Source organism: Chelon labrosus (genome assembly GCF_963514085.1).
Source record: "Chelon labrosus genome assembly, chromosome: 24".
NCBI classification, from domain to species: Eukaryota; Metazoa; Chordata; class Actinopteri; order Mugiliformes; family Mugilidae; genus Chelon; species Chelon labrosus.
Window position 1 is genome coordinate 13,676,700 of NC_140357.1, and position 64,114 is coordinate 13,740,813.

Sequence of the window (64,114 nt, forward strand, 5' to 3'; positions counted from 1 at the left end):
AGAGAGGTTTCTGCAGAACCGAATCAAAAAAGCGCTGCAGCAGAAATTCAGACACGCGTAGCGAAAATGCGTAAAAAGTAAATAAAAACGTCACTTTCAATAAAACGATTATAAACTGACATGCTTTAAAACCATTCTTATATAGCCTGCATATCATTGAGCATTTTAAGCTCAGTAAATTAAGATAATATTTGACCGGAATTTCAAACATTTGTCCGGTAAATTGAAAACCTCCCGGTCACGTTGTCCAGTGCTATTTGTTTCTAGCGGATACACTGAACTAGTCTAGATCCAGCTTCACACAGATATTGCAAAAGGAACCGTTTTAGAGCAGACAGTGAGATCTCTGGTTACTTATCTCTTGCTCCAAACCAGAATTCTTCCAGAATGTAATCGCTGATGTGCTTTCGCCTGTGCAGTAACGTTATCGCAGCCGTCAAGATGCTCCAGGTCGGATGTTTTCATATGCTTTATTTTTTTTTTTAACTCGATTTATATTCATGAAAAGTGAAAGAATACAGTTGTTTAAGATAGTGTGTGGTGTTTTTAATTATAATTTTAAAAAGAATAATAATTAGTTGAAAAATATTTTTATCAGTAATTTTTTTTTATCAATTACTAGACATTTCAAAAACACTGATCTAAATGCAAAACATGTTGCAGTGAGCACAGAGACTGTCAGAGTTGTTAGCGCTAGCAGTCCTGAAAAAGTACTTAAAATACTTACAGTGGCACTTTAACTTTATGTCTGTTCAGTTTTGGCCAGTTTTGGATTACTATTCACAGTGACCTTTGCTATTACTGTACAATAGCTCAAGTTATTTTACTGTAGAAGAAGAAAATCAATGACAAAGTCCCCTAAAGGCGTTCTAATAGTTCAATTCCTCATATTCAAACAATCATAAAACTCTTTCCTTCATAGGTTTACTCAAAATTTGACTTTATTCTTGTTCACAGCGACCCTGACTACTGCTGGACAATAGCTCAATAGCTTATTTTACCTTAGAATTTGGAAGAAAATCAATGACAAAGTCACCCAGGCTAAAGGCGTTCTAATAGTTCAAGTTCTCATTTTTAAACTGTCATAAAACTCTTTTGTTACAACTCGGCTCTGGTAGGGGTGAAGGAAACAACATTAAACTCAGATGGAAATGGCTTTAAGTAAGGTTTATTGCCGTGAAAGTGAAGCATTTTGAACAAATGGTGCAGCAATAAGGCGGGACACTGGGGTGCTGAATAAAGCAAAGAAATTAGTGAAACAAAACGAAACTAAACATGCAGACCACGTCCTTTCTTATTTGAGAAATTAAATCTCAAATAAAAGTCTACCTCCCTAACCAAACACAAAACACATCAATAAACAACACCCCAAACCTATATGTGACTATACAACCAAAAACCTAGCCAGAGTGAACCAAAGTAAGTGTGGAGGTGCGGTCCAGCATAGACAAACAAAACTAAGTACTTAAATCAAAAGGTTTTCAGCTGACTAAGTATCTTAGAACTATTAGGGTCAACAAGCACAGATTCACAAATTCTCAGAAGTTTCAAAGTTTCAAAAAGTCACCAAACGGGCAGACCATTATCCTGCAAGATAGGTGGGGATGCTTCCAGCTTCTGAGTGTCAGGCACAGTCTTTAAATAGGATTCCTGACCAATCAGTCCATCCAGGGGCGTGGCGATGAATCCTCCCAGATTCCCAGAAATGTGCCACACCTGTGTGTGGGCGGCCGACTGAAATGGCAGGGGCCATAACATCTTTCCTTCATAGGTTTGCTCAAAATTTGATTTGATTCTTGTTCACAGTGACCCTGACTAATAGTGGACAATAGCTCAACTCTTTTTACTGCAGAATGTTGAAGAAAAACATTGATGTCACCCAACCTAAAGGCGTTCAATGACAAAAATCAATGACAAAATCACCAAATATAAAAGTGTCCTGATAGTTCAATTCCTCGTAATGAAGAAAAACAAATCAGTATCATTCAAGCATATGCAAAACATAGGACAATCATATTAAATTTCAGTGAGTCTTAGACACTTAAAAATGATAATAAAAAATACAAAAAACACAAAACACCAAAAAGCATCTATTTTGACAGGCAGTGCAAAAATAGTAACAGAAAGAAGGGTAAATATTGACTTTGATAAACTAATATCAGACAGGCTCTTGCACAGTTTTGTAGTCCATTTATCATTAGTATCTGTAACATTATATTTTATACTGGGGGATCCTTGAAGTGGTACAGTTACTTTGCAGTTAAAGTTGTAATTTTTATTTATTTATTTTAAATTTTTTATGTCATGTTCATGTTTTGAAAATATTCCTTTCATTGTTTTTATTTTATTTTATTGTATTATTTTTTACCAGACAGGATGACCCCCTGGTGTATTAAGGGGAAGATTTAGTCTTTTTGAGTTTTTGGCTGAACATGTCGTTGACAAAATGTGAGAAATCCACGATGGAAAGGACTTTGGACAACATACTCCTCTCCACTGACATATGCAGATTGTCCAGACACAACTCAGGACTGAGCTAAGCAAGCTTTTAAAAGAAGGCACTGGGAGCCACAGACTTATTAAAGTTCAGTAGCATAGTACAACAGAAGTGGATGGAACAGAGTCTGGCCTTTACTGTAGGTAACCGATGTGTTTCTGGTGCATGCAGTTTGACATTTCTCCCTTAAACATTTAAAGTGTAGTAAGATGAAGTCTATCACAAGTTCCTTTAATTTGGGATGCAGATGGTACATTTCACACCACCCATATAACTTTCCACAGCAGTAGTCAGGGACAAAATTTTAGCAAACCTATGAATAAAATAGTTTTATGCGTGTTTGAAAATAAGGAATTGAACTATAAGGACAACTTTAGCTTGTGTGACTTTGTCATTGATTTTCTTCAAAATCCTGCAGTAAAAAGAGTTGAGCTATTGTACAGTAATAGTCAGGGTCACTGTGAACAAGACTCAAGACAAAATATGAGCAAACCTATGAAGAAAATTGTTTTATGAGTGCGAGAATAAGAGGAAATTAACTATAAGGACGCCTTTGAGTTGGGTTACTTTGTCATTGGTTTTCTTCCAAATTCTAAATTAAAATAACTTGAGCTACTGTCCAGCAGTAGTCAGGGTCACTGTGAACAAGAATCAAAAGAAAATCTGAGCAAACCTATGAAGGAAAGAGTTTTATGAGTATTTGAAAATGAGAACTTGAACTATCAGAACGCCTTTATGTTGAGTGACTTTGTCATTGATTTTCTTCCAAATTCTGCACTAAATTGTCCGGCAGTAGTCAGGGTCTCTCTGAACAAGAATCAAGTCAAATTTTGAGCAAACCTATGAAGGAAAGAGTTTCATGAGTGTTTGAATACGAGGAATTGAACTATTACAAAGCCTTTAGCATGGGTGACTTTGTCATTGATTTTCTTCCAAATTCTACAGTAAAATGAGTTGAGCTATTGTACAGTAATAGTCAAGACCACTGTGAACAATAATCAAGTCACAATTTGAGCAAACCCATGAAGCAAAGAGTTTTATGAGTGTTTGAAAATGAGGAATTGAACTATTAGTACGCCTTTAGCTTGGGTGACTTTGTCATTGATTTTCTTCCAAATTCTAAAGTAAAAACATTTCAGCTATTGTCCACTATTAGTCAAGGTCACTGTGAACAAGAATCAAGCCAAAATTGGGGCAAACCTATGAAGGAAAGAGTTTTATGACTGTTTGAAAATGAGGAATTGAACTATTAGTACGCCTTTAGCTTGGGTGACTTTGTCATTGATTTTCTTCCAAATTCTGCAGTAAAAAGAGTTGAGCTATTGTCCAGCAGGAGTCAGGGTCACTGTGAACAAGAATCAAAACAGAATGTGAGCAAACCTATGACGGAAAGAGTTTTATTACTGTTTGAAAATGAGGAATTGAACTATTAGAACGCCTTCAGTTTGGGTGACTTTGTCATTGATTTTTTTTCAAATTCTAAAGTAAAAAGAGTTGAGCTATTGTCCAGCAGTCGTCAGGGTCAGAAGAGATGTGCTCTGAAAAGAAGTTGTGTAAATATTTGAAGCTCCATTAATTCTAACATCATTGTTCTAAATATTCCTGTGATATTTCTTTGTCATCACTAATATATTTCCTCATTGTGACTTTCTCCACATGCACTAATCTTTCAGTTCTATTTCCTCTCTGGTCTGTTTCAGAGGTTAAACATTGTTCTCTTTACACCACTATATTTATTGGACTGTTTTAGTTGGTTGTTGTCTTGAAGTCTGAGATTTTCTATCCATCTATGATCAGTTTATCAAACTGAGTCTTTATTATAGATTCAACAAGCCAACAGGAGATGAACTAAAGTAGTTCAGAATCAGAATTCAGAATCAGAAAAGACTTTATTGCCAAGCATGTTTGTACATTCAAGGAATTTGCCTTGGTGTTGGTACGCATAATAGAATGAAATAAAATAAAATAAATATAGAAACTATATATAAAAAATACACAAATACAAAAATATATACACAGTATATATATATATATGTATATTCCACCAGAACTGTGGTAGTGAGGTAGTGAGTTTGATGTGATCATGGGGGGGGCTTGGTATTGTTCAGCAGACGGACTGCGGATGGGAAATAACTGTTTGCCATGCGAGTGGTCCTACACTCGATGGATCGCAGCTGTCTGCCAGAGGGGAGTCTGTTAAATAGTCCGTGTCCAGGGTGAGAGGGATCAGCCACAATCTTAGCTGCACGCTTCAGAGTCCTGGAAGCGTACAGCTCATCAAGAGACTTCAGACTGCAGCCAATCACCTTCTCTGCACAGCGAATGACACGCTGCAGTCTGCTCTTGTCCTTAGCAGAGGCTGCAGCATACCAGGTGGTGATGGATTTGGTGAGGATGGACTCAATGATGGCAGTGTAGAAGTGAACCATCATTGTCTTTGGCAGGTTGAATTTCTTCAGCTGCCGCAGGAAGTACATCCTCTGCTGTGCTTTTTTAATTAGGGCGCTGATGTTCAGCTCCCATTTGAGGTCCTGGGAGATGATGGTGCCCAGGAAACGGAAGGAGTCCACAGTGTTGACTGTAGAGTCACACAGGATGATGGGGAGGAGTGGGGCTGTGTTCTTCCTGTAGTCCACGATCATCTCCGCTGTCTTGGAGGCGTTCAGCTCCAAGTTGATATTAGTTTTAAAATGCTCTTATTAGATTTAGATGGTTGGTGTCATGATTCTTAGTTGATTGTTGATTTAAAATCAGTTGTGTCTTCAATCAGTAGAAAGGTTCAGTATTTCAGTCTCTTCCTCCAGAACATTGTGTCAAAGCACTCAGTCATGTTTTTTAGTCACTGAACAGAAATATGAAGCAGTTGATGGAACTGAATGAAGGTCACTGTGTGACTGAAGCAATGAAACAGAGACAAGAATGTTAGTTGATGTTTTTACTTTAAATCCAGTTTGGAAACACGTGACAGTCTTCTGTCTGTATGAGAATAATGAAGTGATGTGAAGAAGAAGAAGAAGATTGAAGCTCAGTGACAACAACACAGACATGTTAATACCTCCTGATAGAAACATAACAAGACTTGAGACAAGAATGGAGAAACATGCAGTTAAAGCTGGTGTTGACTGTTGAATATGTGATGAGCTTCAAATCAAACATGTCAGCTATAAATCAAATATTTGTGCTCAGATAAAACAGGTAGCAGCTCTTTCAGGTGAATTTAACAGCACTTCAACAACTAAATGAATTAGTTCCATTTAGCTGCCTTTTAAACTTGAGTGTGTTTAAAATGTCATTTGATTCTATACAGGACAGACATGTACAAGATGGAGTCCATCAGTAGTGTGTGGTTGTATTTATGCAGCTGACATCAAATCATCACTAAATGTTTCCTTCTTATTGTTCCAGGTTTGTTCATCAGAGGTCAGATCTTCATCAACAAACCAGGTTGTCGTCGAGTCTATTCTGTGCAGCAGCAGAGAGAGAACATCAGACAGGAGAGAAGATAGTGGAGCTGTTATCATCAGTGTGCACATATCAAACATTCCCTTTAAATGAGAGATACATGAATGATTATTATAAGAAATATCAGATTGACTTCCTGCTGGATCTGTTCTCCCATGTGAAGGACCATGAGACTAAATCAGGTCTGAGTCTCCTTCCATCATTACAGTCAGTTTTCCAGTCTCCTACAGACTGGTTCATAAACCTCTCAGAGAGAAAGACCTCCGTCCTCCTGGAAGTGCTGAAACTCCAATCAGAGAAGAAACCAGTGGAGCTGACAGGCTGCTCACATGAAGAGAGTGAAGTGAGGAGTTTCCTGCAGTGTCTGCCTTATATCTCACAGCTCAGGTAAATGAATTGTTCTTTACATGATCAACTCTACAGAAGAAGAGATGTGCTCTGAAAAGAAGTTGTGTAAATATTTGAAGCTCCATTCATTCTAACATCATTGTTCTAAATATTCCTGTGATATTTCTTTGTCATCACTAATATATTTCCTCATTGTGACTTTCTCCACATGGACTCATCTTTCAGTTCTATTTCCTCTCTGGTCTGTTTCAGAGGTTAAACATTGTTCTCTTTACACCACTATATTTATTGGACTGTTTTAGTTGCTTGTTGTCTTGAAGTCTGAGATTTTCTATCCATCTATGATCAGTTTATCAAACTGAGTCTTTATTATAGATTCAGCAAGCCAACAGGAGATGAACTAAAGTAGTTGATATTAGTTTTAAAATGCTCTTATTAGATTTAGATGGTTGGTGTCATGATTCTTAGTTGATTGTTGATTTAAAATCAGTTGTGTCTTCAATCAGTAGAAAGGTTCAGTATTTCAGTCTCTTCCTCCAGAACATTGTGTCAAAGCACTCAGTCATGTTTTTAGTCACTGAACAGAAATATGAAGCAGTTGAAGGAACTGAATGAAGGTCACTGTGTGACTGAAGCAATGAAGCAGAGACAAGAATGTTAGTTGATGTTTTTACTTTAAATCCAGTTTGGAAACACGTGACAGTCTTCTGTCTGTATGAGAATAATGAAGTGATGTGAAGAAGGAGAAGAAGATTGAAGCTCAGTGACAACAACACAGACATGTTAATACCTCCTGATAGAAACATAACAAGACTTGAGACAAGAATGGAGAAACATGCAGTTAAAGCTGGTGTTGACTGTTGAATATGTGATGAGCTTCAAATCAAACATGTCAGCTATAAATCAAATATTAGTGCTCAGATAAAACAGGTAGCAGCTCTTTCAGGTGAATTTAACAGCACTTCAACAACTAAATGAATTAGTTCCATTTAGCTGCCTTTTAAACTTGAGTGTGTTTAAAATGTCATTTCATTCTATACAGGACAGACATGTACAAGATGGAGTCCATCAGTAGTGTGTGGTTGTATTTATGCAGCTGACATCAAATCATCACTAAATGTTTCCTTCTTATTGTTCCAGGTTTGTTCCTCAGAGTTCAGATCTTCATCAACAAACCAGGTTGTTGTTGAATCTGTTCTGTGCAGCAGCAGAGAGAGAACATCAGACAGGAGAGAAGATAGTGGAGCTGTTATCATCAGTGTTAAACAGGAATGCATTCCCGCTTAATTACATATACATGGATTTTAAATATCATTGTGACTTCCTGCTGGATCTGTGCTCCCATGTGAAGGACTATGAGACTAAATCAGGTCTGAGTCTCCTTCCATCATTACAGTCAGTTTTCCAGTCAGCTCCTACAGTCTGGTTCATAAACCTCTCAGAGAGAAAGACCTCCATCCTCCTGGAAGTGCTGAAACTCCAATCAGAGAAGAAACCAGTGGAGTTGATAGACTGCTCACATGAAGAGAGTGAAGTGAGGAGTTTCCTGCAGTGTCTGCCTTATATCTCACAGCTCAGGTAAATGAATTGTTCTTTACATGATAAACTCTACAGAAGAAGAGATGTGCTCTGAAAAGAAGTTGTGTAAATATTTGAAGCTCCATTAATTCTAACATCATCACTCCACACTTTCTCTTGGTTTTCTGAACTTTTCTGTGTTGGAATATTTCAGATGGAAATATTGTTGTATTTAACTCAGTGTATTTACTGGACAATTAGAGAGGCTGATTTCACATTCAGATATTGTAATGGTCTCTATCAACTCTGTCCTCACTAGAATAGACTCTACTCTTTCTCAGATGAACTCTACTGTTGTTGAAAATGAACAGGTCACTCAGATAAAGTGTTTGCTCAGACTTCCTGTTCTTCATCTGATCCCCTCGTGCAGCCTCTGCATCAAACTGTGTGTCCATGTCTCGCTCTACTTTACCATAACTCACGAACAGCACCCTGAGATACTTTACCTCCCTCGTTTGAGGCAGGAACTCACCCCCAACCCAGAGTGCACAGTTCACTGTTTTCTGGCAGCACACCATGGCCTTAAACTTGGAGGTGCTGACCCTCATCTCAACCACTTCACACTCGGCTGCAAACCGTTACCCATGTGTGCTGGAGGTCACGGTTTGATGCAATCAACAGAGCCACATCATCAGCAATTCAGGGACGCAATTCAGAGGCTTTCATACCGGACCCCCTCCTCACCCCAGCTGCGCCTTCAGATCCTGGCCATGAATACCATGCACAGGACCGGGTACAAGTGACAGCCTTGGCCGAGTCCAACACCCACCGGAAACGTGCTTGACTTTATGCCGAGGATACAGACGCAGCTCTCACTTTGGTTATACAAGGACTGGATGGCTCATGACAACGGTACTCCCTCTGTACCCTCCACAAAGTTCCATGGGGAACACAGCCGTAGGCCTTCTCCAAGTCCACGAAACACATGTAGACTGGATTGTCAAACTCCTATGACCCCCTACACTCCAGTGAGTAGTGTCTCCAATTCGCTTTCTGTGAAGTTCTTCCTTTTTCCCCGTCTTCTCGTCTCGTCTCGTCTTCTTCCGCTTATCCGGGTCGCGGGGGAAGCAGCTTCAGTAGGGAAGCCCAGACAGCCCTACTGAAGACCGACCAGTTCAGCATCTGCATCACAGCTGCAGATGCCGCCCCGATCCACCTGTCGATCTCCCGGTCCCTCCTACCCTCACTTGTGAACAAGACCCCGAGATACTCCTCCACTTGAGGCAGGACCTCCTCCCCGACCCGGAGTGGGCAATCCACCCTTTTCCGACTGAGGACCATGGCCTCAGACTTGGTGGTGCTGATCTTCATCCGAGCTGCTTCACACTCGGCTGCGAACCGCCCCAGCAAGAGCTGGAGGTCGTTGTTCGATGAAGCTAAAAGGACCACGTCATCCGCAAAAAGCAGAGACGAAATTCTCCGATCACCGAATCCGACACCCTCCCCCACCCGGCTGTGCCTAGAAATTCTGTCCATAAAAGTTATGAACAGAACTGGTGACAAAGGGCAGCCCGAGCAGAGTCCAACCCTCACTGGGAACAGGTCCGACTTACTACCGGCTACATGGACCAAACTCACACTCCTTTGGTACAGGGACTGAATGGCCCTTAGTAAGTGGCCATCCACCCCATACTCCCGGAGTACCCCCCACAGGATGCTCCTGGGGACATGGTAATAAGCCTTCTCCAGATCCACAAAGCACATGTGGACTGGTTGGGCAAACTCCCATTTCCCCTCCAACACCCTAGTGAGGGTAAAGAGCTGGTCCATGGTTCCACGTCCGGGACAAAAACCGCATTGTTCCTCCTCGATCTGAGGTTCAACAATCGACCGGACCCTCTTTTCCAGCACTCTGGCATAGACCTTGCCGGGGAGGCTGAGGAGTGTGATCCCCCTATAGTTGGAACACACCCTCTGGTCCCTTTTTTTAAAGATGGGGACCACCACTACAGCTTGATTTGTGCCTTTTCATCAACGTCTTTGAATCGCTCTTTGTCAGGCCACTCTCCTGAGACCAATTTGCCTTGGGAGATCCTACCAGGGGCTTCTGCCTCGGACAGCGTAAGTCTCAGGATCATAGGGACACACAAACCCCTCCATCACGAAAAGGTGGCAATTCTTCGGAGGAGAAATCAAATGGACCATTCAATCAGTTTGCAGTGATTTCAGACTCAGGATTAGTGTTTGTGTCGTGAGTCAGTAACAGTCTAAAAACAATGTTGAGCTGCTCTGATGAAAGATGTGTTTAAAATGTCATTTCATTCTATACAGGACAGACATGTACAAGATGGAGTCCATCAGTAGTGTGTGGTTGTATTTATGCAGCTGACATCAAATCATCACTAAATGTTTCCTTCTTATTGTTCCAGGTTTGATCCTCAGAGTTCACATCTTCATCAACAAACCAGGTTGTTGTTGAATCTGTTCTGTGCAGCAGCAGAGAGAGAACATCAGACAGGAGAGAAGATAGTGGAGCTGTTATCATCAGTGTGCACATATCAAACATTTCCTTTAAATGAACTATACATGAATGATAATAATAAGAAATATCAGAGTAACTTCTTGCTGGATCTGTTCTCTCATGTGAAGGACTATGAGACTAAATCAGGTCTGAGTCTCCTTCCATCATTACAGTCAGTTTTCCAGTCAGCTCCTACAGTCTGGTTCATAAACCTCTCAGAGAGAAAGACCTCCATCCTCCTGGAAGTGCTGAAACTCCAATCAGAGAAGAAACCAGTGGAGCTGAGAGGCTGGTCAGTTGAAGAGAGTGAAGTGAGGAGTTTCCTGCAGTGTCTGCCTTATATCTCACAGCTCAGGTAAATGAATTGTTCTTTACATGATCAACTCTACAGAAGAAGAGATGTGCTCTGGAAAGAAGTTGTGTAAATATTTGAAGCTCCATTAATTCTAACTTTCTAACTTCTATATGACTGAGTTATGTCAGTGAATTGTTCCACATTTTAAACCAAACAGGCCTATAGTCTTTTTTCATAGTTGATCTTCTCTGTGTTTCAGTTGTCCTCCAGAGTTCTTCCAGTCCGTGTGTTCTTCCATGTCAGTGAGGTCCAGAGAGTACGTCCAGCAGTTGTCCTCTCTGCTGCAGCTCCTTGGCTTCAACCTGATCTTAACAGGAGAGTTAAGCAATAAAACCTGCTGGTCTGTAGGGAGAGTTATCCAACTGTGTAGCTCTAAAGTGGATCTCACCCTCACAGCCAGAAAGATGTCCATCAGAGGAGCCTCCAACCTCTTTAGAAGGACAACACGACTCCACAGCCTGAGGTTCTCATTAAATGATCCTGTGTCTTCTTCTTCTAGCAGCATTTATCTACTGTCCTGATTCAACCCTCAGTTACAGTTGTATTAGTGAACATCCTTCATGATCTTCTCTGCTTGTCATTGATTTCCAGACTTTCCAACAACATGGTCTTGCTCCTGTTTCAGTGGATTAGAAGAGGCAGACTGGTCTGTCCATTAGTAGTTGAAGAGCTTTCTCTTGTTCGTCAGACAGACCAGCCATCAGAGAGATTAATGTTGGAGGTTGTCAGTAGTTTGTCTTCTCTGCTGAGACACTGGACAGTCAGACACTTAGACCTGACTGAGTCCTGCATCTCTGCTCAGTGTCTCATCACACTGCTGCTTCATGATGGTCATCTAACAGTCAAGTAAGTATCTTCTAAATCAAAATATAAATAACATTTTGAAAATAGATGGATTGATTTTATTTTGTGAACTCTGCAGACTGAGTGAAGAGATTCTCCAGCAGCTTCTGACCCTCATCCATGACGTCCAGGACAAGAAGTTGACGTTGTCCTTGTTTAGTAAGGTTGGAGGAGACCTGAGCTCCTGCTGTGTGAACTGGGAGCTTCTTCACTATCTGCTGCAGTCGTCAGCTCAGACCTTCACTGTGAACATGAGGAAGAACCGGTTCTTACAGGAGAATGCCACACGTCTGCTTCCCTTTCTGGACAGGATGGTGTTGAAAAGGTAGAATAGAATAGAATAGAATAGAATGTCTTGAGGCAGCGTGAGCTACACAGGTCTTCCAGGGTGGGGAGAGGGCAACCGATGATTTTTTGGGCCATGTTGACAACCCCCTGGAGCGCTTTCCTGTCTGCTACTGTGCAGCTAGCGAACCACACACACACTCAGTAAGTCAACATGCTCTCTATGGAGCAATGATAGAAGGACACCTGTTCCCCCCCGGTGAACAGGGGCTGAGTGTCCATTTTACATTTCCTCCTAAAATCAATGACCAGCTCCTTGGTCTTGGTGGTGTTCAAGGCCAGGTTGTTGTCAGAGCACCACACTGACAGCCGCTCCAACTCATCCCGGTAAGTGGACTCATCCCCCCCAGAGATGAGCCCCACAACAGTGGCATCATCATGGAAGTTGATGATGGCGTTGCTGGAGTATGCGGGGGTGCAGTTGTGCGTATAGAGGGTGTAAAGTAGGGGGCTCAGCACACAACCCTGGGGGGAGCCAATGTTCAGGCTGAGGGCTGTGGAGATGTGGAGATGTAGGGGCCTATCCTCACCCTCTGGGAGCGGTCAGACAGGAAGTCTTTGATCCAAAGGCAGATGGAGTCGGATATACCCAGGTCTGACAGTTGGTGTTAAACGCCTAGCTGAAGTCCATGAAGAGCAGACGTGCATAGTTCCCCTGCCGCTCCAGATGGGACAGAGTAACGTGGAGAGCTGTGGCGATAGCGTCCTCTGTGGACCTGTTGGTTCTGTAGGCGAACTGGTGAGGGTCAAACCTGGGTGGGAGATTTGAAGTTATGTGCGTCCGGACCAGTTTCTCAAAGCACTTCATAATGATTGGAGTGAGTGCTACTGGACGGTAATCATTTAGGCTGCTGATGGTGGTCTTTTTTGGGAGTGGAACGATGGTTAAGGACTTGAGGCAGGGAGGGAGAGCAGCCTGAGACAGTGACTGGTTAAAGATCATGGTGAAAACCCCAGCCAGTTGATCTGCGCAGTCCCGTAGCACCACTCCTGAGATGGCATCAGGTCCCGCAGCTTTCCTCGGGTTCACAGCCCTCAGCGTGCGTCTCACCTCGTGCTCCTCCACTGTGAGGATGTGGCTGCTGTGGGCTGGTAGGTGTAGCGTGCCTGTGTCCAGTGAAGCTACCTCGAAGCGGGCGAAGAAGTGGTTCAGCTCCTCTGCCAGTGAGGTGTCATTGGTATCAGCTCTGGTGTTTTGCTTTGTCTGTAGTTGGTGATGTGCTGGACCCCCTGCCACACCTGCCTGGAGTTGTTGCTCTGGAAGCAGTCCTCAATCCTCCTCTTGTAGACAGCCTTGGCCTCTCTGATGCCTCTCTTCAGGTTGGCTCTGGCAGCGCTGTACAATGCCCCATCACCAGACCTGAAGGCGGTGTTCCTCTCCCTGAGCAAGGACTGCATTTCTTTTGTCATCCACGGTTTCCTGTTCGGATAAACACGGATGCATTTATCTACAGTGACATTGTTCATGCAGTAGTTGATGTAACCCAGGACAGCTGTTGTGTACTGCTCCAAATCTTGGTGTTCAAAGACATCCCAATTTGTTGACTCAAAGCAGTCCTGCAGCTGTTCAGAGGCACCTTCAGGCCAGATTTTAACAGTTCTGGTTGTAATAGGAGCACTTTTCCTGAGAGGGGTATATGCTGGAATTAGGAGCAGGGACATGTGGTCTGACTGGCCCAGGTGAGGAAGTGGCTTCGTCCTGAAGCCCTGTTTGATGTTCGAATAGAACTTGTCCAGTGTTTTTCCCCCCTGGTAGCACATTTAACATGCTGATGGAGTTTAGGGAGTACTGCTTTAAGATCAGCATGGTTAAAGTCCCCAGCAATGATGTGAACAGCCTCAGGATACATGCTCTGCTGGTTGCTAATAGTGTCATACAAATGTCCAAGGGCAGAGTTAGCATTAGCATCTGGTGGGATATATACAGCCGTTAGCATCACAACATTGAACTCCCGAGGAAGGTAAAAGGGCCTGCACTTAACAGTTACATGCTCCAGGTCTGGGGAGCAGACGCCACACGTCTGCTTCCCTTTCTGGACAGGATGGTGTTGAAAAGGTGTTCATTTAGGATTCTGGATATTTTACCAGAAACACATACACTTGATCCTCTGTAGTCTTTATATGACATGATGAGGTTTATGTTTCATCAGCTGTTCATCAGTTCTTTAACTTGTAAATACACTGTTTTCTTCCAGGCCCAGTCCCAGCTTTGTGATGACCTCCATCAGAGAACTCTACAGAGCTCAGGCCAGTCACAGTGTACCAGGTTTACTGAGGTCATTGGATCATGTGATCAGCCTGAGCTTCAGAGAGCTGGACTCAGAGGACTGTGCTGCTCTGATCTTCATCCTCAAACACAGTGACAGAGTTAAGCTGAACCTGCTGTGGACCTCCATACCAACAGAGGGCGTACAGTCCATCCTCTCTACACTGGACAGAGTTTCTCAGCTCAGGTCAGACATTAGAGCTGTTCCTCAGATTACTGTCCAACACACTGGACATGAGTCAACTGTCCTCTGACTCACTATAGATGTAGCTCTGATGATTATGTGTATTAATTGTGTAACTTGGTTTTTTTCTCCTACCAGTGTTGACAGGAATCAGCTGCTGAGGTTCATCCACTGCTGTGCTGCCTCTGACGAGCAACAGGGAGCAGCATCAGATCTGCTGAGGGCTCTGCAGCACAGGTTGGACCTGTCCTGCTCCTCCTGTGTGGAGACACCAGAGGAGGGACAGACTGAGTCTCTGAATCTGTCTGCTGATGACTGCAGGGTCGTCTCCACCATCCTGAGACACAGCAGCCTGGACACACAGCTGGACCTGAGAGACTGTGAGGTGGAGGACAGCGGGCTGGAGCTGCTGTTTTCTGTCCTCAACAGGGTCCACCTGAGGTGAAGACCATGAACCTGAACCAGAGAGAAGTTTGTTCCTTCATGTTGATGCATCCTAACAGTCTGCTCTGTTTCTCCTGTTCAGAGTCAGTAAAACCGTCCTCCTCCAGCTGGTGTCCCTGGTTCCTGTCCACAGTGAGAGGGACACAGTGAGACGGGCGGTGTCCCTGTGTGGAGCCCTGGGTGGAGAGCTGGATCTGAGTCACAGCAGACTGGATCAGAGGGTCTGTGGGGCTTTGGTCCAGATGCTGGAGTTCTGTGAAGGGCTGACAGAGCTGGACCTCAGTCACTGTCAGCTCACTGACCAGCTGCTGCTCACACTCATCTCACAGCTGCACAAAGTCCAGGTCCTGGAGTGAGTGTCTGACCCCCCTGTTAAGATACAGTCCTTCAGATAGAGCAGTGTGACATATTCTGTGTTGCTGTAAACCTGCTCTCAGTCCAATATAATCTAATGTCCAGTCAGAGGTTTGACACTTGTTGTGTTTGTGTTCCAGTCTGAGTCACAACAAGATCACTGATGCTTCAACTGACCTGTTACTGCAGCTGCTCTCCATCAACCCCTCCATCAACACTGTGAGGTGAGCTGACATCCATCAGTGCACCATCACTTCATAACTGTCTGCTCAGAGGCTCTCAGAGAACAATCTGACATCAGATGGATTATTAGTTGTCATGTTGTTCTGTCCTGAGTGACGTCTGCTCTCTGCTTTGTTGTTTTTCTAGACTCTTCAGCAACAACATCGTCAACAGAACCCCCTTTAAGAAACACAAGCACTTTGAAATATGGTGAAATATGGTAACGTGATCATCAGTCAGTAAAATCTTTGTTTCCATCTATTGATCATTAAGTGAATTGTTGGTTGTGGTGATATTAGTTTAGACAAACTCTGATTACTCTATTAGAGCTTCATGCTTTTTAGATGACGATATATTTTATTTGACCCAGTTTAAGGCTGTTACCACTATGTCAATGTTATGAATCAGTCTATTTAATGTATTTGTTTAGTGATAACTGTATTTATTCTGGTGGTTTCAGTCTATGCAGAGAGCAGTGACTCTATAATGACATGTTAAACTGCTGCTCCAAAGAAGGCAGTCCCCTTCATCAAAGCTGGAGAGAAACCCCGGGCACGCTCACAATTAACAACAGGCCTCCTCCACAAAGCCTCTGACTGGCAGCTGCAGGTCGACCTGGGAAAACAGCTGAGGTTCCCTCAGCATATCGCAACAACGAGGCTCCGCCCAGACATGATAGTTACCTCGGAGGCTTCAAAACATCTTATCATGCTGGAACTTACGGTGCCCTGGGAAGAGCGTATTGAGGAAGCCAATGAGAGGAAACGCGCTAAGTACCAGGAACTGGTGGAGGAGTGCAGGGAGAGAGGCTGGAAAATCTTCTATGAGCCTATAGAAGTCGGGACTTGATCAACCCTGGCTGGGTCGCCTGGGCGAGGGTGTATGATGTTGCGAGACCCGAAACACCCAATGACCCCAGGATACATCACTGAGGATGCGTCCCAGTGCATCCATGAGATGTTTCTTGCATAGACAATCAGAAGAAAACCTGTTACACTCTGATCACTTTAAGAAAGTGATGATAAAATATAAACGTTTGTGTTTTTACTTGACATTTATCTATAAACCTCATCTTCTCTGATTCTTTATCCTCTTTATATGACAATGTTATGATATTTTCCTCATTTAAATACCTCACATGTTAAAATAATAACTCTTCTAAGTGACTTTACAGCTGTTAATGTTAATTAACAACAATCAGGACACATGTTCAGAGTCTCATATAACACAGTATATAAGTATATATAATACAGTAAATATGGACTCTATGTGCACATATGTTGAGGGTTGGACTGTAACAATAAACACAGGAGTGCAGACTGAAGACAGAAAGATGACAGGAAGTGATTTTAAATGATCTAAACAGTTTATTACTATCACTGCCCTCCAGTGGCCACTGTCAGTAACTACAACTGTCCTCATCACTGAGTGTTCACTACCATCTGGTGGTCAGACAGCGGAACTGCAGCTAAACTACATGATGACGATCATTTGTTTCTTCTTTATCACACACTCAGACGCCTCCAACGTTTCTAAACAGCTTTAATTCTGCTTTCTGATTTTATTATATTTTACATTTTACAAGAATTAAAACTAAAACATCAGTGTTCGAACAGATTTCCACTTGTTTTGGGAGAAAAATAGATGTTTAGAATGTTAGTGTTTGAAGCTTTTTTCTTTTCATAGACGATCTTTGACATTGATATCGGGGAAGTGTCGTGAGGTTGAGCAGGTGCATTGTGGGATACAATCTCTGACGCTGTCTCTTAATGGTTGATGTGTTTCGTTGTAAATATCTGAATTAAATGAGAATATATTTTGAAACATTAAAATATCTGTTAAAACATTTTTTTATCCTTTTAGTTTCGTTCTAACAGTTGTATTTTTTTTGCCTTATTATGTTTGGAACATTTGTAATATGTATCTGATCCGTTTTCTTTAGTCACAGTTTTTCTGTAACTAGCTGAATGTTTTCTATATGTTTCTATGTTCCTACTTGATGAATAAAGATTAAAAAAATCTACATATCATCTCAAATGTCTGGTTTACTCGACTTTATTGACTTTAAGTGTTTTTAAATGATCAAAACAGATTATGACTATCACTGCCCTCCAGTGGTCACTTAGACGAACTGCAGCTAAACATCACGGTTACGTTTGTTTCTTGTTAATCGCACTCTAACAACGTTTTAAAACCCGTTTAATTCTGCTTTATGAATTTATTATATTTTATGATTTCCATGAATTTAAACTGAATCATCAGTCATTGTAGTATTCAAAGAAATGTTCATTTGTTTATAGAAAAAAATTACGTTAATGTAAGAACCTTTGTTATAGACGATCTTTGACATCCTTACGATGTAGTTTACTCGGCTTTTTAGACAGAAACTGATTTTAAATGATCAAAACACAGAAACTATGACTGTCACTGCCCTCTGGTGGTTATTAAGAGGAACTGCAGCAAACAATATGATGGTGTTTATTTGTGTTTCTTGTTAATTACACACTTCAAACACCTCCAACCTTTCTAAACCACTTTAATTCTGCTTCCTGAATTTATTATATTTAATATTTTCCACAAAATAAAACTAATACATCAGTGATTGACGTATTCTGACAGATTTTAACTTGTTTAGATGGGGCAAAAAAAAAACAAAAAAAAAAAGATGTTTGAAGCATCTTTTTTAAAAATATAGACGATCTTGGACTCTGGCGCAATCAATGGGCGCAATCCAGATAGATAGATTTGATTTGTCCCGTGGGAAATTCTGTGTCCAGTAGCTTCATCACGTAGTAACAGGAGGAATTACAGTTTGTAAAAAGGGTCAAAAAAATAAAATAAAACTGAGGTACAGTGTATAAAGTATGTATAAAATATTCAAGTATATATAAACAATATACAATGTGTATATAAAATATACAAAATGACTATTAAAACATATCTGTACCCCTTTTAATTCATTTTTATGTTGTATTCTAACAGTTGTATTTTTTTTGCCTTATTATGTTTGGAACATTTGTAATATGTATCTGATCCGTTTTCTTTATTCACAGTTTTTCTGTAACTAGCTAGATGTTTTATATATACTTCTATGTTCCTACCTGATGAGTAAAGATTAAAAAAAAAACAATCTAAATATCATCTAAAATGTCTGGTTTAATGGACTTTACTGACAAAATGTATTTTTAAATGATTATGACAATTACTGCCCTCCAGTGGTCACTGATAGGAACTACAACTACACGACACGTTGACGTGTTTCTTCTGAATTACACACTCAAACACCTCCAACCTTTCCAAACCACTTTAATTCCTCTTTATGACTTTATTATATTTAAAATTTCCCATAAATTTAAACTAATACATCAGTGATTACAGTATTCTGACAGATTTTTAGATGGAAGAAAAAAATATGTTTGAAGCATCTTTTTTGGACATAGACGATCTTTGACATTGACACAATCAACGCGAGATCGCGGAAGTATCGTGAGGTTGACAGGTTGAGCAGGTGCATTGTGGGATACAATCTCTGACGCTGTCTCCTCTCGGTTGATGTGTTATCATCTAAAATGTCCAGTTTACTCGACTTTTTCTAAGTGAATCATTTCAAAGAGACATTTTGTCTCCGCGGCTGTCAGGACGGACTGTGACATGGAGGTCGGTGAAGGTAAAAGACGACTTTAACGATCTAACTCAGCGGAAAGACAACATGCTAGCTTAGCATCGGTTGCTAACGTAAATAAAGACGCAGCTGCAGTGTTTGGTTCTTTCATGAGGTCGTATGTTTAAAAGTGATTTTATATCTGTTTCCATGTTAGAGAAATAATTAGATGTTTTCATAATATGTCATATAAAGGCAGTGAGAAAGATGATCCTTAATTATATCTGCTGTTAATTAACAAACAGCTAAATCTGCCTGACAACAGGTCCCTAGTCTCCTCCTTTATCTGTCTCAATGATCACACCTGCTCAGGTGTCAGTGGCGCCACGCCCACAGAGGAGATGAACGGAGCTGGAAACCTGATGGACTTCCTGGACGAGCCTTTTCCTGACGTGGGCACGTACGAAGACTTCCACACCATCGACTGGCTGAGGGAGAAATCCAGAGACACTGACCGCCACCGCAAGGTGTGTGCAGGCTTTCTGTGTTTTATCTGCTGTTCTAAGCAGATGTTTGTTCACACACAGAGACAAATGAAGAATTATTTGTCCACCAGATCACCAGTAAGAGTAAAGAGTCCATGTGGGAGCTGATCAAGAGTCTGCTGGACGCCTGGTCAGGATGGGTGGTGATGCTGCTCATCGGTCTTCTCTCAGGTCAGTCAGGGACGATGGTCAGATGATGCTGAGCCTCTCAGCTTTAAGATGAAAGTTAAATGTGTGAACATCTCACCACTGATACTTGACAGCTTGTTGTGTAACAAAGAACATGAATGTGTTAAATGATAAATGTATTTCTGGGTAAAACTAAAGAGCTACGTTTAGCTGGAGACACAGTGGTGGTTGTCTTATTTTTAGTTTAACGCTGAGTCACTTTGAACGCACCATGAAGGTGTTAAAAATACTTTCCAAGCTGATGGAACAAATCTTGCCCTTCCTGTTCTCATCAGGTACGCTGGCTGGGGTGATCGACCTGGCTGTGGACTGGATGACCGACCTGAAGGAGGGCGTGTGTCTCTCGGCGTTCTGGTACAGCCACGAGCAGTGCTGCTGGACGTCCAGCGAGACGACGTTCGACGACCGGGACAAGTGTCCACAGTGGCAGAAATGGGCCGAGCTAATGACCGGCCACGCTGAGGTCAGATATGGACACGTAGGAGATCAACCACCGATGCAGAATCACAATGATGGAGGAATGTGACGGCTGAGGACTCTGTGAACTAACATCATGTGACTGTGTTTTCAGGGAGCAGGAGCGTACGTGTTGAACTACTTCCTGTACATTCTGTGGGCTCTGCTCTTCTCCTTCCTGGCGGTGTCTCTGGTGCGAGTATTTGCTCCGTACGCCTGCGGTTCAGGAATCCCAGAGGTAACGTTCAGACTGGTGCTGAGAGGGAAGCGGCCAATGAGATGGGTAGAAGATGACTTTACCTGTTTACTGTGAAGACTGTGTTGACTCTAACAGATGATCATATTTCTGTTCAGATCAAGACGATCCTCAGCGGCTTCATCATCCGGGGCTACCTGGGGAAATGGACCCTGCTGATAAAGACAGTCACCCTGGTGCTGGCAGTGTCGTCGGGTCTCAGTCTGGGGAAGGAGGGTCCTCTGGTCCACGTGGCCTGCTGCTGTGGAAACCTCTTCTGCAGCCTCTTCTCCAAGTACAGTAAGAACGAGGGCAAGCGGCGAGAGGTACGCTACCACTTTTAATCCAGATGTTTGTACAGGAAATAAAAGCTTGTTTGCAGCGTGTGATTAAAGGTTGTGTCTGTGCGTCCTGCAGGTGTTATCAGCAGCTGCAGCAGCTGGAGTGTCGGTGGCCTTTGGAGCGCCCATCGGAGGAGTTCTGTTCAGTCTGGAAGAGGTCGGTTATTACGACACTAGAGTGGTGTTTTTGTTCAGTTTGTGTTTCTTTCAGTCCTTTTCTTTAGACACAATGTGCTGCTGCCTTTTTCTGTTCTGGTCTTTCTCTTGATGTCCCCAGCGATGACCTGTCCTCTGTCTCTCCTGCAGGTCAGTTATTATTTCCCTCTCAAGACTCTGTGGCGTTCCTTCTTCGCTGCCCTGGTCGCTGCCTTCACGCTGCGCTCCATCAACCCGTTTGGAAACAGCCGGCTGGTGCTGTTCTACGTGGAGTACCACACTCCGTGGTACATGGCTGAGCTGGTGCCCTTCATCCTGCTGGGTGTGTTCGGCGGTCTCTGGGGGACCCTCTTTATCCGGGCCAACATCGCCTGGTGCCGGCGGAGGAAGACGACCCAGCTGGGGAAGTACCCAGTTCTGGAGGTCATCGCCGTGACGGGCATCACTGCTCTGCTGGCGTTCCCCAACCCGTACACCCGTCGCAGCACCAGCGAGCTCATCTCCGAGCTCTTCAACGACTGTGGCGCTCTGGAGTCTTCACAGCTCTGTGATTACATCAACAACCCCAACATGAGTCGGCCGGTGGACGACATCCCGGACCGGCCGGCCGGCCCCGGGGTCTACAACGCTCTGTGGCAGCTCGCCCTCGCGCTCATCTTCAAGATCGTCATCACCATCTTCACCTTTGGCATGAAGGTCAGTACGAGGAAGATGAGGATTTTTGTTCTGTCCATCTTCTACAGAGGTGAATTATCTGTACAGTGCTTCTTTCTTTTAAAACTTGACTGACGGACAGGTGCTGTAACTCAGCGAGCAGGATGTTTCCCTGACCAGACTCTCTTTCCTCTCCAGATCCCCTCCGGTCTCTTTATTCCCAGCATGGCGGTCGGAGCCATCGCCGGGCGGATTGTTGGGATCGCCGTGGAGCAGATGGCGTATCACCACCACGACTGGATCATCTTTAAGAACTGGTGCCGGCCCGGCGCCGACTGTGTCACACCTGGACTCTACGCCATGGTGGGGGCCGCTGCCTGCCTGGGTGAGTGACCGTCCTGACTGTCCCTCACATTTAATGTATTGATTATAACAGTGCTGACTGTACCTGTCCTCAGGCGGGGTGACCAGGATGACCGTCTCCCTGGTGGTCATCATGTTCGAGCTGACCGGCGGGTTGGAGTACATCGTCCCGCTGATGGCCGCCGCCGTCACCAGCAAGTGGGTAGCGGACGCCTTCGGGAAGGAGGGCATTTACGAGTCCCACATCCAGCTCAACGGCTACCCCTACCTGGACGTCAGGGACGAGTTCACCCACCGCACGCTGGCCACCGACGTGATGCGACCCCGCAGGAACGACCCCCCTCTGGCCGTCCTCACCCAGGACTCCACCACGGTGGAGGACGTGGAGACGCTGATCAAAGACACGGACTATAACGGCTTCCCGGTGGTCGTGTCCAGAGAGTCGGAGCGGCTCATCGGCTTCGTTCAGCGCCGCGACCTGACGCTCGCCATCAGTAAGTCAAACGATGGTCAGATCTAAGCTGTGACCCTTTTATTAACCATTAACCCAGATATTGACTGACGGGTGTCGTCACTAAGTTAAATGCATGCGCCGTCGGTCCACAGAAAACGCCCGTCAGAAGCAGGACGGCGTGGTGAGCAGCTCCGTGGTCTACTTCACGGAGGACGCGCCTCAGCTGCCGGCCAGCAACCCGCAGCCGCTGAAGCTTCGCCGCATCCTGAACCTCAGCCCCTTCACCGTCACCGACCACACGCCCATGGAGACCGTGGTGGACATCTTCCGCAAGCTGGGCCTCCGTCAGTGTCTGGTGACCAGGAGCGGGTACGAACAGAATCTAAATAAAGATCTTTTTTAAAAACACACATGTTGTTGTGATTTGTGACACGCCTTACACTAGGAGTGACCTCTGACCTCTTCTCTGCAGGCGTCTCCTGGGCATCATCACCAAGAAGGACGTTCTGCGGCACATGGCTCAAATGATGAACCAGGACCCAGAGTCCATCATGTTCAACTAGCTTTATCCACTCATGGTGTAAATAGGTGAACACCCCCCGCCCCCTTTCATCCTCTGACAGGCTAGTCCTCTCCCTGTAGTGACCACAGCAGCACCAGTGTTTAATGTTCATCCACAGTCTTTTATTTATTGCTGCTAGTTTTATTTATCAGAAAGCCACAAAGAAAGGAAGACTGAGGCAGTATTTGTTATGTCAGAGAGCAACCTGGTGGTGAAGGAGTCGATCATCTCCGGTAGTAAAACTGTTTTTATTTGCTTACTGTTATAAATCTGTAAAACAGAGAGAGCTGGAAAGTAGCGTCTCACCTCCACTGAAAGGTTCGTGGGTGAAACCGTCCTTCACATCTTCTAACATCTTCTAACATCTTCTTCCAAACCTGTCGTTTCTAATCATCATAAAACACTAAGTACTTTGAGTTAAAGGTTATTTATTAGATTATTAATGAAGTGATTACTATTTTTTTTTGTCCAGTTAATTGTTCATGAATTACTTAATTAACTGTTGGAGTCAAAGCTTCACAGCTTACAACACTAAGGTCACAGATAGAAAACTCTGTGAGAGTCTGAAACTGGAACGTCTGAATGTGATTTTATTTAACGTGAGGAGGTCGTTGCACTTTGTCTCGTTTTTGTTTTGCCATATTTCCGTGAATGCTGCCTGTTTTTATTTAGTCTTGACGTGAAACTCTACACTGCAGCGGGTCAGTTTGTCACTTTATTAGACCGATAAAGAAGAAGCAGAAGCAGCAGAATTAAAGGTCAGGAACAGGAACGTTTAAATGCATGATTGAAGTGGACATATCTGGTAGCAGGTTGGCACTTTTCAGCTGAGTAAGGGACGGTACGATGAGCCTGAAGAATAACAGTAAAAGCTAGAAGACGGCAGATTCTGGATAGAAACTCGTCCTGCTGCTCGACTGCACTTTCACTCCGTTGTTTCTTGTGATGTTTGTTGTGTTGGTCGCCTCTCTCCGTGTTTTAAATGCCAACAGAATGTATGAGGAAAACAAAAATAATGAGTGTTGTATATAATGATGATTTATTGTGAGTGTTTTTTTTTATTTTAAATATTATTTCATTTTGTTGGAAACACTAACGCTGAGCCTGGGTGTTCTTTGTTTTTTTATTTATCAGCTTTGCTCAGACATAAAAAAATAAACCTTCAGATGGAGAATAAAGAGCCAGGTTTGTCATGTTTTATTCATAAAGGCCTTTTTAACAGAGGCTGTAACTCTGAAGCTTTTATTATTGGTCATCACACGGCACAAACAAGACGAGAAAAAGGAGTACTTTCATTTGAATCAGACACAAGCGGCAACTGCGCATTGGACAGTTTGGTTTAGTTGTGACGAATATGAGCAGAGAGGAGTGTTCTCTCAGTGAAAGTCAGATGAACCTCATGTATTAGTATTTATTTAAACAAAAGGCCTGCAGTATAGAAACTAAACAATCCTGCAATCGATGAATTCCTGTCTACGTGAAGCTCCAACACACCCCTCGTCCTCCTCATGGTTTGGTGGCGTCCTCCACCTCCTTGCTGGCTCTTTCCAAATCAGAGTAATACTCCAAGGCCCTTCGCACCGGCTCCAGGATATGTTGCTGCACAACAGAACACCGGTTAGCTTCACAAACCATCCATCAGTGTCAGAAAAACGCTCTTACCTCCAGGCAGGGGAAGAGCTTGGTGAGCTCGGTGAAGAGGGGCAGGAGGACAAATCGGATGAAGTTGGTCTGAGAGGACGGTTTGGACACCTTGTCTCGGTCCATGAAGGGAGTCACTGGAAGCCCTTTGAGTTTCTCTGAGTCGCTCTGCACCATTTCAACAGAAAAACCAAGAAGGAGTTATCTGGCATGAATCATTTTAGTCTCATCCAGGAGTCGTCTCCAGTCACTTCCTGTTTATTTAAACTGAGGATAGAGACCTGGTTGAAGAACTCCTGCAGCAGACAGTCCAGCCAGGGCTCGGCGACCTCCATCGGCCTGGCCTCGTTGGAGATGTCGCTCACCTTCACCATGATCTTCATCAGCTGCAAACAAGAGTGACACAGCTCTGCCTTGTTCCAGTATTTCAAAATAAGAGCTAGAATTTATAGTGGCACAGTTTGGAAGAGATAAAATATGGTTTGTCTTATACTTTCAGCACGCCGTGTGTTCTCTCACCACTTCCTTGTGGTCTTTGTTGGTGAAGTCGAACACCGGCTGCATGACTTTGAACTTGTTGAGGATTTCGTTGTGTCTCGCCATGTCGGTGGCCAGGATACACCTGAAAGCGTGAAAGATAATGTTGGACAGGCGTCTCGGCGTCAGTGTGGACGACAGGGAGAGCCGCGAGCTGGAATCTTACTTGATCATTCCTCCTCGGATGTGTTTGTACTGCTCACTGCTCAGGTTTTTAAGGATGTTGCACTCTGGCTGCAAACAGAAGGTGCATTTAGAACATGTGTTTATTATTTAGCTGCTTCAATATTTAAAGGGTAGTTTTTTTTTTTTGTACCTTAGACAGGATGCCAAAGGCGACGGCACAGTGGTGGTTTTCCAGCGGTGAGATGTCATTGTAGCGTAGAGCCAGGTCGGTCTGAGCGTTGATCTGTGAGAGGAACATCAGTGAGGAACCGTACTTGACTGTAAGGTGGATAACGTGTGGTGAGATTGTGAGGCGACCTGGTAGACGTTGTTGTAGCCGGGGTGGTCGAGGTCGTGGCACAGAGCCGAGGTCAACATGATCAGCAGGTCGACTCGTCCTAGTTTGTTCCTGAGGTCAGTCAGCCAGATCAGCCCGTACATCTGCAGCAAAGAGACGTGGATTTTATTTCTGCTCTAACAGTGATTAGTTTCATCAGCTGTTTGTGTCTCTGTGATGATCCTCCTCGTACCATCTGAGTGACGCAGAAGCAGTGCTGGAAGTTGTGGAAGGGGATGTTGTTGTAGTGGCAGTACACCTCGAACAGGAAGTTCTGCAGGACGTCCAGCTCGATGTGGAACGCCGTCAGGAAGTCCAGGTCGGTGTACATCACCTGGAGCAGCACCAGCATCTCTGCCTCCTCCCACTGCCTGAGAACACACAGGTGTGAGAGGGTGACACAGGTGTGCGTCTCAGTCTGAGGGCGGGTTTTTGTCTTGATGCTCACCAGTTGTCAAAGATGGGAGTTTTCAGAAGTTCTCGTACTTCCCCCGTCACCTGCAGCGAGCTGTGGCAGCACAGAGAAGATGTCAGTGCTGCCCTCTGAAGGACAAACACAGTCACTGCATGAAACTGAGCCTGTACGTCAACTTCTGTAATTATCTGGGAAGAGTTCACCTCATGTTGAGGAACTTCATGCGGACTCGTTGGTGCTCCTCCTGCATGCTCAGCTGAGGCGTCTTGGGTTTCAGGGGGGACTTGGAGAAATGCTGGTTGCCGTCGCCCTTGAAGAGACCCATCCAGCTCAGGTGCTTCACGCTCTGACAGAGAAGACGAAGATGAACATTTACTGTTACTGTTCACCTTCTACTCAACATCAGCTCCAGCAAGAATCACCAACCTCCAGCTTCCTCTTAAAAGACTCCACCTGGCTCTTCAGTTCACAGATGACGTCCGGAGTCTTTCCCACATCTTCAATCACTTTGCTCTCCAGGTGATTCAGCCTGAGGGTGAGGACAGAACTGAACAGCTGATCCTGCTTCACCAGCATGCTTCAGCAGATCACCTTCACCAGACACTCACCTGTATTCCATGCTGTCCAGCTCCGGAGGCATCGGCACACCTGTAAAGAGACGCCAAACTGAAGAGAATAGTTTCCTTGAAATCACAACAAAACATGAATCGTTTTGAACCAGACCAAAATGAGAAGCTGGTTATATTCTAGTTGTGGAGGAGTGTAACAGATAAAGAAGGCACTGAGTCCGGTGTTTATTTAGCTTGTAGATGATTCTTCTTCTTCCCAGGTCTCATTTGAAGGATCTGTGGGAATCTAAAGATGTAGGAGTCCTCAGTATTTATCAGAAAAGGCTAATGCATGTATGTCTAAATAAATTAAAGTCTAATTCTTACTTTGTTTGACGCAGCCTTTGACCTGAAATATATATATATTTTTTGTCCACACAAAATTCAAAAGATACCATCTTTGTTTTGGAAGATTTTAGACTGAGGTTTAGGACGGCGTGAGGTGTCACAGGAGAAGCTGCTCACTCTGCAGATCGGACGCCACCGCCTCCAGACGGTAGTACGAGTCTGCACTGTTGGCCTCCAGCCGGGGGGAGATGTTCACCACGCTGCCGCTCAGGTTGTACATCTTCAGGATGTGGTGCGGCTCCGCCTCAGCAGCCGCCCGAAACAGATCTGTCAGACAGATATTAGTCAGGATTTAATTCATCCATCCACTACATAAAGCTGCTGTAAAGGTGAAATGTAACCGCTTACCTCTGCTGCAGGAAAATATTAAGATGCATTATTGTTTAGAAGAAGTTAAAAAGGAAAAGAAAATTCCTTTGTTTTTCTTTTCTTGCTTGGTATCAGAAACTTTAAGGTCAAGGGCCCAACTGTCACATGGTTTATTCATCACTGTCTCAAGATGACAGCAAACAGGACAAAGCTCTTTAACCTGTCAAAGCCACATGGACGTCAGACGCTCACACACAAGCAACACTAATGATCAGCGAAGATCAGAAACTATCCACCCTGCTCATTTTAATTTGACACCTTCATCTCTGGTTACATGAAATAATTAAAACAAAAGAAGTAGTTCTTACACTGTTTTATCGACTCTGCTTTGATGATGCATTTAAAGTCAGCAGGCCACGTCTTACCTTTGACGTCTGCAGCAGAGCAGTCGGATCCAAACTCAGCTTTCTCCAGCTTCCCGTTGACCGTAAAATAAATGATTTTTGTTGTCATCCCAGAGCCATGTGGGACATGACCAGCTCCAGAAATGAAAATGGGACCGTTTGACACTGACATGCACACCTTGAATGGGTAAGGAGGGCACCTGCAGCTGACAGGAGGCCCGCCCATCCCAACGCCCTCCCCTGGTCCTGCAGGGCGTCGTGCAGTACCTCGGTCCTGCCACCAGGCGTCGTCGTTCTGCGGGTTCCTTCACTGCGGGCTCTACGGCGTCTGGCATGGGACAAGCTGGGATTGACTGACAATCATTTTGTTGTCTTTAAATTACAAAGAAGGTTGTGTAGTTTATTCAGCTGGGGGGTAATCGAGGCTGGGATGGCGCCAGGTTTATGAACTTTAATGCGCCACTGGAGACAGCAAGGCTGCGGGGCTGCAGGGTGAAGTAACGGCCAGAGGAAGCATCGCCACTTCGGACTTTTTTTTTTTCTGGGCTCGAGTCCTTCCATCCGGTGAGTGGATGTCTAGCCGATCGCTTAATTAATGCCTAATCAATTACCCCGCTACAAACAGGTGTGCATCATTACTGTGTAACGGTTCTCCTCTGCGGCCGTTAATGAGCTCATTTAGCCCGCAGAGCTAACACTGGCCGGAGCGTATTTTAGATAGAAGCTAGTGACTGGTGCTAGCAGCAGAAGCTAACAGCAACATTAAGTTCACCGTTAGCTGAAGTTAGAGCAGCTCTAATTCTGAGCTACAAGTCAGCAAGCTGCGCCCCTGTCACATATAAGACTCGTAGTTTGGAAACTTCGTCTCACTGCCACGTCTTTGTTTCTTCCTCGTTAATTCTGGTTCCAGTGAAGCCGCACAGGAGAATGAGGAGCGGGGTCCGGAGCAGCCCTCCACCGCAGGATGTCAGGAGGCTCCTCTGGGCTCTTTCACCGACATTAGCTGCCTCTGACACGCAGTAACTGTCCCGACTGGAAGTGTGCCTTTTGATTCGCTGCAGCCATGGAGGTGAGCATGGAGTACCTGCTGGAGCAGGTGATGCACAAGGACCTGGGCAAGAGGCTCCAGGTGGGGCAGGACATCGTGGAGCTCATCCTGGACGAGGAGAAGTCCCCAGACCTGGAGCAGGACCAGGGCTTACTGGACAGGATGGTGGACGCAGTGGCCAGCTCATGGGTCAACTCCAGCAACTTCAAGGTGAGGACTGAATTAGCCTGATGGGGAAGCTGGAGACAATAGAGAGCTGCTGCATGTTTTTGCATGTTTGCATTTTCACATAAAAGTGATTCTTTATGTGTAGAACATTTCATTTTTGCAGCCCTGGCAGTCTGAACATTACCAGGAGGAAGCTGCTCAGGTTAAACATCACTAAGGTGCAGGGCTGGAACAGCCTGCTGATCTCGCTCTAGCCCCCCTGCTGTGGGATTTGCATTCTGCACGTGAATGTTAGCTTGTAATTTATGCAGATTTGACGCCACAGCTGCTGGTGAATCTATACGTAGAGATGAGAGCGGTGCATGAAAACATTCAGTGTGAATTTGTTTTTTTATGGCTCCAGGTAATGATTTGGTATTTAATCTTGAACTGGTGACAGCCTCTCTCTGCCAGGTCGAACATGTTGCACGATCTTCCTCAGAATAAACTTTTAACTTTAAGAATCTGGTGCTGTAGAGGTGACCGATCAAAGCCGACCGTGTCATCCCTCTAAACACTTTAAACTGCTATAGACACGTATACACGTACACTTCCTCTGCTGCCCTGGAAACGCAGCCTCTTGTGGTGGCGGTGATGTCTGTGGTAATGGGGACGAGGCTCCCAGGCGAACGTGACGGCGGCTCAGAGCTTAATTTATCAGCACCATTAGCCCAGTTTCCTTCCCTCTGCCGGCGTGCCAGCACAGGGGAGGAGCAGAGTGTGGACATGGGCTTCCTGCTGGAATGACTGTGTGGTTGTTGGTAGCAAAGCCCCTTTTTACTTTATGTGCTGTTGCTCTAATGGCTCTAGTTAATCGATCGGTGGCTTGTGATGGAAATTAAAAGGCTGTTGGGGCCAGTGATGAACACAGACAGTTTTAGGATGACCATTGATCACATCATTCTAACAGCCAGTTACTGATCAATACTCTGTGTTATCTTCATTTATTCTTTGTAGTGTAGTAGTTATAATACTATTAGGAAAGCAATCTTTAGGAGGTCACTGATATCAACCATTGGGCATGGGGGTCGTGTTGGGGCGGACAGAGGGACGCCTGGTTCTTTGTCTACTCCACTGTGTTAGCTAGCTCCAGAGCTAGGCTAAGCCCTGTCCAAGGTGCTAGCAGCTGGCTAACACGGTGGCCTCGCTCACAGTTTGATGCTACTTGTCCCACCTCACGGTACCTGGGGTAAGTTAACCTGGAGCTGTACCACACATGAAATAATGAGCTTTTTTATTGACATTAAACCATTTGTTTTTATAATAACAACATTACTGTAACTGTAGATTTTCTGAAAGGTTGCAGAGCTTTGTCTAGAGTTCACTACAGCGGCATAACATTTATCACGTCTAAAAAATATATATATATGTTCATTAATCAAATCATTGAAACTGAATTTAAATTTTGACTAAAGTTGAATTGAGTAGTTCATTTGGATCACTGCATTAAAATTTTCATACACCCGATGGCAGCCATTCATAGTTATTACTAAACTAGTTATTGATACTGAAATGCCACCTGCAAACAAAGAAGACCTGTATTTCAAGGTCTTTTGTTTCCTTTTATCCCACAGATGTGACAGAATAGTATTGTCACCTTTTATGTCTTTCATTACTGTAAGTATTTATTACACTTTTATTTTCCTCCTGTAGTCACAGCGTGGGTCATTGGTGACATCTTTGTCCAGCATGGGGTCTTGAGAGCTACAGAGACCTTCAGAAGGAACCTCGGCAGGCTGGATGTGTGCATCTGTTTGGCTGGTGTGGACTTTGGTGGAAATGTTTTCTCCTCTTCTCTTCCTTCTCCCTGTGAGGAAGAGCAACACTAGACATCGTCATCTTCCTCTGAGATGTCAGTTACACTGGGGAGGCCAGGGACATTTGCTCTTCCTCCTTCCTATCAGCCCACCCCAGATCCCACTGAGACTTATACAGGCCTTGTTTAAATCATGGAGCAGTTCCACTGAGTGTCCACCAGGTGGCAGTCGAGGGATAATTTTAATTAAGATGCCGTTCCATTGAGTTTCAAGTCAAAGTTTAAAGTGTTTTTTATTGTCATTTCTAACATGTATAGCAGCTGCAGGACTCAGTGAGAGGAGAGGACGTTCCTCCAGGACATGGAGCTCAATGAAGACATAGGACTAAGTACAATACAAAGGAATGAGCATCAAATGCACATGTGCAAGCTTACATTACAAAACGATGCAAAGAGAGTGCAGAGACAGTGCAGCCAACAGTGCAAGAATGAGAGACAGTGCAAAGATGAACAATACAATAGAGACAGTGCAAAAGACTTGGGAGACAATGGGCCTATAAAAAGACATTACACAGAACAGAGAGCAGTGCTGAGTAATAAATGAGTTAGAGTGGTTGTAAACATTTGGCTTATTAGCAGCATAATGTGTTCAAAAGATGTGTGCAAAGGTTATGAGAATAGGTTATGTTATTATTGTGGAGATGGGTGAGTGTGTCCACCAGGTGGCAGATGTTTAAATTATGGTGCAGTTCTCTTAGTATCCACCAGGTGGCAGATGTTTAAATTATGATGCAGTTCTGTTAGTGTCCACCAGGTGGCAGAGATTTAAATTGTGATGCAGTTCTCTTAGTGTCCACCAGGTGGCAGATGTTTAAATTATGATGCAGTTCTGTTAGTGTCCACGAGGTGGCAGATGTTTAAATTATGATGCAGTTCTGTTAGTGTCCACCAGGTGGCAGATGTTTAAATGGGGTTTGGTTCTCTTAGTGTCCACCAGGTGGCAGATGTTTAAATGGAGGTGCAGTTCTCTTAGTGTCCACCAGGTGGCAGATGTTTAAATGGGGTGCAGTTCTGTTAGTGTCCACCAGGTGGCAGATGTTTAAATTATGATGCAGTTCTCTTAGTGTCCACCAGGTGGCAGATGTTTAAATTATGATGCAGTTCTCTTAGTGTCCACCAGGTGGCAGATGTTTAAATGGGGTGCAGTTCTGTCAGTGTCCACCAGGTGGCAGATGTTTAAATTATGATGCAGTTCTCTTAGTGTCCACCAGGTGGCAGATGTTTAAATTAGGATGCAGTTCTGTTAGTGTCCACCAGGTGGCAGATATTTAAATTGGGGTGCACTTCTCTCAGTGTCCACCAGGTGGCAGATGTTTAAATTATGATGCAGTTCTGTCAGTGTCCACGAGGTGGCAGATGTTTAAATTGGGGTGCAGTTCTGTCAGTGTCCACCAGGTGGCAGATGTTTAAATTATGATGCAGTTCTCTCAGTGTCCACCAGGTGGCAGATGTTTAAATTATGATGCAGTTCTCTCAGTGTCCACCAGGTGGCAGATGTTTAAATTATGATGCAGTTCTCTCAGTGTCCACCAGGTGGCAGATGTTTAAATTATGATGCAGTTCTCTCAGTGTCCACCAGGTGGCAGATATTTAAATTGGGGTGCACTTCTCTCAGTGTCCACCAGGTGGCAGATGTTTAAAATATGATGCAGTTCTGTCCGTGTCCACCAGGTGGCAGATGTTTAAATCGGGATGTAGTTCCCTTAGTGTCCACCAGGTGGCAGATGTTTAAATTATGGTGCAGCTCGGTTAGTGTCCACCAGGTGGCAGATGTTTAAATTATGGTGCAGTTCTGTTAGTGTCCACCAGGTGGCAGATGTTTAAATTAGGATGCAGTTCTCTCAGTGTCCGCCAGGTGGCAGATGTTTAAATTAGGATGCAGTTCTCTTAGTGTCCACCAGGTGGCAGATGTTGAAATTATGGTGCAGTTCTGTCAGTGTTCACCAGGTGGCAGATGTTTAAATTAGGATGCAGTTCTCTTAGTGTCCACCAGGTGGCAGATGTTGAAATTGGGGTGCAGTTCTTTTAGTGTCCACCAGGTGACATGTTTAAACTGGGGTGCAGTTCTGTCAGTGTCCACCAGGTGGCAGATGTTTAAATTGGGGTGCAGTTCTCTCAGTGTCCACCAGGTGGCAGATGTTTTAATTAGGGTGCAGTTCTGTCAGTGTCCACCAGGTGGCAGATGTTTAAATTAGGATGCAGTTCTGTCCGTGTCCACCAGGTGGCATATGTTTAAATTGGAATGCAGTTCTCTTAGTGTCCACCAGGTGGCAGATGTTTAAATTATGGTGCAGTTCCCTTAGTGTCCACCAGGTGGCAGATGTTTAAATTATGGTGCAGTTCTCTTAGTGTCCACCAGGTGACAGATGTTTAAATTGGGATGTAGTTCTCTCAATATCCACCAGGTGGCAGATGTTTAAATGGGGATGTAGTTCTCTCAATATCCACCAGGTGGCAGATGTTTAAATTGGGGTGCAGTTCTCTTAGTGTCCACCAGGTGGCAGATGTTGCTTAATCCTTGGTCTGTCTGCTCGTCCGTACCTGAGCTAATGACAGCCCGTCGAGTGTTTGAGGTTTTGGTCCATTTTGATCGTTTTTAATACAACTAATGTCGGACTGCTTTGCTGAAACTCCTTCCAGAAGATCCCAGAAGTGTGTCCTCGTCTTCATTCGGTAAGTGAGGAGTGTTATTTATATGTTAGGTGTCGGTCATAGCGTCAGTTCCCAACACAGCTAGCCTGGTAGCTGTGTTGGGAAACCGACTCCGACGTTAAAACATAATATTGAATAGTTAGAAATAAGAGGGATGATAGTTTTAAATAACGTCTGTCAGTGTAGTTGGCGGTACTTTTTCTATGTGGCCAATGTTAGGCTAACAACATTTATGACACAATTGATTCGGTTTAATATAAAGTGTTGACCTGTGTTCAGTTATATTAAAATATTAATGTGACATTACAGCATGAATCCAGACATAATGTTGGTTTAGATTAAACTATGTTGTATGTTAGTTGTTGAATTTGGACGGTAATGTAAATATTTGTATTAATAATCTGTGTAGAAGTGACAGGTTAATGTCACCTGTTCTTAAAGAACCTACTAAATGTATGTCATGTCTTACTCTAGTGAATATGGTTTACCCGTGTATGTCTTTGACTGTGACACTGAAAACATGAGGAAAGAATTACCTGAAATAATCCTGTAACTAAACCAGAATAGACGAAGTAACACGCAGGAGGTTGACAACCTTAAATACATTAGAACCTGCTGAACAGTGATAAGAGTTATATGAAGTTATAACGCATACATAATTTGACTATTTGTGTATTTGTGAATAGTTTTCCTCCAGGTGATCCAGACAGGCTGCACCGATGTTCAACATGAGATGAAGAACTGGACTTCTCATCTCGGCAGAGACCAAAGTCATTACTTCATCACTGATTCCTTATTACAGCACAGATGGGTTAAACTCAGTGATGATTAATTATTATGATTTGCCTGAACTTTCACTTCACTGTGATGTTTTAATATGAAATATAACATTTACACTCGGCACAAAATACCTAAGGAGTGTGAATGCAAATACAATGTATTGAAATGTGAACCATAACTTGTAAAAGTAGTCAAAGATTGTTTTAAATTAAAGACATTAAACATAAAATGATGACTATATTTAAGACTACATAATGTAAAAGTAAACAGGTAGTGAAAGAAGGTCTGTATAAGTCTCAGTGGGATCTAGGGTGGGCTGATAGGAAGAAGGAAGAGCAACAACGCTGCTAAAGTAGGTGAATGTCCTCCATCATGATGACCAGCTTGATGTCGCTGACCTCCCCAATGTCACTGACATCTCAGAGGAAGATGAGGACATTCTTCCTCACAGGGAGAAGGAAGAGAAGAGGAGAAAACCTTTCCACCAAAGTCCACACCAGCCAAACAGATGCACACATCCAGCCTGCTGAGGTTCCTTCTGAAGGTCTCGATAGCTCTCAAGACCCCACGCTGGACAAAGATGTCACCAATGACGATAATAACTATTTGGGAACAGGATGTAGCTGAATTGTGCACGTGTGTCTATGTGCATGTGTTTCAGTTCAGTAGCCTGATGGCAGAGTGTGGGGGGCATTTTCCTTAATTGTCCATCAGATGACAAAGATTTAAACTAGGGTGCAGTTACAATAGTGTCCACCAGACGGCGTCTATTTAAATTAGGGTGCAGTTACAATAGTGTCCACCAGACGGCGTCTATTTAAATTAGGGTGCAGTTACAATAGTGTCCACCAGACGGCGTCTATTTAAATTAGGGTGCAGTTACAATAGTGTCCACCAGAGGGCAGATATTTAAATTAGGGTGCAGTTACAATAGTGTCCACCAGAGGGCAGAGATTTTCCCCTCATGTTGTGTTCCGGTTAAATTTGACCGATTTAAAAGCTTTATCTCTATAAAATGTGGTTAATTTGATCAGACTGACTTCAGATTCAACGATTTATTCCACACAAACGATTTAAACACACAAAATAAATAGTATTAATTAGCAAACAATGTTGTGTGTTGGCTGAGTGTCCACCAGATCACAGTAGATTCAAGACTATTGTCAAATACTCTGTAATAATGCAGCATCATTACCAGCTATGAAATTCATGGTGCATGGAGCTCACTCGACTCCACAGAAGCAAAATACAATAAAATAAAATAAAATGTTGAAGTTTATTTAATTGTCCACCAGACGGCGTCTATTTAAACTAGGGTGCAGTTACACATATTGTCCACCAGACGGCGTGTATTTAAACTAGGGTGCAGTTACAATAGTGTCCACCAGACGGCGTCTATTTAAATTAGAGTGCAGTTACAATAGTGTCCACCAGACGGCGTCTATTTAAATTAGAGTGCAGTTACAATAGTGTCCACCAGACGGCGTCTGTTTAATTTAGAGTGCAGTTACAATAGTGTCCACCAGACGGCGTCTATTTAAATTACAGTGCAGTTACAATAGTGTCCACCAGACGGCGTCTGTTTAATTTAGAGTGCAGTTACAATAGTGTCCACCAGACGGCGTCTATTTAAATTAGAGTGCAGTTACAATAGTGTCCACCAGACGGCGTCTGTTTAATTTAGAGTGCAGTTACAATAGTGTCCACCAGACGGCGTCTGTTTAATTTAGAGTGCAGTTACAATAGTCTCCACCAGACGGCGTCTATTTAAATTAGGGTGCAGTTACAATAGTGTCCACCAGACGGCGTCTATTTAAATTAGGGTGCAGTTACAATAGTGTCCACCAGACGGCGTCTATTTAAATTAGGGTGCAGTTACAATAGTGTCCACCAGACGGCGTCTATTTAAATTAGGGTGCAGTTACAATAGTGTCAGAGAACGTCTAATATGGGGAGAAGTTCCACTCTCACTGAACTTCCGGCTTCTGAACTGGTTGCAGTTCCACTCTGATTCCATATGAGGGCGCTCTCAGGACGAGTGCAGAATGAATGGCGGTCTATGGAGCAGTACCCCTCAAAATCCACTTTTCTCAGGATATAATTTTTTGTGCAGTAATTTGAATATTGAATTTGAAAGGAGATACAAAGAAATTACACACTGCTGGGTGTTAGATTTTTTACAGTCACTTATTTGCTTTAAAAAGTATTTTAAAATGTCAATGACGTCATACACATCGTACGACCAGATACTGCTTTACGGCAATCCTTCAGTCACTGCTTTGGTGCTTTCGCGCTCTGCACTTTCTTTTCTCTCGAGGCATGGACAACACAGCTGACACGGGTAAATAATCGTGCTAGAAGAGTTTCTGTTTTGTTGTTTTAAAAGACCGGGCCGAAAAAAAATAACTTGGGCGAAAAAGTCCGCCTTAACATTCTGGTCCTGCTTCGGATGCCACGATGCCGTCAAGCGGGATCTGGTCGTAATCAGTCCTTCACTGACCAATCAGCACAATGCTAGCGTGTTATGGGCAACAACTCAACCTGTAAGAAAACGAAAGGACATAAGTTCTCGTTCATTCAACTTTTGACCTATAACCCATGTTGAACTTGCAAAACCTACAATCAAATCTGAGATTTCTCAACGACAATCGGGTGAAAGAGACACATTTAGCCGTTTAGCTCCATAGAGTCCCATTCATGTTGCACTCATGGCGATCGCCCCCAGTGGAAATCTGGTGGAACTGCAACCAAAATTCGTTACAATGGGACTTAATAGAGAGTGGGAAGGTTCTCCGTAGACGGGCTCTGGTTAGGGTCCACCAGACGGCGTCTATTTAAACTAGGGTGCAGTTACAATAGTGTCCACCAGAAGGCGTCTATTTAAACTAGGGTGCAGTTACAATAGTGTCCACCAGAAGGCGTCTATTTAAACTAGGGTGCAGTTACAATAGTGTCCACCAGATGGCGTCTATTTAAACTAGGGTGCAGTTACATTAGTGTCCACCAGACGGCGTCTATTTAAACTAGGGTGCAGTTACATTAGTGTCCACCAGACGGCGTCTATTTAAACTAGGGTGCAGTTACATTAGTGTCCACCAGACGGCGTCTATTTAAACTAGGGTGCAGTTACAATAGTGTCCACCAGACGGCGTCTATTTAAACTAGGGTGCAGTTACAATAGTGTCCACCAGACGGCGTCTATTTAAACTAGGGTGCAGTTACATTAGTGTCCACCAGATGGCGTCTATTTAAACTAGGGTGCAGTTACAATAGTGTCCACCAGACGGCGTCTATTTAAACTAGGGTGCAGTTACATTAGTGTCCACCAGACGGCGTCTATTTAAACTAGGGTGCAGTTACAATAGTGTCCACCAGACGGCGTCTATTTAAACTAGGGTGCAGTTACAATAGTGTCCACCAGACGGCGTCTATTTAAACTAGGGTGCAGTTACATTAGTGTCCACCAGACGGCGTCTATTTAAACTAGGGTGCAGTTACAATAGTGTCCACCAGACGGCGTGTATTTAAATTGGGGTGCAGTTACAATAGTGTCCACCAGACGGCGTCTATTTAAATTAGGGTGCAGTTACAATAGTGTCCACCAGAGGGCGTCTATTTAAATTGGGGTGCAGTTACAATAGTGTCCACCAGACGGCGTCTATTTAAATTAGGGTGCAGTTACAATAGTGTCCACCAGACGGCGTCTATTTAAACTAGGGTGCAGTTACATTAGTGTCCACCAGACGGCGTCTATTTAAACTAGGGTGCAGTTACAATAGTGTCCACCAGAGGGCGTCTATTTAAATTAGGGTGCAGTTACAATAGTGTCCACCAGAGGGCAGATATTTAAACTAGAGTGCAGTTACAATAGTGTCCACCAGACGGCGTCTATTTAAATTAGGGTGCAGTTACAATAGTGTCCACCAGAGGGCAGATATTTAAATTAGAGTGCAGTTACAATAGTGTCCACCAGAGGGCAGAGATTTTCCCCTCATGTTGTGTTCCGGTTAAATTTGACCGATTTAAAAGCTTTATCTCTATAAAATGTGGTTAATTTGATCAGACTGACCTCAGATTCAACGATTTATTCCACACAAACGATTTAAACACACAAAATAAATAGTATTAATTAGCAAACAGTGTTGTGTGTTGGCTGAGTGTCCTCCAGATCACAGTAGATTGAAGATTCCTTATTGTTAAATACTCTGTAATAATGCAGCATCATTACCAGCTATGAAATTCATGGTGCATGGAGCTCACTCGACTCCACAGAAGATAAATACAATAAAATAAAATAAAATGAAATGAAAAATGTGGGAAAGTGTGTTTAAGTAAATATTACAGTTTTTCTCACTCGCTAAAACACAATTTCTGAAACATTGCTCCAATTTCTCAAAACCTTAAACACAAAACCTCAGCTTCAAGCACAATTTACAAAACGTCTGACTCCTCTTGCAAAATGAAACTTTGGCCTCAAAACAGTTTTACCTGTGCCCAAAATCAAACACTGCTCTCAAATAATAAACAAATTGCTCAAAATGACATACACTATCAAGCAGTCAGTAAACAATACACCAAAAAATAGAAAACACATTGTTCAAAACATATAGTTCTCAGGGAGAAGTACATTTTTAACCTCAAAACAAATTTCATATGTTTCTGTCATTATACAAAAAGCTCAAAATTGATCAGAAATTACTGTTTTGCTCTTTGCATTTTTTTTTGTTCTTCCTCCTTCTTGTACCCTTATTTTTACAGTGCTGTACCCTGCATCTCAAAAACTTTATCTCTGTGATACTGTAATTCTTGTTCTTTGATGATATGAACCTGTAACCAGTCGAAATCTATTGAGCAGTCAGTACTGAAAACAAATGGAAAGCACAATGTTCAGGGCCATACAATTTGTTTATTGTACCATATACAGCCAACAACATGGTCTATGATTGTTGCTCGAATTTCATCGGATATTTCCACTCTTTGTCTTCCTCTTCCTCTTCCTCTTCGTCCTCCTCTTTCTCTCTCTTGCCCTCCTCATCTTTCTCCTCGTCCCCCACCTCGCATACGCACTCGTCCTCGTCCTCTCACATAAATTCCTCTGTCCATTCTCACACTTTCTCATTCCCACCTTCAACAACCTGTTTGCTCTCTGAACTGGCTTATATTGGTTGTCACATCATTTGAAAGAAGTGAAATCAATTTTGACTGATTGTGTTCAATCAATGACATTTCTGCTCTCTTTATATGTAATTGTTACCACTTGTGTTTACCAGTATGGATGACATGTGCATTAGAGTGCAGAATGTGTTTTAAGAATGAGAATGTGTTTAGAGTTTTGCTAAACCATGTGAAATGGTTTAAGGTATTGACAACAGACTGAACAGTTAGCTTAATGAGTTCAAGCAACTGAGAACTTTCTTCAGCCAATGGATTTTAGTGTTTTAGCAACTGAGAAAAACTGTAATATAAGGTGCAGTTGCACCGTGCGTCCACCAGGTGACAGTAGAGGGAGTCCATGCTTTGTTTTCTACGTCATCGTCTCTCGAAGTCAAAGAGAGTTTCCAAAAATTGCACCGTGTCCTGGGCTCAGAGCTCAGGGCTCAGGTGGTGCTCATGTGTTGTTGTGGTGTCAGCAGGGAAGCTCTCACTATTCGTTCATTGAGTCTCTCATATCACCCCATGACAAGGAAAGATGGCGTCAGTGTCGCTTTATCATGTTTATAAAATCTCCACAGCGTCTTCAGTCATGGTTTCATCTCAGGATCGTGTTTTATGTCCCAGGATGAAAGAATATAACATTATACCTGGAGTTTGTCTCATTTAATGTATTTATTTAAAATATTTTGGGGCTTTTGGAGCAAAGCTTCTGTCTTTTAGTGAGATTACCCAGAATGCTTTGCAGCCCTGCTTCATATCCATTGGTTGAGCTGCAGCCTTGTGTTCTGCTGTTTTCCTGGTGTCAGGTGGTTCTGCTGGGGATGGATGTTCTGTCTTCTCTGGTCAGCAGACTGCAGGAGCGCTTCAGGACCCAGGTTGGAACAGGTCAGCTGCTTCTACTTAATTATCTTTAATCTGAAACGGGCTGCATTTCACTTTTACAGTCCTGACTAGTTCAGTGCACATCATCAAGTCTCATTACAGATGAGTGAATCCATATTTCTACCAGCTGGTTTCAGCTTTTAAATGTTAATAAAGACCAGATTAAGTGTTTGATGCCTGGATAGGACTAAAAGCAGCTGGTGTTCATGTTTGGCCTCAGTTCTGCCCAGCCTCATAGATCGACTGGGGGACGCCAAGGACCAAGTCCGGGACCAGGACCAAGCGCTGCTCCTGAAGATCATGGACCAGGCCGCTAACCCTCAGGTACCCCTTCAGACCCGTGCTGAGACAGACCACGTGCAGGTGTGTAGATGGAGGCCTCATGTTGTTTGTGCCTCTTCAGTTTGTGTGGGAGAGGATGATGGGAGGCTTCAAGCACAAGAACACCAGGACCAGAGAGGGCCTGTGTCTCTGCCTCATCTCCACTCTAAACGTGTAAGTGTCACTGCTTCCTCAGGTAGAGAGAAGCCCTGATGAAGCTCAGGTGACTGATTCTCTTCTGTGGTTTCAGGTTTGGATCTCAGAGTCTGACGCTCAGTAAGATCGTTCCTCACATCTGTAACCTCCTGGGGGATCCTACCAGCCAGGTACTAGTCACCTCACCTCACAGACGTTCATCCTGTGCTGCTTTAGAACAAGATGTGGGAGAGGAACCAGCACGTTAACATGTAAACGAGTCTGAGCTCTGAACGCTGGTGTTGCAGGTGCGTGATGGAGCCATGAACTGTCTGGTGGAGATCTACCGCCACGTAGGAGAGCGAGTCAGGATGGACCTGGGAAAGAAGGGTCTGCCTCAGTCACGGTGCGTCCATTAACCCTCACCCCCTCACCCTCTGACCCTCACCCTCTCACCCCCTCACCCCCTCACCCCCTCACCCTCTCACCCTCTCACCCTCTGTTCCCTCTGTGTGCACAGGCTCAACGTCATCTTCAGCAAGTTTGATGAAGTCCAGAGGTCGGGGAACATGGTGCTGTCCCCCGTGTCAGGTAAGCTCAGGTGTACGTCCAGGATGGTTCTGGTCGCCACGGCAGCGAGCGTCGTTTCTCATTCATTTCCACTGAGGCGGCGTCGTGGCTAGTTAGCTGGGTGGCTAACAGATGAGCGTCCTGCCACAGAGAGAGGAGCTGAGGGATGGAGGTGCACGGGGGGGGGGGCAACCTGAGCCGGTTCCTTTGTGTTCTCCGCTGAACGCTTCAGAACCCGTCAGGGTGTGGAGCGGCGGTGTGTCCCGGGTCAGCGCTGAAACCCACGCAGGGCAACATGACACCGTGGTGACGAGGCTCAGCTTTGAGTGTACCTCGCTCTGCGTTTTAAAAGCAGAAGAAAATAAATCCACGTAAAAAGAAAAAGTGTCACAAAGTAGACTCTGGTCCCACCTGATTTCAACAGTTGTCTAGTTGTTGTTAGTAGCAGGGACTGAAAGCCGGGGCTGGAACTAGAGACAGAAGGTCACGGTAAACAGAGCCAGCCTTTTTCTTCCAGCAGCCCAGGGCTCTTATTTTGTAGGAGCGGTGTCAGCTGTCGTCCCTACAGTCACAAGACCGGCTCAGAGGGGAAGGGAGGAGGCAGGCAGCGCTGTGTCGGCTGTGGCTCCTCGGTGAGTGGACGCAGGAGACGAAACGTGTCGTCCTTTCAGGTAAAGACGCTTTTCATTGACGTATCTGCTGTGATCAGACGAAGGCTCCAGGTAGCTGGACTCAGTCAGACGTAGGTGTGATCCTGCTGCTTCAGGTTTCAGCTCCACTAAAACAGATTTCTCAGGAACGATGACGAGCTTTTAACAGAGCAGGGTTCTATGAAGTGACCCTGTCTCTGTCTCTGAATGGCTCTGGTGCTGGTGTGGTTCTGGGTCTGCAGAGAGACGAGGCCTCGTCCTCAGAGCCAGCTCGACTAAGGTTGCACAGTTGGAAAGCTCGTGAATAATGAAGGCTGCAGAGAGAGACAGAGAGACAGAGACAGAGACAGAGACAGCAGCCTCTCAGCCTGAATCAGACGCAGGACAATCAAGCTTCACATCTGGACTCAGATAACAGGAAGACGGCTCTAGAGCAGCCGGAAGACGGCCGACAGGAAACAGGAAGTGAGGCTGACTCTGAAACCATAACAATAATATAAATAAATGAGGACACCAGACGTCCTCTGTCCTCTGTCCTCTCTCAGTTTAGTCTCCTCTGTTAAAGTGGAACACTGTCCCACGCTCCCTGACCTCTTCCAGCTTCCAGCGCCTCACCTCTCCTCGTTTTGTGAATGTGCATGGGACAGATCACCTGTCAGAGCTCCCAGAGACCAGGAGGCGCTGCCAGGAGGAGGTGCAGATTACAGCTAGGAGCAGCTGATGCTGACTCTCCTCTCCAGCAGACACAAAGCTGAAGGCTCCCCCGTCACATGGTGATGGTGTTTAAAGGGTCAGGTGGACCTGGAAGGTGGACCTGGAAGGTGGACCTGGATGGTGGACCTGGAAGGTGGACCTGGATGGTGGACCTGGAAGGTGGATCTGGAAGGTGGACCTGGATGGTGGACCTGGAAGGTGGACCTGGATGGTGGACCTGGATGGTGGACCTGGAAGGGAGCAGCTGAGCTGAACGTCTGTCTTTTATTCCAGGATGCATCGTCGTCTGTGAATCCCAGGTTTTCATTGACGTGTTGACGCTGGACAGAGCTGCAGGGAGCTGCTAAGCTTACGGAGCAGCACTGACCTTCCTGCTTCCTCCCTCCTGACTCATCATCACACCGTCCCTCATCTCTGACTCCACCCACCAGCTCCTCCTCCTCCTCCTGCTCACCCAGCGCTAGCTTCGTCCTCTGTCCGACCCCTCCTCCTCCTCCTCCTCCTTCCTGTATTCATCCTGTCCTCCGTCCTGGTCCTGAGACGCCAGTGAGGGCCACTCTGGAGCACATGCTGCCTGACAGGAGACGGAGGAGGCTCGGCTTCGTCCTCCCCTCCGTCCCCTCGTCCTCTGGAGGTGAAGATGTGAGGACCAGCTGACTGTGTGACTGCCGGCATGCTGAGGAAGCTGGTCTGCAGACGCCTCTGCTCCTGTAAGCTGCAGGCAGGGCTTTAACCCTTAGAGGAGGATGGAGGATGGATGGAGGATGGAGGATGGAGGCTGGATGGAGGATGGAGGATGGATGGAGGATGGAGGCTGGATGGAGGCTGGAGGCTGTCCACAGGCTTGTGTCTAGTGTCTTCTTGTCTTCTGGTCCTGCTGGAGTTGAACCTGAATGATTGAGCTTCCTTTTGTGTTTGGTGGCGTCTTGTAAACAGTTTGTTTATCTGAGCTGAAGGACTCAGCGCTGCAACACTTCTTCTTAGACTCCATTAGACCACTAGTGGTGTCTTCATCCTGTCCCAGCTCATGGTGCAGGTGGAGGTTTGTTGTTTCCTTTGTCTGATATCATAGAGAACCTCAAACAGCTGATAGCAACTGAATAATCCATAAATAATCCATAGACGCAGCGCTCTCCATGGACACAGGACTAATTGTTGAGTGTCCGTCCTCCGTCCTCCTCATCATTCTGTAGGAATGTCAGCTATGTCCTCTCCGTCAGCTGCAGTTAAAATGCCACGGCCCGCCTTCCTCCTCTGAATTGTTCGGATACTTGTCATTTCTTTCTCTTCTTCCTCCAGACAAAAACTTTGAGGACGATGACTCGGTGGACGGCGGCCGCTCCTCGTCCTCGTCCAAGGGAGCCTCGGTGTCCGGGAGGAAGGCCGTGAGCATGGGCTCATTCAGACGCCCCTCGTCCTCCTCCAGCGGCAAGTCTGCAGGTCAGGAACCCAAGCATGTGAAGAAGCATGTGGAGTCGGTGGAGGTATCAGGAGGTGTTTGATGCAGCTTCTGTCTTGGTGTGGTCTGCAGGGAGGGACAGCTCTGCTGCTGGAGCTGTGGACGAGGACGACTTCATCCAGGCATTCGAGGATGTCCCCACGGTGCAGGTAGGAGGACGTGTCACCTGGACTTGACCAGGTGTCCTGTAACAAAAGGCTGAATGGTCATCCTGTCCCATCAGATCTACTCCAACAGAGAGGTGGAGGAGGCCATGACAAAGATCAGAGACGTGCTGTCGGACGACAAGAAGGACTGGGAGCTCAGAGTGGCGGCGGTGAGAAGTCCTGACCTGTCCCTGTCTCTCTGAGGCGCCGGTCAGGTCAGAGTCTCCATGGTGATCACTGTTTCCTGTCCCGCAGCTCAAGAAGGTGCGTTCACTGATCCTGGCCGGGGCCGTAGAGTTTGATGGCTTTCTGCAGCAGCTTCGTCTCATGGAGGCGGCGTTCAAGCTGTCTGCCAAGGACCTGCGCTCTCAGGTGGTGAGGGAGGCCTGCATCACCCTGGGGTAAGACGTAGCGCTGCGGGGGCGGCGCTGCTGCAGGGGCGGCGCTGCGGGGGCCACGTTACAGGGGCCACGCTGCAGAGGTCACTGTGGTTGTTCCTGTTCTGTTCTAACCTCAGCTCCCTCTACTCTCCTGTCCCCAGTCACCTGTCGTCGGTGCTCGGCAGCCGCTTCGACCACGCAGCCGAGGCCGTCATGCCGGCCCTCCTCAACCTGGTCCCCAACAGTGCCAAAGTCATGGCCACCTCTGGAGTGGCCGTCATCCGCATCATCCTGCGAGTACGAGGCAGCTCTGCTTTTAAATCTGTGCAGACATGTGAGCCGTCCTTCACAGGCTTGTTTTGTCTTTGTTTTGCAGCAAACACACTACCCTCGTCTCATCCCCATCATCACCACCAACTGTACCTCCAAGGCTGTGGCTGTCCGGAGGTCAGACACTCACATGCTTATTTTGCAGATATTCTTCTTTCCTTTAAATGTTTTCAGATCTTTTTTATGCTTCTTCTTCTTCTTCTTCTTGGTCTGCAGGCGCTGCTTTGAGTTCTTGGACCTGCTGCTGCAGGAGTGGCAGACCAGCTCTCTGGAGAGGTGAGACTTTTAATGTGCTGGTCAGAATCCTGTAGAAGCGTCTGTGACTATAAAACCAAGAGAGGCCCCCAGCTCCAGACAGAGCTCCATCTCCTGCCCTCTGAAGAAATGTGACACCGGTCGGCTGGAGGTCTGCCTCAGCGGTTTCCATGGCGATGCCAGGCCGGTCTCTGTCGGCCTCCAGAGGCCTCATTGTGTTTCTGCTGCCACCGCCACCAGACAGAAACCTGATCTGACCCCCCGGTGTCAGGAGAGCTCTCTGGTTCTCATCGATCTGATCACAGAACCATCATGAGTCAAGACTCTGGTCTGCTGTGGCTTCACCTGCTGGAGCAGAGGAGCAGCCGTCTGAGCTTTTATTTGTTCTCATCATGCTCCTGTAAGCTTCTGAAGGTGTTTTGTGTTTCTGTAGACACGGAGCAGTTTTAATGGAGACCATAAAGAAAGGGATCCACGATGCAGACGCTGAGGCTCGCTCTGTGGCCAGGAAGTAAGACACACCTCAACATTTCACACAACCAACCTAAGAGTCATGTTTCCTCACGGCTCACCTCTGTCCTCTGTCCTCTGTCCTCTCCGTCTGCAGGTGCTACTGGTCTTTCCACGGCCACTTCAGCCGGGAGGCGGAGCATCTGTTCCAGGGCCTGGAGTCGTCCTATCAGAAGGCTCTGCAGGCTCACCTGAGGAGCGGAGACAGCGTGACGTCGCTGCCGGCCTCTGACCGGTCCTCGTCCTCGTCTCAGGAGAGCCTCAAGTGAGACATCCTCGTCTGTCCTAGCCCAGCCTGTCCCTGATGACAGTCTGTTTCTGTCCCGGTGTGTCTCAGATCTTTAGCTGAAGTTGATGTGTGTTCTGTCACAGTCGTCCCGTGTCTGGAAAGAGCGCCGTCGGAGGCAGCAGCAGCAGATGTAAGGAGCGCACACCTTCTCTGAATGGTCCCGTCCCGTCTGCAGGTATAAATGACCTGTCACCTGTCGTCCTGCAGCCAGGGCCGCCCCCTCCTCCAGGACGCCTGCTGCAGCCTCGTCCCCCGGCTCCCTGCAGCGCTCCCGCAGCGACGTGGACGTTAGCGCCGCGGCCACCGCCACCGCCCGCACCAGGATGCCCGCCGTGTCCTCGGCCGTGGCGTCGGCGGCTTCTTCACCCTTCAGCTCGGCCGCGGCTCTGCCCCCTGGATCCTACGCCTCACTGGGTAGGACACCTGAACTGAGTCGTCTCCAGGGCTGTAGCGCGGAGACATTAGTTGTTAAGAACATCAGAGTGCTTTGAAATAAGTCAGTTTAGTGTAATGAAGTTATGTGATTACTGCCATACGTTAGACGGAGCCTTGTCCAACTATAATCTGATGACACGCTCCCTGTCCTGATCAGATTTGCTGTGTCCCAGCTGTGTCCCCCCTCCTCCTCCCCCTCACCTCACATCTCAATCTTAACCTCTTGACCCTAAACGCCTGTCCTTCTCTCCTGACCCCCCCCAGACGGCTCAGACGGTAAGAACAGAGCTGTGTGTAGTGGTCTGTCATGGAGGTCATGGTCAGTGCATGGTTTGATAACGTGACGGTCGGTGAGCAGGCGTCTGTCCAGAGAGGACCTCCTTAGAGGACGTGACTCTGTGTCCAAAGCTGCTGCATGTGGTTGATGTCGTGCTGTGGCATGTCTCCATCCAGCAGGCCTCCTGTCCCTGTTAGAGCTCTTTAAATGTCCCTCTGTCTCTGCAGGTCGAGTGAGAACCAGGAGGACCAGTTCAGGGAACGGCCCGCCGGTGACGGACAGCCGGGGGCGGAGCCGAGGGAAGGTGGTGTCCCAGTCTCAGCGTGAGTAGCTTCTGCTTGTAGAGCTGCCTGGATCTGATCAGACCACTGCAAATTCATGTCCATCCCGTGTCGTCCTGTGTCTCAGCCGGCAGTCGTTCTGGTTCTCCTGGCCGCCTGCTGAGCTCCGCCTACGGGAGGATCCCCAGGCCGACGATGGGCACCGCCGCCGCCGCCTCCACAGCCTCCACAGCCTGCACAGCCTCCACCTCCACCAGTCTGAGCGACAAGAGCCGACCTCGAGGTCACCGCAGCCAGGGCTGCAGCCGAGAGACCAGCCCCACCAGATCAGGCCTGGGTAAGGACGTCCTGTAGGCTCACAGACGTTAATGCTAAAGTCTAGAGGTTCTCATCAGTGTTATTAATCAGACCTAACAGTCACACAGGAAGTCAGGACTGGCTAGAAGCTGGGAGCCCTCTGATTGGAGGGTTCAGCCTATGGCTCATAGTCTTCAGACCTGAGTGTAGTGAAGGTGGGCTGGTCCACGTCCCCTCCTGGTCCTCGTACTAATGCTGTCCCTGCCTCCTGCCTGACTAACCATCTCTGCAGAGCTGCATCAGTGTGCTACGAGCTAAACTCTCCCCCTGCACTGCTCTCTGTCCCTCTCTCTGTCCCTCTGTCTGTCTCTCTGTCTGTCTCTCTGTCTCTCTGTCTCTCTTGTCTCTCTGCATCGCCTCCAGCCCGGAGTCGAATCCCTCGCCCGAGCATGAGTCAAGGCTGCAGCCGCGAAACCAGTCGCGAGAGCAGCCGCGACACCAGCCCTGCCAGGGGTTTCTCCCCCCTGGGTGAGTATGCCACTGACCCCCCCCCCTCTCTTTGAGCAGGGCCTTGAAATGTCATCAGTCCTCTCTGCTTCATGAATTAGTGCAGACCCTGAGCCTGAGCTCCAGAGCTGCTGTACAAGCTGTAGCTGCAGCTCTCAGTATAAACGTGTGCTCTTTCCTCCAGCGAGCCGCCGTCACTCCCGTTCAACCAGCGCCCTGTCGTCTGCAGACTGCTACTCAGGTGACCAGTCTGGGGGTCAAAGGTCATCGTGAAGCTTTCAGACATGTCCTCTCCTTCATGTTTAGTGCACGGCTTCTTTGTGGCTGCTCTTTAACACCTTCAGTTCATGTCCTTCACCTGCAGGGGGCGATGCCGACCCTCAGTCCCACAGACATTACCTTTATGTTGCTCTGATGGTCTCAGTTTTGTTTGTTCATTTATACATTTATATATTTATATATTTATATATGTATTTATTTGATTTGTAGGTGTTTTTGCTGGCTGCTCACATCTTTTACGTTGACACTGTGCTCACTGCTGCATCCAGGTTGGGTCTGGTTTAAAACAGCTGTTCCTCCTAAACAGAATCACTGGCCTCAAGGTTTTCTATAAAGTTACAGTAAATAGAGTTTTTGAACAAAACCCAACCTGAAGAATAAAATGAGAAAAGTCCTCTCATGTGGTTCCTGCTGGTCTCACTCCCTCCCCTGACCTGTCCTCAGACCGGCTGTCCCATCACGCTCGGATCTCGGCCTCCGTCAACGCCATGAGGATCCTGAACACGGGCACAGAGGTGGAGGCCGCCGTCGCTGACGCTCTGGTAAGAAGTGTGAATAACAGAGACGTTGGTGTGGTCAGAGCTGGTAGCTTCCTGCAGTAACTCCTCCTCCCTGTGTGCTCTTTCTCTCTGGACTCCAGCTCTTAGGAGACTCCAGGAATAAGGTACAAACAGATGTGTTGATGTGTTCAGTCACTGCATGCAGCTTAAACATGGATGAGTGAGCAGGTGCAGAGGCAGGAATGTTGTTTAGTCCAGACTAACGTCCTGCTGTGAGAGGAGCCCTGAGCTCCACCTACCCACCAAACATAACCTCCTCCATCCTCACATCAAACCTGCATGACGCTGCAGCTGCATGCTAGAGCTGCTCCCAGCCCTGCACCCGGAGCCCCCGTCAAACCTTACCTGTCCCGTCTGTCCTCTCTGACTCAGCGGAGGCCGGTGAGGCGGCGCTTTGAGTCTCCGGGCATGTACTCTGACGACGACGCCAACAGCGACGCCTCCAGCGCCTGCTCAGAGCGCTCCTACAGCTCACGCAACGGCGCCATGGCTCCGCACTACCTGCGCCAGACGGAGGACGTGGCCGAGGTGCTGAACCACTGCGCCAGCGCCAACTGGTCTGAGAGGAAGGAGGGACTGGTGGGGCTGCAGAACCTGCTGAAGGGCCAGAGGATGCTCAGGTGGGAGTCAGCTGGACATTAGAGAGTAGAGAGGCTTCCACTCAAAAAGAAATAATAAATAAATTAAAGAAATACTTCAATAAATACTTCAATTAATAATGCTGTCTGTGTCTCCATCAGTCGCGTGGAGCTCAAGAGGCTCTGTGAGATCTTCACCAGGATGTTTGCAGACCCTCACAGTAAGGTAGGAACCCCCTGCACGCTGCACTCATCAGCCCACACTCAGCTGCTCACGGCTCAGGTCAGAGGTCACAGGTCATAGGTCACAGGTCACAGGTCAGAGGTCACAGGTCACAGGTCACAACTAACCACAGGTCATAGGTCACAGGTCACAGGTCGAACTAACCACAGGTCATAGGTCAAACTAACTACAGGTCAGAGGTCACAAGTGAAACTAACCACAGGTCACAGATCAAAGTAACTACGGGTCATAGGTCAAACTAACTACAGGTCAGAGGTCAGAGGTCAAACTAACGGTGTGTTTTTTTTGTTGCATGCCTCGTCGTTGCTGTCAACAAACTCCAGAGAGTAAGTGTTTCCTCACTCTGTCCTGTCACGTGTCAACTCACTGCTGAAAAGATTTCTACTCAAACTCTGGCTAATCTGCTCCTCCTCCTCCTCCTGCTCCTCCTCCTGCTCCTCCTCTTCCTCCTCCTCCTCCTCTTCTCCTCCTCTTCCTCCTCCTCCTCCTCCTCCTCCTCCTCCTCCTCTTCTCCTCCTCATGTCTCAGGTCTTCAGCATGTTCCTGGAGACTCTGGTGGACTTCATCTTGCTGCACAGGGACGACCTGCAGGACTGGCTCTTCGTCCTCCTCACACAGCTGCTGAAGAAGATGGGGGCCGACCTGCTGGGCTCGGTCCAGGCCAAAGTCCAGAAGGCCCTGGACGTGACCAGGTGAGCTCGTCGGTCTCAGTAAAACCAGGACAGGTTCTACAGGTTCTGAGGTTCCAGCAGGTGACCAGAGCTGTGTCCGTTCCTGTCCGTCTCCCTGCAGAGAGTCCTTCCCGTATGAGCAGCAGTTCAACATCCTGATGCGCTTCATCGTGGACCAGACCCAGACCCCCAACCTGAAGGTGAAGGTGGCCATCCTGCGCTACATCGAGGCTCTGGCTCGACAGATGGACCCGGCCGACTTCGTCAACTCCAGCGAGACGCGCCTGGCTGTCTCCCGCATCATCACGTGGACCACAGAGCCCAAGAGCTCCGACGTCCGCAAGGTGGGAGGGCGGGACGGGGCGGGACGGGGCGGGGCGGGATGGGATGATACAGGGCGGGGCGGCGTGTCACTGTGACTGCCACCTCCATCTTCCCTCCATGTCTTTTGTGTTTGGTTGTAGTTTGAGTTACTCTCCCTTTTTGTTCTCATGTCTCGATCTCGTCCCGTTTGCGTTCCCTCTTTCCGCCGCCCTCTCAGACCCTTCATAGCTGGGCAGGGGACGATTTCTCAGGGCGACCCAGCACCGTGGCCTCTCTGCCTGGGGAGGGCAACCTGGAGGAGAGGTGCAAGCAGGTAGATTGTCCATCAACGAGCATGAGCGGCGTTAATAACCCGGTCTAACCTTTCCAGGAAGTGGTCCCCAGCAGGAGCACTGTGTCATCAGAGTGTGTGGTTCATCTTCAGCTCACACTGTAACACCGTCCTCTCAGTCCTGCTCCTCCTCTAACAGCGCAGCGTGAATGTTCATGTAGCTCACGGAGACAGCGGGGGGGGGTGAGGGGCGGGGTGCATGGCTGGGGTGTGGTCTGGTCTTCATCCTGTGTCCCGTCCCTGCAGGCGGCCCAGGTGGTGCTGATCGCCCTCTTTGAGCTCAACACCCCGGAGTTCACCATGCTGCTGGGCGCCCTGCCCAAAACCTTCCAGGACGGGACCACCAAGCTGCTGCACAACCACCTGAGGAACGCCAGCGCCAGCAGCGCCATCGCCATGGTAACCCCCCCCCCGCCCCTCCAGACTAGAGTGAGGTTCTGTACTTGCTGTCAGAGACTAACTGAGGTTGTTGTGGATGTTCAGGGGTCTCCCAGTAACTCAGCCGCTCGGACGCCTCCTCGACAGCCCAGCAGCCGCAGCAGCCCGCTGACCTCCCCCACCAACTGCTCCCACGGGGGCCTCTCTCCCAGGTACACCCCCCCACCCCACCCCACCCCTGTTAGCAGCTCATCCCGTTCATCCAGCTCAGCTGCTTGTCTCTTCTTTCCTCCATCATGTTCAGACTCCAGGTTCATGTCTCTAAAGTCTAAACTCCATCCTGTGATGATGACCTCAGCCTGTACTGTACTAACTCCTCCTCCTCCTCCTCTTCCTCCTCCCCGGCTGGTCGTAGCCGGCTGTGGGGTTGGAGCGCAGACGGCCTCTCCAAGTTCCCTCCTCCACCTTACCCCTCTCCTCTTCCTCCACCCACCGCCCCCTCCTCCCTCAAGGCCCTGCAGCGAGCTTACTCACCCAGGTAACCCCCCTCACCCCCTCACCCCTCTTCCTCCCTCTTCTTCCCTCTTGTCAGGGTTTCACAGCAGAGCTACCCGTCTCTCACTGTCCCATAACCTGGTTGAACCATATTCAGAATGAGCTCTTCTTCTTCTTGTCTCCCTGTGAAACCCTGAGCCGTCTGCTGCAGCAGTTTGTGCCTCCATCCCTTATTCCCATTATAACCCCCCAGGTGAGACGTGTGTGATCTGTGTCTCAGTGCTCGTCTCACCTGTCCGTCAACATGCACGGCTATGCTCTGCACGTGTCTTTCCCGGTCCCTCAGTGTGTGTGACTGATGAGACGTGAGCGGAGGTTAAGCTGCAGGTTGTTCCTCTTCGTCCTGCTGCAGCCTGATGGAGTACGACAGCGAGAACCTCAACTCTGAGGAGATCTACAGCTCTCTGCGCGGCGTCACCGAAGCCATCCAGAACTTCAGCTTCCGCAGCCAAGAAGACCTGATGGAGCCGCTGAGACGGGACGGCAAGAGGGACAGCCTGGTGAGGACGGAGACGGAGACGGCTCCTCTAGTGACAGGTAAACCAAACGTCTTCACTGCTTTAATCATGTCTGTGTCTCAGTCTGGAGTCGGGGCGTCCTCGGAGTCGGACCCTCGCCTCGGCGCCGACGTGGTGGAGAGCGGACGGACCGCCCTGGACAACAAGACGTCTCTGCTGAACACCCCTTCACCGCGCTCCTTCTCCGGGCCACGTTTCAGAGAATACAACCCGTACAACTACACGGACGGCGGCGGGGGCGCGGCGGACAAGTCTGCCCTGAAGGAGGCGCTGTACGAGGACGCCGTGGAGCAGCTGAGGGACGGTGAGGACACGCTCAAAGCTCTGTCTCTGTTTGTTTGTTTTGTGTGTCATTAAAGTTTGGTTCCTCTGACGCTGTGTCTCAGGACGCCGACAAGAATGTGTCGAAAACAAGATGCTGAGCAGAAGCTTCCCTGGTGAGCCTCTAGACATAAACCGCTCATATTCACTTACACTCTGGGACCCCCTAACGTGACCTTTGCCCTCCGTGCAGCCGGCCCAGCAGAGCAGCTGGAGCTGGTGGGGGAGCTGCTGAAGGAGCTGTCCCAGGGCCAGGCCGGGGAGAGGGGCCCCGAGGAGCGTCGAGGGACCCTGTTGGAGCTGCTGAAGGTGGCCCGGGAGGACAGCGCCGTGGTGTGGGAGGAGCACTTCAAGACCATGCTGCTGCTTCTCCTGGAGACTCTGGGAGACAAAGACGTAAGGACAGGAGACGTCCTGCCGCCGTGTCTCTCTGGTGATGGTAGCTGCTTCTGTTAAATCCTCTCGTGTGTTTCAGCACACCATCCGAGCGCTGGCCCTGCGGGTCCTGAAGGAGATCCTGAGGAACCAGCCGGCCCGCTTCAAGAACTACGCCGAGCTCACCATCATGAAGACGCTGGAGGCTCACAAAGACTCACACAAGGAGGTGAGGATGCGCCAGAGACGTGTCCAGGCTCAGATGAAACCCACGGCTCAGCTCTGTCTTCTTCTGTGCAGGTGGTGCGTGCGGCGGAGGAGGCCGCCTCCACCCTGGCCGGCTCCATCCACCCGGACCAGTGCATCAAGGTCCTCTGTCCCATCGTGCAGACGGCCGACTACCCCATCAACCTGGCCGCCATCAAGATGCAGACGAGGGCCATCGAGCGCATCACCAAGGAGCCGCTGCATCAGCTGCTGCCCGACGTCATCCCAGGACTCCTGCAGGTGACGGAGCTTCCTCTCAGGTCGCCGCCCGCCACCGTCACACGTCCAGTCAACCTCAAAGTCTTTTTATTGGCGTTGCAGGGCTACGACAACACCGAGAGCAGCGTGAGGAAGGCCAGCGTCTTCTGCCTGGTGGCCATCTACTCTGTGATTGGAGAGGAGCTGAAGCCGTACCTGGCTCAGCTGACCGGCAGCAAGGTGCGCCGGCTCTGAGCTCCACCATGACCATGACCAGGGCCTGGGACCAGGACCAGGACCAGGACCAGGACTAGGACCACCCCTCTAACCCTGTCACTGTTTCCCTCCTGCAGATGAAGCTGCTCAACCTGTACATCAAGAGAGCCCAGACCTCCACCAGCAACAGCAGCAGCTCCTCAGACATCTCCTCCTACTGATGTAGCTCCGTCAGCAGCCCAGCGTAGATCTGAACACAGATCAGTAGTATCACCTGTGTAGGTAGCACCACCTGTCTAGATCATCAGTCGTGCTGCTGTGGCTCCGCCTCCTCTCCCCGTCCTCTTGATCAGCTGATGTAATTATGTGGGAGGTAAGGTGAGCCAGGCCTCCACCACTACAGTCCCAGTCATGGGCGTCCTGCTCCCTGATGGAGGCGTAGCAGGAGGTGCAGCAGGAGGCCTATCAGTATTTATAGTTAGTCTCTTTAGTTGACTTGCTTTGACACATCAGACCTTATGTTGAATGTACCGCTCCTCCTCCTCCTCCTCCTCCTCCTCCTTTTAAATCTTTAATTTAACGTCCTCTAGGTTTTTACGGTGAATGATCATTTGGCTGGCCAATGATTAGAAGAAGTTTTATCAGCGTGACACTTACCAGCTCAGCTTCTCTTTAACTAGTCCACTAGTTTCTACCTGAGGGGGGGTGTAGGGGTGTAGGGGTGTAGGGGGGGGTTAGACCACTACCAGAGACTCCTCCACTGCTTCTCAACGTCTAAACAATCCCGACCAGCGTCCAGTGTCTTGGTAGATGTCTGTATTTTTCTATAGCAGGGTCGACTGGCACATATTTTATCTCACAAGGTTCAACAAGCTGTGACTGATCCTCTCATGTCCACGCTAAGTTTTATTAGCCACACCAGCACCGTTCATCCTGGAGGCCTCAGGCAGAAACTGGTCCAGTAGAAGAAGAAGAAGAAGAAGAAGAAGACTGCTAAGTGTCACTCCAGCCTAAAGTTAACCTCCAGATGTGTCCTGTGAATCTAAACTTCTCTGTTCTGCTGTCACGTCACGACTACTGTTAGAGATTCATTCACACATACTGTAACATACAAACCACTCTTTAAATGAAGGACAACATCTGACACTAGCCAGCTGTGGTGCAGACGTTAGCAATAAAAAGACACACACACACACACACACGCTGGTTTCCTTTATTTTTTAGAAGTGCACCCGTGATAACGTTGCTTCTTATAACACTAACAAACGTCTAATTACTCCAGAGTTGATGGATCAGATTAAAAGACCTTCACGTCTCCTGTCCTGTCCGCTCTCGGCCCGGGACCACATGGCCCCCCCCCCGGTTCCTCCTCTCTGTGCAGTGTGTGATTACGTCTGCATGCAGGACCCGTTTGAAAGTGTGCGTACTAACACTGGGACCGTCCCACAGAGCTGTAAATAAGCTTCAGTCCCAGCCCAGGCAGTGCATGGCTCCTGCTCCGCTCCATATTTATACTCCTGTCTCTGACTGTATATATTTACTCGTTCACCTGTGATAGACTTTGCAGAACTTGAAATAAACTATCAGACTTCTTTCCTGGTGTCTCCTCTTTATTATTGTCAAGTCTTTACGGTGCAGGTCTGCTCAGAGACCACTAGATGGCGCTGTCTGTCCTCTGTCCTGCTCACTGATCACTTCTGCCTGAGGCTCTTTGTTTCTCACAGGTGGACTCTCCGTCTCAGGTGTCTCTGGTGTCTTCAGGACGAGGTGGTTGCTCAGGGTTTCATTCAGGATGTCCAGTCAGAGGAGGTACCCCCCCCCACCCACACACTTAGACTAGAGCTGATCTATGAATGAAGACGTTTTATCATCACATGAGGCTTTAAATGAAACCTGAACGTTGATGCATGTCTCTGCATCGTCTCCTGATACATGAGGAGTCAGTCCCACATCTTTAAACTCTGGTCTTGGATCACTGGCTCCTAACGGGGCGTTTCATTGGCTGATCAAAGCGGGACGGTGGGGCCGGTGCTGGATGAGACCTTGAGGCATCTCTCAGCGGTGGCCCGGTGTCGTGGTGGAGGCCTGTTCATCAGTATGCACATGCTGTTGAAAACTAATTTCATTACGTCCTCCTGCTCCTCCTGCTCCTCCTGCTCCTCCTGCTGGAAGGCCCTCATAGCGTATGATTAGCGCGCTTTTCCCCGTCCTGGCTGGGAGTGGCGGCTGGGTCGGGAGGTCGCGCAAATGAAAGAGAACAACTTCATTGTGAGATGACTGGCCCATAAATCATCGGCCGTTTTCTATAAATCACGGCAGATGGCAGGGAGCGTGCCGAGGCTCATGGGAGCTCGTTGCGGCCCCTGTGCATGATGGGAAGGGCCGGGCTTAGCTGCAGCAGAAGCGCGGGGTCACTTCCAGTTTGCGGGCGTGAGGAAGACGTGAGGTGTGGCGACCCGCTCCCCTCCTCCTCCCCCGTCCCGGCAGCTCGGCCCGGCCTCACCCGGTGACACCCGGACCCCGGAGGTCCACGCGCGGGCCCTCTCCTCGCTGGCCTCCATTTAACAGGTCTAATGTGGCTGCTTAATATGGAGACAAGTCCATCCAGCTGCTCTGAGACCTGTCAGCCTGACACTAAATGTCTGCCCAGGAGGGGCCGACTCACCCCTCCCTCCCCTCCCTCCCCTCCTCCGTTATTCCTCATGATTATTTAACAGAACAGGACTCACCTGCTCGGCTGCAGCGCTCTCTCTGCTTCCTGTTCTGGTCTGACAGAAACCAGGAAGTAGAAACTCTGAGAGGGAGCTTCAGAGCAGGAACTGGACCAGAGACCGGGCTAGAGACCCTCTTCTTCTTCAGCTGGGTCAGCCTCTGAAGCTGCAGTGTGTCGGGTTAATGGAGAACTAAAACTTTGAGCCGTCTCTCTGTCATGTGACGGCGGTGTCACGGTGTCACGGTGGCGGTGGCGTGTTGAGGATCCGCGGGGCGCCAAGGGCAGGCGAAAGCTTTTCAAGGTGGACTCTGTAACGAGCCAGCGCTGGGCCTCTGTCCCCCCCTCCCCATCCTCCACCCCTACATCTCTACAGCCGGCATTAATGCAAATTATGGTCTGATAATTTAATAAGTTTGCCGGCCTGATCTGTCCTTTTTATTCCAATTATCATCAGGCAGGGGGTTGCGTTCCATCATCAGAAAATAAACACCATCGATCATCCTTGGAGTGGTTAGCTGCTGACAGGCTGAGCCGCACTCTGCATAAATGTCCCGTAATGTGGAGCTGGAGAGGAGAACGGGGGCGTTCAGGGGTGTTTCTGCTAACTTTGGCTGCAGGTCGGGGGCTGACCATCAGAGCCAGCCTGTCTTTAGGTTCTGGAGCTGGAGCAGCGACGAGAGGAGACACGTTTCTTGGAGGATTACGTCAGGGGAGTCCGGCTCCGGGTCCGGCTCCAGCTCCAGACCCGGAGCCAGGACGTGCAGCGGGGGCCTGTTAAGTCCTTCCAGAGAAGGGCTGGAAGGTGCCAGAGCCCAACACTCAGCATCAGGGCCTCCCCCCTCCCTCCCTCCCTCCCTCTTTAATTGCAGTGGAAAATGATGCTGCATTTCCCGCCTGTTGAAGCAGCTCGTAAAGAAAACACAGAGGAAGGCTGAGAGTCTTGTTGGCACGACGGGGGCCCGTTTTCACCATGGGGAGAAAAACATTAACCAAGTTAAATCAGCGTTGCATCAGGTGGTGAATGTTTCATGTGTTCTCTTTGTGTTGTTCTTGGCTGAGCCCTGCAGCTCCTTCTCAACAAGGTGTAGCACGTTTCTTTGTTGTGATTACTCCTCAGACAGACAGACAGACAGACAAGGCTGAGGCTGAGAAATCACCTATTTATGACCACGACTCCTTATCTCTCTTTTCACGGGCTATGAAATAATAAGCCTCGTCTTTGCCGGTGATGGAGGAGGAGGTGGAGGAGGTGGAGGAGGAGGGGGAGCAGCCGGCCTGAACACACAGAGCCGCTTTGTTCTCTGCCTTTCTGCTTTTTGGCTTTGAAACGTTGAGCGGAGACCAGCTCCCCTCCAGGATAACCTGTTCTCTCTGCCTGACCGCGGCGGGATAACATCCTCCAGAAAATACAAATAAAATCAAATGAGCAGCCGTTCAGGACCAGAGTCTGAAAAAGAGGCTGCTCCTCTCCTCGGCCTCCCCCAGAGAGGAGTCTGGGGTGGAGGAAGGGGCCTGTGATGCATGCAGTATTATAATAACCAGAGCCTGAAAAATAAAAGCTGCTCTGACTGGCGTTGAATCAGGGATCCTCCAGCTGTCTGCAGACGCCCGGCGATGACACCGGGACGGTCCCGGCATACGTTTAGTGGTGAGGAGGTGGACTGAGAGGTTTTAATGAGGACCTCCATCCTTAAACCTCCAGAGAGCAGAGACCTGGAGGGCCCCGCTGGCTGGTGGCACCGCTGACCTCCCTCTACACCTCCACTCCTCCACACCTCCTTTACCTCCACACCTCCACACCTCCACTCCTCCTTTACCTCCACACCTCCACACCTCCACTCCTCCTTTACCTCCACTCCTCCACTCCTCCACTCCTCCTTTACCTCCACTCCTCCACTCCTCCACTCCTCCTTTACATCCACACCTCCACTCCTCCACTCCTCCACACCTCCACTCCTCCTTTACATCCACACCTCCACTCCTCCACTCCTCCACTCCTCCACTCCTCCACTCCTCCTTTACCTCCACTCCTCCACTCCTCCACTCCTCCTTTACATCCACACCTCCACTCCTCCACTCCTCCACACCTCCACTCCTCCTTTACATCCACTCCTCCACTCCTCCACTCCTCCACTCCTCCACACCTCCACTCCTCCACTCCTCCACACCTCCACTCCTCCTTTACATCCACACCTCCACTCCTCCACACCTCCACTCCTCCTTTACATCCACACTGGAGCCAAACTCAGAGAAACTTCACCCCTTTATAATTGTTTAAAATCATGTGACAGCAAATCAGGACAGGATTTAATTAGTCTTTATTGTGTACATAAATAAACAGGTTAACAAATAGAACTTAATTAAACTGCATTAAATGATGTTTAAAGCACAAAACACATAAATTAAGAGACATGTTTTCCTTTTATATTATATATTATTATATATTATTATTTAACTGTATTCTGGAGCTAACGCTAAGTGCTAGCTTCCAGCTCCAGTAAGTTAACAAGCTAAATGAATCACCTGTGAAGGTTAGCAGCTTTATTAAGGGGCGTGGCCTCTCTGAGTGACAGGTGGGTGTGGTCACAGGTTGCTAGCTTCATTTGTTCGTTAGCTGCCAGTGATTTCATGTAAATGTACTGTGGTGGAGGTGCAGGTAATGATTGTGTTTTTATTTTTTTGGTGCTATCTCTCAGGCCCTCAGACAGATGGCACGTTGTTGCAGAACAGATGTTATTTAGCGCAGGAACACGTCATGAATATGCATGTTGTATTAGTTCATGACACCGAAGGCCGGGCCCACTCCAGTCCCACGCCAGCCCCACGTCAGGCCCACGCCGGCCCCACGCCAGCCCCATGCCAGCCCCACGCCAGCCCCACGCCTGGCCCACGCCGGGCCCACGCCAGCCCCACGCCGGGCCGCTGCAGAGAGCTGCCTCCATGTAGTTTAGTTTCCTCTGGAGCTGACTGCATCTGATTTAAAGGACCACGCCTCCACACGCCGCTGCAGCGCTGACCTCGGCTCCTGAGGAATATTCAGAGGGCTGGAGTTAATATTAAGCAGGTGATGACACCAGGGAGGAGGAGGAGGAGGAGGAGGGAGAGGAGGAGGGAGAGGGGGTGGCCCGGCCCGGCCTGGCCCGGCCCTCGCTCTCAGCTGGGATGTGGCCCTATTGAAATGAGGAGCTGCACCTTAATAATACATGTGTCCCACAGGGGCCACCCATGCTAAGACTGAGTGTACTTGTGGAACCTGGACTAGAACTCCTCCAGACTGGTTAATGTCCTCCGTCCCAGCAGCTGTAGACACCGGGACAAACACCAGGACAAGCTGGATTAGACACCAGGACAAGCTGGAGGCTCAGTGAGTCCAGGTCTGAGGCTCAGGCTGACACAGATAGAGACAGACAGCTGACCAGCAGCTCCTCACATTGATTCAGCTCCAGGACGCCCAGCAGACTCAATCTACATATTAGTCTAATAGAAATGAAGGAGGCATCGGAGGCTGCAGATCCATCATCTGCCTCTGACACCCAGAGCTGGAGGAGGAGGAGGAGGAGGAGGAGGAGGAGGAGGAGGAGGAGGAGGAGGACCGGGCCTCGTTAGACTGTCACACCAGAAACAATCAGCCAGTAATGATGTGGTGTCATCTGCTGCAAGGAAAGAAGAAGAAGAAGAGGAGTCTCCTTCACGTCACACTGCCTCCATTTTGGCTCCAGAGTCACTTTAGATATCGTCACGGTGACGGGTCCATGAGATCTGATCTGTGTCTGACGATGAGCAGCGCCACCATGAGGTCAGAAGGAAGGAAAGGAAGGAAGGGAAGGAGGGAAGGAGGGAAGGAAGGAAAGGAAAGGAGGGAAGGATGGAGAGGAAGGAAGGGAGGAAAGGAGGGAAGGATGGATGGAAGGTGGGAAGGAAAGGAGGGAAAGAAGGAAAGAAGGGAGGAGGGAAGGAAAGTAAAGAAGGAATGAAAGGAAAAGGGAAGGAAGGATGGAAAGAAGGAAAGAAGGGAGGAGGGAAGGAAAGGATGGAGGGAAAGAAAGAAGGAAGGAAGAAATGAAGGAGGGAAAGAATGTTGGAAGGAGGGAAGGAAGGAAATTAAGGAAATGAGGGAAACAAAGGAAAGAAGGAGGGAAGGAAGGAATTAAGGTAATATGGAAGGAAAAGGAGGAAGGAAGAAAGGACGAATGAACAAACAAAGCAAGGAAGGAAACAAAGTGTGGAAGGAGGAAAGGAAGGAGGACATATGGATGGTTATATTGGATGAAACTGTCTGATGTCTCATTTCTAATGTGATGAGTTAGTTTAATCTTCTAAAAGGCTCTCATCACTAATGAACAGACATCACTGATTCATGTGATCATTTCTACTAGTGGTTGAATGAAGGAGTTAAACTCCTCTTCCTCAGATCAGCCCTGTTGAGTAGGTGGTCTTTAATGTGACCCAGGACTCATTGTGTGTTCACACTACCAAAGGAAGGAGGTCACATGTGTCCTAGACCACCTCCACATGTGGACTGACACCAGATCAGTGTTCACACCTGGACTCTAGAGACCAGATCAGTGTTCACACCTGGACCTGTTTAACCTGGACTCTAGAGACCAGATCAGTGTTCACACCTGGACCTGTTTAACCTGGACTCTAGAGACCAGATCAGTGTTCACACCTGGACCTGTTTAACCTGGACACTAGAGACCAGATCAGTGTTCACACCTGGACTCTAGAGACCAGATCAGTGTTCACACCTGGACCTGTTTAACCTGGACTCTAGAGACCAGATCAGTGTTCACACCTGGACCTGTTTAACCTGGACTCTAGAGACCAGATCAGTGTTCACACCTGGACCTGTTTAACCTGGACACTAGAGACCAGATCAGTGTTCACACCTGGACTCTAGAGACCAGATCAGTGTTCACACCTGGACCTGTTTAACCTGGACTCTAGAGACCAGATCAGTGTTCACACCTGGACCTGTTTAACCTGGACTCTAGAGACCAGATCAGTGTTCACACCTGGACCTGTTTAACCTGGACACTAGAGACCAGATCAGTGTTCACACCTGGACTCTAGAGACCAGATCAGTGTTCACACCTGGACTCTAGACACCAGATCAGTGTTCACACCTGGACCTGTTTAACCTGGACTCTAGAGACCAGATCAGTGTTCACACCTGGACCTGTTTAACCTGGACTCTAGAGACCAGATCAGTGTTCACACCTGGACCTGTTTAACCTGGACTCTAGAGACCAGATCAGTGTTCACACCTGGACCTGTTTAACCTGGACACTAGAGACCAGATCAGTGTTCACACCTGGACTCTAGAGACCAGATCAGTGTTCACACCTGGACTCTAGACACCAGATCAGTGTTCACACCTGGACCTGTTTAACCTGGACTCTAGAGACCAGATCAGTGTTCACACCTGGACCTGTTTAACCTGGACACTAGAGACCAGATCAGTGTTCACACCTGGACCTGTTTAACCTGGACTCTAGAGACCAGATCAGTGTTCACACCTGGACCTGTTTAACCTGGACTCTAGACACCAGATCAGTGTTCACACCTGGACCTGTTTAACCTGGACTCTAGAGACCAGATCGGTGTTCACACCTGGACCTGTTCACACCTGGACCCAGAGACCAGATCAGTGTTCACACCTGGACCTGTTTAACCTGGACTCTAGAGACCAGATCAGTGTTCACACCTGGACCTGTTTAACCTGGACTCTAGAGACCAGATCAGTGTTCACACCTGGACCTGTTTAACCTGGACTCTAGAGACCAGATCAGTGTTCACACCTGGACCTGTTTAACCTGGACTCTAGAGACCAGATCAGTGTTCACACCTGGACCTGTTTAACCTGGACACTAGAGACCAGATCAGTGTTCACACCTGGACCTGTTTAACCTGGACTCTAGAGACCAGATCAGTGTTCACACCTGGACCCAGAGACCAGATCAGTGTTCACACCTGGACGCCAGACACCAGATCAGTGTTCACACCTGGACCTGTTTAACCTGGACTCTAGAGACCAGATCAGTGTTCACACCTGGACCTGTTTAACCTGGACACTAGAGACCAGATCAGTGTTCACACCTGGACTCTAGAGACCAGATCAGTGTTCACACCTGGACTCTAGACACCAGATCAGTGTTCACACCTGGACCTGTTTAACCTGGACTCTAGAGACCAGATCAGTGTTCACACCTGGACCTGTTTAACCTGGACTCTAGAGACCAGATCAGTGTTCACACCTGGACTCTAGACACCAGATCAGTGTTCACACCTGGACCTGTTTAACCTGGACACTACAGACCAGATCAGTGTTCACACCTGGACTCTAGAGACCAGATCAGTGTTCACACCTGGACTCTAGACACCAGATCAGTGTTCACACCTGGACCTGTTTAACCTGGACTCTAGAGACCAGATCAGTGTTCACACCTGGACCTGTTTAACCTGGACTCTAGAGATCAGATCAGTGTTCGCACCTGGACCCGTTTAACCTGGACTCTAGAGACCAGATCAGTGTTCACACCTGGACCCCAGAGACCAGATCAGTGTTCACACCTGGACCCAGAGACCAGGTGAGCCCATGAGGACTGGTCCAGGTGTGACAGTGTTGCTGGATGTCTCAGTGTGGTATTCTGGATCCAGCTGACTCTCACTGATAAACCCATTCCTCCAGATCAGATCCCCTCCAGCTGACTGGACCTGACCCAGACCAGGGTCTCTGGATCCAGCCCACCTCCGTCGTCTCCGTCTTTTACCAGATGAATCAGACTTCACACATTCTCGTCCCTAAACACCAGGAGGTGTCTTCAGAGCCTGGTGCTGCTGCAGGTAGGACACATAAAGTTTTATTTCCCAGCAGTCAGCGACAGATTCTGATGAATGTCTCAATATGAGAGGATGAACAGCTGCCTGCTCCTTTATGTGACTGCAGTTCTGCCGTTATTTGATGAAACAAGAGCTGAAGCTAAACACTGCTCATCAGTCACTGTTGAGGCGCCTTTCATCCTGCTCTCTGCGTTCTCTCCATCAATAAATGAAGCTGTTGCTAATGCAGGATCTTTGCCCGTCTTATCTCCACCTCTTGTTCGGGGCCTGGTTGGATTTCACGGCCCGGGGCTATTTTCTCTCCCACTCCACATCTCTGAGAGAATAAGGAATTCCAGTGGCAAAAGCAATCACAAGCCGCACATCAAACGTATCCTCGGCTGAGTTCCCTGACAGACTAAAATCATTTGTTCCTCTCGCTAACGCTCGGCGGCCCGTCCCCGGAACCTCTCGCCCCTCTCAGCTGGTTTGTTTTATGTGGTTTCAGCAGCTGTGTCCTCTGGGTCGTCCTGTCAGAGCCAATATTGAAGAACAGCCACGCTAGCTGCAGCAGCAGCAGCCGCTCTGCACACGTCGAGCCTTTCCCCTCCTGTTAGCGTCCTTTTTCATCAGCTCACCACGGAGGATTTACATTATGTCAAGCCCGCTCTGGCTGCCGAGGTAGGACGAGGTCAGGGGGAGTTATTTCAAAGAAAGAGGTCGTGCAGCGTCTCAAGAACCCGTGGCGCCTCCACGCCCCCACCACCCCCCGACAAGAAAGAAAGGATGGAGGAAAGTGCGTCGTCGGCACGGCGTGCAGGAGCGGCGGCTTCAAAGACAAAAAGTTTTGTCGTTGAATTATTGAAGCGATCAACACTCCTCCTCCTCCTCCTCCTCCTCCTCCTGCAGGAAGCGATCAAGGGACGGACTGATGAATAATAATAATTTGCTCAGCTCCAGCGAGAGGCGGGAGATGATGACAGCACATGA

At 47.5% G+C, this 64,114-nt stretch overlaps 4 protein-coding genes and 1 long non-coding RNA gene across 21 annotated transcripts; 4 read left to right on the forward strand and 1 right to left on the reverse strand.

Annotated features, from left to right (window-relative positions):
- The first annotated feature begins 11,060 nt into the window (after window positions 1-11,060).
- LOC311509506 lies at window positions 11,061-11,861 on the forward strand. Its single transcript, XR_014699846.1, has 3 exons — window positions 11,061-11,164; window positions 11,293-11,547; window positions 11,624-11,861. It is a non-coding gene; the product is annotated as an uncharacterized lncRNA (long non-coding RNA).
- A 1,792-nt stretch (window positions 11,862-13,653) lies between these two features.
- On the forward strand, window positions 13,654-17,155 carry LOC311509612 (uncharacterized protein). Of its 3 annotated transcripts, none has more exons than XM_084574844.1 (5): window positions 13,654-14,780; window positions 14,866-15,135; window positions 15,278-15,361; window positions 15,507-15,579; window positions 15,820-17,155. In XM_084574844.1, exons 1-4 carry the CDS (start codon window positions 14,431-14,433, stop codon window positions 15,571-15,573), a joined length of 771 nt encoding a protein of 256 aa, XP_084430970.1. In that variant the 5' UTR covers window positions 13,654-14,430; the 3' UTR covers window positions 15,574-15,579; window positions 15,820-17,155. The 3 variants fall into 3 exon arrangements, with proteins under 3 accessions (XP_084430970.1, XP_084430969.1, XP_084430968.1); XM_084574843.1 differs by having other exon boundaries at window positions 13,654-13,945; window positions 14,085-14,780; window positions 15,507-17,155; XM_084574842.1 differs by having other exon boundaries at window positions 15,507-17,155.
- Window positions 17,156-18,863: 1,708 nt separating this feature from the next.
- LOC311509361 (H(+)/Cl(-) exchange transporter 4) lies at window positions 18,864-24,082 on the forward strand. Its single transcript, XM_084574537.1, has 12 exons — window positions 18,864-19,026; window positions 19,333-19,487; window positions 19,577-19,676; window positions 19,970-20,157; window positions 20,266-20,388; window positions 20,505-20,711; window positions 20,803-20,883; window positions 21,033-21,578; window positions 21,735-21,921; window positions 21,995-22,393; window positions 22,506-22,722; window positions 22,826-24,082. The coding sequence occupies exons 1-12, from the start codon at window positions 19,011-19,013 to the stop codon at window positions 22,914-22,916; spliced, it is 2,310 nt and encodes a 769-aa protein (XP_084430663.1). The 5' UTR covers window positions 18,864-19,010; the 3' UTR covers window positions 22,917-24,082.
- Window positions 24,083-24,227: 145 nt separating this feature from the next.
- On the reverse strand, window positions 24,228-27,833 carry LOC311509362 (high affinity cGMP-specific 3',5'-cyclic phosphodiesterase 9A-like). The gene is made up of 14 exons (XM_084574538.1): window positions 27,701-27,833; window positions 27,084-27,233; window positions 26,619-26,658; window positions 26,437-26,539; window positions 26,214-26,356; window positions 26,044-26,103; window positions 25,789-25,966; window positions 25,577-25,699; window positions 25,410-25,502; window positions 25,260-25,327; window positions 25,076-25,178; window positions 24,838-24,942; window positions 24,578-24,724; window positions 24,228-24,514 (listed from the first exon to the last, which is right to left on the reverse strand). Exons 1-14 carry the CDS (start codon window positions 27,786-27,788, stop codon window positions 24,422-24,424), a joined length of 1,494 nt encoding a protein of 497 aa, XP_084430664.1. The 5' UTR covers window positions 27,789-27,833; the 3' UTR covers window positions 24,228-24,421.
- A 156-nt stretch (window positions 27,834-27,989) lies between these two features.
- On the forward strand, window positions 27,990-54,290 carry LOC311509353 (CLIP-associating protein 1-B-like). Of its 15 annotated transcripts, XM_084574512.1 has the most exons (41): window positions 27,990-28,243; window positions 28,590-28,937; window positions 40,143-40,221; window positions 40,439-40,542; window positions 40,622-40,713; window positions 40,790-40,865; window positions 40,983-41,080; window positions 41,195-41,265; window positions 43,908-44,048; window positions 44,140-44,216; window positions 44,291-44,383; window positions 44,469-44,614; window positions 44,755-44,890; window positions 44,970-45,040; window positions 45,140-45,199; window positions 45,612-45,689; window positions 45,786-45,953; window positions 46,061-46,107; window positions 46,185-46,391; window positions 46,917-47,012; window positions 47,098-47,307; window positions 47,691-47,795; window positions 47,959-48,015; window positions 48,498-48,595; window positions 48,694-48,717; window positions 48,986-49,233; window positions 49,354-49,417; window positions 49,964-50,127; window positions 50,228-50,450; window positions 50,648-50,743; window positions 51,008-51,160; window positions 51,245-51,351; window positions 51,555-51,677; window positions 52,047-52,194; window positions 52,276-52,516; window positions 52,599-52,649; window positions 52,727-52,929; window positions 53,009-53,137; window positions 53,209-53,415; window positions 53,497-53,613; window positions 53,727-54,290. In XM_084574512.1, the coding sequence occupies exons 2-41, from the start codon at window positions 28,743-28,745 to the stop codon at window positions 53,808-53,810; spliced, it is 4,887 nt and encodes a 1,628-aa protein (XP_084430638.1). In that variant the 5' UTR covers window positions 27,990-28,243; window positions 28,590-28,742; the 3' UTR covers window positions 53,811-54,290. The 15 variants fall into 15 exon arrangements, with proteins under 15 accessions (XP_084430638.1, XP_084430645.1, XP_084430649.1 ...); XM_084574519.1 differs by having other exon boundaries at window positions 27,990-28,937; XM_084574523.1 differs by lacking the exon at window positions 51,555-51,677.
- The last annotated feature ends 9,824 nt before the right edge of the window (window positions 54,291-64,114 follow it).

Coding starts and splice junctions, on each gene's coding strand:
- LOC311509362 (XM_084574538.1), bottom strand. CDS start 27,788: ATGACAACAAAAATCATTTATTTTACGGTCAACGGGAAGCTGGAGAAA. Junction 24,943..25,075: donor ACAAAGACCACAAGGAAGTG/GTGAGAGAACAC, acceptor TCTTGTTTGCAG/CTGATGAAGATCATGGTGAA. Junction 24,515..24,577: donor AGCTCTTCCCCTGCCTGGAG/GTAAGAGCGTTT, acceptor TCTGTTGTGCAG/CAACATATCCTGGAGCCGGT.
- LOC311509361 (XM_084574537.1), top strand. Junction 19,488..19,576: donor ACACTGACCGCCACCGCAAG/GTGTGTGCAGGC, acceptor TTTGTCCACCAG/ATCACCAGTAAGAGTAAAGA. Junction 20,884..21,032: donor TTCTGTTCAGTCTGGAAGAG/GTCGGTTATTAC, acceptor TCTCTCCTGCAG/GTCAGTTATTATTTCCCTCT.
- LOC311509612 (XM_084574842.1), top strand. CDS start 14,431: ATGATTATGTGTATTAATTGTGTAACTTGGTTTTTTTCTCCTACCAGT. Junction 15,136..15,277: donor CACAAAGTCCAGGTCCTGGA/GTGAGTGTCTGA, acceptor TTTGTGTTCCAG/TCTGAGTCACAACAAGATCA. Junction 15,362..15,506: donor CCCTCCATCAACACTGTGAG/GTGAGCTGACAT, acceptor TTGTTTTTCTAG/ACTCTTCAGCAACAACATCG.
- LOC311509353 (XM_084574519.1), top strand. CDS start 28,743: ATGGAGGTGAGCATGGAGTACCTGCTGGAGCAGGTGATGCACAAGGAC. Junction 40,222..40,438: donor CAGGACCCAGGTTGGAACAG/GTCAGCTGCTTC, acceptor GTTTGGCCTCAG/TTCTGCCCAGCCTCATAGAT. Junction 46,392..46,916: donor TGGATCCTACGCCTCACTGG/GTAGGACACCTG, acceptor CTGTCTCTGCAG/GTCGAGTGAGAACCAGGAGG.